The 52,346-nt window shown below is 33.4% G+C and overlaps 3 protein-coding genes and 1 long non-coding RNA gene across 7 annotated transcripts; 1 reads left to right on the forward strand and 3 right to left on the reverse strand.

Moving 5' to 3' along the window:
- Positions 1–7,226: 7,226 nt before the first annotated feature.
- On the reverse strand, positions 7,227–9,322 carry LOC102597166 (uncharacterized). Its single transcript, XR_001472881.1, has 2 exons — positions 9,135–9,322; positions 7,227–7,998 (listed from the first exon to the last, which is right to left on the reverse strand). It is a non-coding gene; the product is annotated as an uncharacterized lncRNA (long non-coding RNA).
- A 462-nt stretch (positions 9,323–9,784) lies between these two features.
- LOC102597497 (anaphase-promoting complex subunit 7) lies at positions 9,785–25,424 on the forward strand. Its single transcript, XM_006342701.2, has 18 exons — positions 9,785–9,984; positions 10,822–10,890; positions 11,083–11,133; positions 11,327–11,464; positions 11,564–11,626; positions 11,872–11,987; positions 12,351–12,435; positions 13,559–13,618; positions 15,691–15,736; positions 17,349–17,422; positions 20,225–20,275; positions 20,358–20,558; positions 20,639–20,683; positions 20,771–20,864; positions 20,987–21,132; positions 24,116–24,345; positions 24,547–24,607; positions 24,913–25,424. Exons 1-18 carry the CDS (start codon positions 9,916–9,918, stop codon positions 24,997–24,999), a joined length of 1,686 nt encoding a protein of 561 aa, XP_006342763.1. The 5' UTR covers positions 9,785–9,915; the 3' UTR covers positions 25,000–25,424.
- A 761-nt stretch (positions 25,425–26,185) lies between these two features.
- LOC102597813 (acyl-CoA-binding domain-containing protein 4) lies at positions 26,186–36,679 on the reverse strand. Of its 4 annotated transcripts, XM_006342704.2 has the most exons (18): positions 36,431–36,678; positions 36,258–36,328; positions 35,061–35,124; positions 34,834–34,986; positions 34,673–34,750; positions 33,526–33,630; positions 31,630–31,696; positions 31,482–31,543; positions 30,788–30,927; positions 30,540–30,666; positions 30,328–30,442; positions 30,058–30,146; positions 28,599–28,682; positions 28,131–28,472; positions 27,448–27,502; positions 27,002–27,330; positions 26,845–26,904; positions 26,186–26,517 (listed from the first exon to the last, which is right to left on the reverse strand). In XM_006342704.2, exons 2-18 carry the CDS (start codon positions 36,293–36,295, stop codon positions 26,437–26,439), a joined length of 1,989 nt encoding a protein of 662 aa, XP_006342766.1. In that variant the 5' UTR covers positions 36,296–36,328; positions 36,431–36,678; the 3' UTR covers positions 26,186–26,436. The 4 variants fall into 4 exon arrangements, with proteins under 4 accessions (XP_006342766.1, XP_006342765.1, XP_006342764.1 ...); XM_006342703.2 differs by having other exon boundaries at positions 27,002–27,502; positions 36,427–36,679; XM_006342702.2 differs by having other exon boundaries at positions 27,002–27,502.
- A 2,914-nt stretch (positions 36,680–39,593) lies between these two features.
- On the reverse strand, positions 39,594–40,329 carry LOC102598582 (monothiol glutaredoxin-S3). Its single transcript, XM_006342705.2, has one exon. The coding sequence runs from the start codon at positions 40,221–40,223 to the stop codon at positions 39,915–39,917; it is 309 nt and encodes a 102-aa protein (XP_006342767.1). The 5' UTR covers positions 40,224–40,329; the 3' UTR covers positions 39,594–39,914.
- Positions 40,330–52,346: the final 12,017 nt, after the last annotated feature.

Genomic DNA, 52,346 nt, shown 5'->3' on the forward strand with positions numbered 1-52,346 from the left:
AATAAAACTTCAAAATTCACTATTTTGGCATAGAAGGAAGAGACAATGACATTTTTAGTCCCACAAAGAATTTTCATAGACACTCATATACATTAAACCAATAAGAAAAATGTTCTCACCTTGGACATTTTTTCTTTCATAAGTAAATTATAAATAAATTTGATGAAACATATATAAAATCTTTAAAATTGTTTATGAATATAATATATTATGTATGTATAATAATAAAATTTATGTATATAACTTGTTGGTTCGGTGCGGTTATTTCTTCGATTTTTTCCGAACAAAATCATAACCAAATCAAATACTATCGGTTCTTAACAATCTAAAACCAAACCAAACCAAACCAAAACCCAAATTAAATCGGTTCATTTAATCGGTTTGGTTTGGTTTTTCGGATTGGATTGGTTTTTATCCAAACCATGAACACCCCTAGTTACACTATAGGATTTTGAATTCTTGACAATAATTTGGAATGGAATAACCTAATTTATAGGATCTTAATTTGATTTTCAGCTTTTTTTTTCCCCCTTAATTAGTGCAACAAATGGATACTATGATATCTTAATTTGATTTTTCATTTGTTTCCCCCTTAATAAGTGCAACAGATTGATACATAATGTATCAACAATAATGTATCCGGATCCTTAATTCTGTATCCGAAATGCCTAAAAAATATGAAATTTATGTAATTACAAAAATAATAGGGCTAGACGGTAATTTAGATTTTACACTATGGTATTTATGTAAGTTATACTAAAACTTTGCTATATAAAAATAATATATAGTATATATTATATTTGAAGTTCTATTTATGTGATTACTGAGGTTAAAAGTTTAAACTTATACACTTTTAATGTTATTTTCGTAAATCATACATATATTTGTTTAGATTTTGTAAATCGCGTTTAAATATTGGATCACTTTTACAATTTCTTTTAGTTGACTAATATGTGGCATTCAATGTGTGAGAAAATGTCATAAATAGTCTCTTAATTATAGGAGTAGATCTAAAATGGTACCTTAACAATATTTTTTTATTGGATTTAGTCATTTAATTATTCAAAAAATTGTCAATTTTGATTCCTTAACTATACACTTATCGATGAATAAAGAATTGATTTCCAGGAAGCTCTCTATAAATTTGAGAAAAAATGTGTTGCTATTGTGTTGAGTGTTGGCTAGTAGAAAGTGTTGTTGTGTTGGGTCTGATTAGACTAGGAAAAGAAATGTTGTGTAATTTTGTTTCTACTTTCTAGTCATATGGTGACAGGTGATTGAAAATTTGGAAAAGAAATGTTTTTGCCTTTATGTTTGGTGTTTTCAGCTTTCTGCAATATACATAGAGTTAATGAGTTTAATTACATTGTATTCAATTCTTCATGTGATTTTTTATTAAAAAAAAGTTGTGTGATATGTTAACGGTTAACCCGATAACAGAATCGATAAGGGTCAATAATCAATTAACTGATAACTTAATGGTTATTTGATGGTTTAGCACGTCTACAAATCGATAACCAACAAGCAAAACCGATAATGTTCAAAATCGAATCGAACCGACCAATATACAGCCCTAATTGACAATCATTTTTAAAAAAAATTCAACCTTCATAACATCCAATTTACCTTTAGATCTTTTATGATTGTTATCGCTCTTGACAAAAAATATTGTTTGTTTTACCATTTTCAATATCTACATGAAGTGACCTATATTTAGCGTAGAAATTCGACCATCATATTTACATAATAATTTATAAAAAAAAACATACTTGTCATGACCCAAACTACAGGGTCGTGTGAGCATCTACTTTAACACCTAGATAGGAGAACCCCTACATCAAATTTATAAATATGCAATGCGAAAGTGAACAATTAGAAATTAATCACCCTATTAAAATATAAGCATACTCTTAACTAAAATCTTAAACACAATTCTTTGTAAAGAAATACACTAAAAACCTCCCAAGAAACTAGTATAAATAGGTACAAGATCTTCTAAGAGTACAATTTATAAAATAAACAAGACACGACTCCCATCATAAGGAAAGATGAGTAGAAACTGTCGGAGATCATCATCGTCTTCACCGCCGAAACATTACTAAACTCTGCAACCAGATTATGTCAAGTGACATAGCAAGAGTAGTATTAGTGCAAACAACCCATACTGGTAGACACCATCAGTCGACCTGAATCAACCACATAATATCATGCAAATAATCAAGGAAACATGAAACTTAAAGATATAATTAGAACCCCAATCTACTTAGTCCCAACTTTTACCATCGATAGTATTACCTTGGAACTTATACACTCTATTCAATGTCACCCCACCTTCTTCCGCTGCCAACTCCACCATCTAGGCCATTCCATCATTATATTTGATCGTAACCTAATCTGAACCACTCATCTATCAACACCGGAATCCCTCTACTATTTCCATTCATGAATTCAAGTTCATTACCAACTTTGTTAACCGGTCTAATACTCTCCCTCAAGATCTCATGACAACACCCTGATCCTTGGCTAATTTAGTAAACCACATGCAAGACTTTTACTAAACCATCTTGACTCAAATTGCCTTTATCATATATGTCCCAAACAACCTAGACTGACAAATACAGTGCAAACTAGTGAATACAAAACTCCAGTCAACATCCTAACTTAACAACCACCCGAGAAATGTCCAAATTATAACAATCACTCATACCTGATTCTTCACACCTTTCAAGTAACCCAGACTACCAAGGATCACTAAGACACCATCTATCGTATTTAACATATAACCCCAATCTACACCAGAACCATTCAAATATTTAAATATAAATTTCGTCCACTCATGGACCAACTTGTAACAATCACATTACGAAGAAGTAAATCAGATTTACTTATGGAACCCACACACAAACAATCACATGTACCATGTGTGGTACCCGAGCCAATCGTTCGTAATTTGTACCGCCGTAGTATCTGAGTCAACCATATAGATATCATTTACCAGGCGTGGTACGTTAGCTAATCAAATATGTATCATGTACCCGACGTGGTACTCGAGCCAACCAAAAGTTATCATGTAACCCAAGCCAACCAAAATATATTCTCTATTAGGTGTGATACCCGAGCCAATCGATAGTCATACAATCACAATCATAATGAAATACAAGCACACTTGTAAATAGAAGTAAACAACATATCCATTGCATGAGAAATGTCAATAAGTTATCATTTCACATTGAACCTTTATATTTTCCCCTAACATGCATTGTGCGAGTTTTACAGTGAAACAGTTAACATGCACACATTAGATAACTTAAAAAGCAATAGCCATCACTTACACCAAATGACTTTTCCCAGACAATTTTTCAGCTTGGAACCCGATTACTCATATATTAACACCCCTATGATAACACCCAAGAACAACCACAAGATCAACATCAACAATCAAATACCTTACTATCCTAAACAACCATAAACGCACGATCATTCGCCCAAACTCCGTGCCTGAAGGCCTATATATGCAATCTCTCGATAATTTACAATATATTATATAATTAAAGACAAATCTAACTGCTAAGTTTAGCCTATCCTATCGGGACACCAAAGCAACTGCTGAAAAATCTAAACATGAACTTTTGGCTCCATTGTGAAGCTTTAACTTGTTCTTAGTCTAAAATAATAACATCGGTACAAAATAAATCACAATTAACCTAAATATTCTCGGATTATAGTTTAATCTCAAATCCTCGACCAACCTCATGATTTTCACACCCAATCTAGGGCTTTCACACCATTAATTCACCTAGAACTACCAATCTCATGGTTACACTAGTGAATTATGGTAAATAAATCAAGAACAACATCTTTACAACAACCCAAGGTCTTACACCCCAAAATCTTTATCAATCCGAATTTTTCCCACCTTAGGATGAACTCAAACTCTCCCCTAACACTAGAAATATCGCCTCTAAGGCCTAGGAATCAAAGTACCAAGTTAGGGGAGCCATAAGCCATTTACTTACCTTTGCGAATGATTCAAATGGAAAACTGATGAAATTCGTCCCGTGTCACCGTTACTCTTCCCCAAAATGCACTTGCAAAATAATGGGTGGTTTTGGAAATTTTTCTACAATAACTGTGACTAACCACACTAGTGGCCCATAGGGAAAATTAATTTGGTTGTCGTAGCGGCATGCCTCCTCCGTGCGGCTTGCACGAGATGGAGCCTTGAAAATCCTCCAAAAATTGCCTATTTCGCAATACAGATATGAACCTTGACGTTCCAAACCAACTCCTTCGCACCAAGTTCGATATCGAGATTTCTATTCACCCAAAATCACTTACGAAAACTCATACGGACTCATTAACGTCTTAGCTAAAAGGAAAATCAATTTTTCTTAGGCGTTTTATATAATTTTTTCCGCATATTGCCTTAGACTTTCCCTAGCTTAAATTTTGTCCAGTCTAACCTAACATGAAATTTCTAAACTCCCTAATCCAGAAGTTTTCTGACCCACATTGTTTTACAATAAACTCTCCCTTAACGACCGAAAGGGTCATTACAATACCAAAGCATTGATGATATGTCGCCTCTCTTGGTATATAATAGAAATTTCAAAAAAGTTGTCAAGATGGATGAGGTCAAGCTCCAGTCTCCGATGAAGAAACATGTGTTGGAGATCATCCACTCAATTTGGAGTATGAGATTACAAACCTTAGAGTAGTTTTAAGATAAAGGCACATGGAGCCTCAACGCCCTCATTATTGAGTTTAGGGATCTGACGAAAGTTACTTGGGACAACTTACCTTGGGTGCACTGCTTAAAAAAAACACCTTTAAGAGTAATTATTTAATAACAATAAGAAAGTATTCACTAATAATTTCTTAAAGCTAAAGCATTAGCCAATAAAGAATATCCTTTTGCTGGCCATAAAATAATTTGCCACTAAAAATTACTAATTGAGATCATTTTTTAAATTATTTTGTCTCTCCCTCCCAAAAAAAAATTCCATGACGAGTAATAATTTCCTCCAATTATTTAAAAGAAAATAAGATAAAACCTATTCTCGTAGTGAATGGAAGGTCATTTCCTTCATTTTTCAGTATTTCAACATTTGTATAGCTGTCCTAAATCATTTATGATTTGTTTGTACTAACAGTTTGATCACCTGGTTATTCGTTTGATTTTTATGCAAGTTTTTCTAATTTGAAGCTTTTGAAGTTTGAACGGTTGACTTCAATCAAAACTTCAGGTAAATTCGATTAAGCAGGATAGTAACACTCCTCCCTCCCTTAAATGTCAACAAATCAAAAGGTTGTTGATTCAAGGGATTAATAATAATTATATATATATATGAGAACTCTAGGCTCGCCTATGTGGCGCCACCACAAATAAGGATTCCTTTTTAATTTATTTATTTCTAGAATTAGTCTTCTCTTTCATGAAAAGTTGTGACTTTTATAAAGAGTTGTGATTTTTATTAAGAGTTGCGACTTTTATGAAAGGTTGTGACTTTTCCAAAGAGTTGTGACCTTTCCGATAAGGAACAATAATCATTTGTTCATAGTACCCTTTGTTGTCTATAAATAGAGAGATTTCCTCTCATTTTAAAACAACGAAAGTTTTGAACTCCATCTTCTTCTTCTGCACAATTAAATATTCGTGTACTTTGCTCCTGTTGAGTGGCTCACTGAAACCATTGTTTTTGTATCAATACGCTGGTGAATAGAATCGTTCTATCCTGAGAGGATTTATTCCTTTAAACCTCGAGTACTAGAGGGGAATAATTTCCTTAAGAGGACAATGTGCATTCAATGGGCTCGATTTTTTCCTTTATGTTTCATTCTATTGTTCGGTATGTTTTTTAACAGTAATTACTTTATGCTTAAGTTATTAATTGTTGGTTTTGAGTACATGTTTGAAACTTTGTTGTTTATGTTTATGTTTATGCTTTTGATCATTATGTTGAAGTAAATATATGTTAATCAAGAGTTTGATGTAATCATTAGATTAATGGTGTCATGTAGATTCAAATTCTTAAACTTGTGAAATAAATGTCTTTGATCTTTATAGAGTTTTAAGTGGCTAAAAGATCCATGAGATATTCAAGAAGGGACTTTTGAGTGTTCCGAAGTTATGGTGGTTCCACATTACCTTGGGGTTTTAGTTATTCAACTTTCTATGTTATCGAAGTATTCAATTTATTAGTGACATCGAAAAAAAGCAGGAATGTAGTGGGATGGTAAGTATTGTACTCAACATTTTCAAATTTCTGATTGGAATGAATTACCCCTCAAAGTAGGATGAATCCATATTAATCAATTCTTGAAGAAATAATTATCTCCATATAAACATTAGATTAAAAGGCAAAAAAAAAAACACTAAAGTTTTAACCATATTGGTCGAAACATAAACAACAAAATATGTCTTTTGGCTATCAAAGTAGTGCCATCGATTGCAAATGATTTTGAACAAGGGACTTGTCAAGACATCATGTAATCCAAATTATTTGAGCGACATACGTTATTTCATTGAATTCAAGACATGTGTTTTTAAATTTTAATTAACTTATCAAGTACACAACTAATTACATATGATGTATAACATTTGGATTAAGTATGTAGAGGCTTTGAATAGGAGAAAAATTCTCGCAGTTGATGAATAAAATGTTTATACACTTTTAGAAAATACAAATATAGACAATGAAACAATACATATCTTTTCTAAAGATTTTGGTGATGAACTAGAGTAAAATGAAGAATTAATAACAAAATGCATAAATACTTGGAATCAAAACTTTTTGGTTTTAAGATAAAAAAGATATTTCATTTCATCTCTGGGTAAAATATTCTTAATAATTTATTGTAGGATTTTACCCACTCGAAAACACTTATATTATCAAATGTTCAGAAGTAGATTATTAACGTAGTTCACCACCGCGCAAAGCGCAGATAATTTACCTAGTCATCTTATTAAATAAAAAATTTAAGATGCATCAAATTTCAAGATATATAATCTTACTCATGTTATGTCAGTAAGTACTTTTTACATTATCTCTGAAAAGCAAGTTGCATATTCTTTCTTAAATCACCAATGTGTCAATTGTAGAAATTACTTGTGAAAGTTGAAGACAGGAGTAGACACTAGACACCAATATTTCATTTAAAATCCAACGGGTCCCTGAATTTTTATTGCACATTTTGCAAATGACATAAATTTCTTAGACCTTGAGTTCAACAAGATTACCTGAGATAGTTCTTGAAAATAATGCGCAAAAAGTAACATAACCAAATAGTCGAGAACTGCTAAAACTGTTGTATATATAAGTCACATTCCCTCTCTAAGATGAACAAACGTCGCATAATCATTGACGATAGAAAAGCATACTCGTTATGGGTCAGGGGGTCTCAAAATGCCAAGGAATGTACATCAACTTTTAGTAAGTGATACTGTTTTCCTCATATGGCTTCTAACGCTTACCCAACTTTGCCTTTACGATCATGCATCATCAAACAAGGAGTGATATCCTTATAGTTGACAACTTCAATTCAGTATTTGAGCACAAAAGCAAAAGGTAGTCACTTGCATTGGTAAAAGCAACTATCTACTTGGTTGATATATTAGAAGATGGAGGCGCCTTACTGGTGGTAGCAGATGAGGAACTTACTGACTCTTCAGCTTCAACAAGTTTCCGGAGTCTCTCTTGAAGGACTCGAACTCGATTCTCAGTTTTACGGAGCTTTCTCCATCTATAAGTAAACCAAAGCCCAAGTCCTCCATACACAACTATATAAGAACCCCAAACATAGGGGTAAGTTTCTGCATTCTCTTTGATCTTCTGGTACTGTTCTTGTATCTTGTCTGCCCAATTAGTATATGGGTAGCTTCCCAACTGCTTTTCTGCTTCAGCTGATTGTGGACTACTTTCACTTTTTTCCTGAGAAGTCATCACTGGTCCCTTGATTTATCAAGAGAAAACCACCTCGTAGACGTTTGTTGCTTGGCTGCAGGAAAAAGGAGCAATACTTGGTTACTTGGAGGAAGAACATTATCCAATACTACAAATGCTTGAGATTATATTGTCTAGACCCTCCATGAGAGGCACACAATACAACAACAACAACAACATACCTAGTGAAATTTCACTAAGTGGGGACTGGGGAGGGTAGAGTGTACGCACACCTTACCACTATCTCGTGGAAGTAGTTAAAGAAAGACTCTTAGCTCAAGTGCATCAAAACCAAGCAATGATAGAAGAAAACATACCCATTAATACAGGGTGCTTGGAAAGAACTATATAATGCAAAATACCAACTGATATGGTCACTAGTTGTGTGATTGAAAGTTAAATACAGGGCTCAAGTTCATATTGTAAACCAAGATATCAAACCCAAACCAACTAGCAGAAAAGTTCCAAAAGTTAAAAGTGGTTACAGATTACTAACATCAGAAAAGGATCACGTAAACTCTTTACAATGCTCCCATGGAGAGCTAGAAGAGCAATATTGACTTCTACAGAACACCAAAAAAATCCATGTGTAGACTTTCTCAACCCAACAAATTTCAATTAGAAGGGAAAACAAAGACACAAAACAACATCTATTTAGCTTCAAAATGTGAGTAAGCAATTCTGGATCAGTTTGGTGCTCCGAGACAATTAAACTAAAAATCCCAACAAAGCTAACCTTTTAAAAAAAAATCATGATAACAACTTAGAACAGGAGAGAAATGGACCATTAAAGGATCATTCCCCAACAGAGCCTTATCTAAATTACATATCCCATTATCGAATTCTCCCATCTAAGCAAAAATGATTTGACACATCTCTTTCCGATAGTTCAACAAAATGAACTTTGACTAACATTTTTGAAATTTAATCACTTTTCATTTTGATATGATAAAATCGTGGCTTATATCACTTCCTGTATAATCTGAATTTTAAGTATCAAGAAATTCCACTCTAATTAGCTTCAACTACTGGTTAAAATGTCTATGGATATGTGAAAAAACACCAAATAGATCGGTAAGAGGGCATTAGCTCCATCAAATTGGAACTTCGATTCGTCAAATACCACCTTAACTCTAGCTCTAGCTACTAAACAGGAAAAGCAACACGATGTGAATCTACAAAACTGCGTACCTTTAGCTGGAGTTATTTCTCTGCATAGAAATGTTGATCTTTCATGTAGAATTCCTCTTTCTAGCACAGATGCAAATCAGAAAGAAGTTAACCGCAGAGAGAAAATCGTCTTAAAGGTGAACAAGGGTTTATGGATGGGAGAAGAATTGAAGCTACTATCTTTCAACTATTTTGCCTTTTAACCCTCCAAAGTATTGGATTGGTAAACTTTGGTGCGATTTGTTTTGCCTTATTTTTTTCTTTGGTAAATTGCTTTTTATAAAAATACTACTTTCTTTATTTCATATTAACTGAATCTGTAAATTAATACTACACACTTTAAGAAAAGTATTCAAAGACATAATTTAAATGATATTTTTCATTATTACCCTTTATGAAATCATACATATTCAAATAAATAAATTTTTAATAATTTAGATATACATTCATATTCAAACATCTTAATTAATCTTGATAAAAACAAATAAGGCCTTACTATTCTCAGAGTAAATATAATTTTCGTTTTTAATATTAAAAAGTAAAAATTTAAAAATAGAAGTGAAGTTGCAAATAAAAGAAGAAGTAAAAAGGAAGTGAATAATCAAAAAGGTCAGTTATGTAATTCCAACCTTCTCCCCAAACAGTTTTCCCCTTACAGCTTTAAAGCTGTATAAGGGAATTCAAAAAAGCGAGCGGCTTCGAATTCAGCTACTCTTCACTCACTTTCACAGTTTCAGACTCCATAAACGAGCTTCCCTCTCTCTGTCTCTTCTTCATCAAACTGAATTCTCATCATCAATCAATGGACGTACCGAAAGACTACATGACCACTCTGTTGGATCATGGCTTGTTCGCTTCTGCTCAAATGCTCGTAAGTTTCTATAACCCTTAGGGTTTTTGTTTCACTGTTTTATCTAATCATTCCTTTTCTTTTTTTTTTGAGTTTATGAATTGAATCATTCGCTTTGCTGTATGGATTTCATCGTTTTAATTTGCTGCAGAGATGATCTTCATTTTGTTTCTCTGCTGATTGAAATTTACGTCTGCTCAAACGCCTGTTAACTTACCGACTTACTTTCATTGTCTTAGCTATACTTGTATTGATTTTGTTTCTTTGGTGATTGAAATGTACCTACCTCTGCTCGAATGTTAATTTTAATAGCCAATATCTGTTTTAGGTATCAATTCTGTTTATGATTTATGGATGTAATTTAATGCTTAAGTAATCTTGATTCTGTTTCTTTGGTGATTGAAATGTACCTACCTCTGCTCGAATGTTAATTTTAATAGCCAATATCTGTTTTAGGTATCAATTCTGTTTATGATTTATGGATGTAATTTAATGCTTAAGTAATCTTGATTCTGTTTCTTTGGTGATTGAAATATAGGCGTCTTCCATAAGTCTTGAAACAAGTCCGCATCTCAAGGCTGAGAATTTGGTTTGTTTCTTTGGTGATTGAAATTTACGTCTTCTCAAATGCCTCTAACTTACTGACGTTGAAGCCTTGCTTTTGTTGTCTTAGATATCGTTATATTGATTTTGTTTCTTTGGTGATTGAAATGTACCTACCTCTGCTCAAATGTTAATTTTACTAGCGAATTTCTGTTTCGATTCCACCATTTTAGGTATCGATTCTGTTTATAATTTATTGATGTTATTTAATGTGTTAGTAATCTTGATTCTGTTTCTTTGGTGATTGCAATCTAGGGAAGTTTTCTTGTTTCGTCGTCTTCCGTAAATCATGAAACAAGTCCGCACCTCAAGGCTGAGAATTTGGTTTGTTTCTCTTCTCTCTTCTATTCATCTTTAGAACAGATTTGGAATTAGAAAAAAAAAACGATGTTAAGTTCAGCTAGACCATGATTTTGTATGTTAATGATTGGGCTTGAGTAGAGCAGAATGGATACAAAAGATTTATATAGCAAACCTGACTAGTTGATTTGTTTGTCACTGTACTTTGTTATGCAGGTGCTTCTTGGCGATGCTTTATTTAGGGAGAAAGAGTACAGGAGAGCTATTGTAAGATAATTTGGTTTAATATGGATGAATTAAAATGTTCTTATTGGCGTTATATATTGTTACGCCATAGCAGATTTTATATTGTCTGTGCATTCGACGATTTAATTATTAATAGTGGGCACATTTTTATATGTATGGTACTAAAATTGATTAGATAGTGTTAATTAAACTATTTGGTTTACTAATTTGCCAGCACGCATACAAGCAAGCATTGCACTGCCACAGAATAATTCCGAAGCAAAATGCATCAGCAATTAGAAGTTCATTGTCTGCATCAACCAGGTCATCATCGCCAAATTCTTTCAACATTTCAACGATCAATGAGAATGAGGTATCTTGACTTATAACTTATTGTTGGAAAATGTTGAACTGGTCACGGCACTCACTACTGATGGTCTTTTGCTCCTTCTATTTTTTCATCCTCATATAGGTGAAGTTCAAAATTGCATCATCGCATTGTGCACTCAATGAGAATAGAGCAGCTCTTCTTGAGGTTAGTCATCTTTGTGACTCTATCTGGTGTAGACAGTTTTAGAATGTTGGCTAGATATCAATTTGTGATGAAAAAGCCAAAAAGGAATTTTGTTTTTTTTCTTGGTAATTTTTTAATGTTGCTGTGTAGTTTTGTAATATTGTTTCTCTGTATAGCTGAATATAGACATTTAGCTCCACCTATATGTATAAATCTGCCTTGGAGAAAATTTTCAGTCGAAGTCTTTTTTCCATAATATGTCACAGATGGAGGGAATTCCAAGCAAAGCAAGAAATTTGCAGATGAATCTTATGATGGGAAAACTGTACCGAAATTCAAGACATACTCGTGCAGCCATTACATTCTATAAAGAGTGTTTAAGGTCTTTTGTCTTTTCATTTTTCTAGTAAAGCTTATTCACCTGTGATAGTGTATATGCATTTTCTTATTTATTTTTCCTTCTCTGGATGTTTTTCTTAATTTCTTGCCTTCTATTTTTTTAGTCTTTGATATTTCATGTAAAGAAAAGAATACGCTGAACAGTTTTGTTGCTCTTTCTCTTTGTAGTAATTTTACTTTTAGCCTTCTTATTCCTTCTTGCGTCTGTCCTTGTTTAGTACCCCACCATTTTTTGATCAGCCTGCAGAAGGAGTGAGCAATATGAAGTGTCACAAGTTATTGGTTGCATTAGTTAGTCATCTCAGTCTTATCCATTTCACTGTTGTTGCTTTCCTGTTATTCACAGGCATTGCCCTTGCATCATTGAGGCCATCATTGCTTTAGCAGAATTGGGTGTTGCAGCTAAGGATATTATTTCATTGTTTCCACAGGTATGTTTTACTAGATTTTCAGTATTTATATCTTCACTCTCCTTTTTATAAAAGAGATGTTCGTTAAACACTTTGCTTATAAACATTAGACAGTTTTACTGTTAAGGCTTGGTCATAATAAAAATATGTTCAATAAGAATGCCTAGCGATGCATTTCATTTTAGTTTCAATTTCTTAATGCCTAAAGTTGTGCATCTGAATTCCCTCCCCCCCTTCCCTCTTATATCCAAATCCAAATGTGTAGGTGATTAGTATTCATTTTTTTTGTCCAACTTCTATTTTTAGCTTCAAATATGAAGATTCAAATGTTGATCTTCCCATGCGGTTGACAAAGCTATAGGTTGTGGTATCACATGGTTAAATTAGTGAATGGACAACAATATGTCTCTTCTTTGATCATAACTTTCTTTTAATGTAGTTGTCATAACATCAAGGGTATCAATGCTAAGTTGAACAACCATTGGAGCTAGAGTTGTCTACACATCTTTGCTATGCCATGCCCCTGCTGCAGTGTGTTATGGACAATTACTTTTGTGCTTTAGGTGAATAGGGGATAATCTTCTGATAAAATATGAACACCTTTCTACTTTGGAAGAAAAAACAGGTCTAAGTTGTATTGAAGGGAAAAGTACATTTAACACCTGAATGATAGATAATTTCTTATACCCCGCCCCCATAGTGTCAGGAATTAAAATAACTTTGGTGCAACTTAGAAGATGTATATGAGGAGCGTAGATGGTAGATATCATCATTTATTATAACAGGGATATACCTCTGTTTTTTGAATCTTGTTTTTGGACGGGTTGAGGAATCTTACTTGGAGGGTATTATCCCTCTGCTTTTATTTCACCTCCTCTCTTGTTAACTGTCCAAGGAGGAGTAAAATTCACTTGTAGCTCTCCATTTTTGTTTTCACGTTCCAACCCCTGCATTCCCTTTCGAGAGTCAGAGACCTCGGGAGCTAATGATAAATAATAACATGAACGATATACTGATTCTATTATCTTGCTTGAAACTGTCATTTCATGAGTGTAATTAATAAGATGGACTTTTGTGCAGAATTCATAACATGTTTCAGAGCAATAATAGTACACCATTTTGCTTACTTTTGGTATCATTGCAGACCCCAACTCGAGGTGCAAGGTCTACTTTTGATCATTTTGATTCAAGTCGTTGGTTACAGGTGAGTGAACAATTTATATGGTTTAGCTTTCACTAAATAGACTGAGCTGTCTTTGTTAATCCGATTTTAATTTTTTACTTTTGTGCTGCTTTATGTGTTTTACCTAAATTAAATTGGATATGCTCACGCGATTTCGATATTCACATACTGACAACTTGTTATTGGGTTGTTCAGTTTCTTGAACGTAGAGTTTCTTTTTTTTGTTTCTTACCAATCCCATTGCTGGTTACTTTCTCGTTGTGCTACTGTTCATGTAGGGGACACTGGAGGAGTTTCTTGTTTTGTTTCCATATTTACAAAGCCAAAGCTAAACCAGCCCATGCTGTTTTTAGTCTAACCCCACATAAGAGTGAGGAGACTAATGAGGATCTTAGGTTTCTATATCTCGTGTTTGCTATGTGGGGTCGAAACCCAGTGCTACGATGAGTAGGTGACAACTTTATATAGGAGAATGACATGGATAATCACGAAAGAGCTATCTCACAAAATATTTTCTCAATGAATGGGATGCCATTCTGATGTGAAGTTTTCCTATCTTGGAAGATATCCTTAGATTACTTACTCATGAGTTGATAGATCAAGTGGTGCCAAACTTGCTATGGTGGCAACACATGAAAGCCACAAACACAAGCTCTCTATGTGGTAAAAAATGAGTGAATTTGCAATCAAGGATGTAACGTGGTTAATGAAGTAGAACAATTCTTGTAGACCAGGGTTCAAATCCCAGTAGAGACCAAAAAATACTACTTCTCCGTTAATAATTTATGTGAACCTATTTTACTGGCACAAAGTGTAAGAAATAATTAGAACTTTTGAAACCTGTGGTTTTAAACATGTCGTAACATTTGGGTGGCTATGAAAGTGTCATTAAGGGTAAAATGGAAAGTTTAAATTAAATTATTTCTAAATTTATAAATAGGTCATTCTTTCTGAAACAAATTAAAAAGGAAATAGAGTTTCTCATCTGTGTAAGCCTTGGTGGATAGAGTTGCTAGTACGTGTGCTGGTGTAAGGTAGTAGGTACCTAGTGAAATAGTCGATATGCATGTAAGTTGGCATGGATACCACTATTATTAAAAAAAAAAAGAAATGTAAGTTGAGTTGGATATGGAATTGTTTGTGTACAATTGTAAGGCTCCCAATCAATGTGCGATCCAAGAAAGTATTGTGCTTAAGATGTTCGATATTTGCATATCTCCATATATTGGCACGATGTACATAGAACACTATAATAGAAAGTTAAATAGAGGCAGACTGTGTTTACTTCTTCAGCAAAAATTCTCTTATCACATATGTATAGAAACATATGAAATTAATTAAGAAATGGTTGACACACAAAAAGTTAACAACTTGTAAAGGGACTCTTTCACACCAATTGATGCATAGAAATAGGTAAATATCAAATTAAAGAATTACTTACTCTGTTTCAATCTGTTTATCTTACTTTCCTTTTAAGTACATTCAAAAAAGAATGCCTCTTTTCAACTAGTGTAAAAAAAAAAAGAATACCTCTTTCCATTTTTGACAACTTTTTAATTCTAACTTTCCACACAATATGTTTAGGACCACAAGAATAAAAGACATTTTGGTACATTCTACATATCTTTAGTTTAAGACCACAAGATTCAAAAGTTTTCTTTATTTTCTTAAACTCCGTGCCAAGTCAAAACCAAACAAACAAATTGAAATGGAGGGAGTAAATGACTTAAGTTGGAAAGTTTAAGGAAAATAACCATTTTTCAGTTAGGAGAGTACAAGGCCTAATGGTGAGGGATGGTTGGAGGAAGGAGAGAAATGGGGAAAGAGGTAGAATCTGAGATCCCTTATTCTGTTGGCTTTGGTTTCCATTTCCTTATCATTTTGATTCCAACTTGGTTCAAATTCCTCGTATGCGTCTTTTAGTATTTGAACTTGTCAACTATAAGTGCCAACTCTTATGCACCTAAACAGTTAACTGTTTAAGATCTTGTCCGAAGCTTATCAGTGAATGTTCACTTTGTTCCAGTTTTTTAAGTATTTAAATTGAATACAATGTATATCTGATGTTCAATTACTCTCTTCCTCTTGTGCAGCGTTATGTTGAAGCGCAATGCTGTATTGCTTCAAATGATTATAAAGGTGACAAGCTTCTACTGATTTGGAATGTGCCAGTTTGACTATTTTAGCTTATGCCTTGTTGTTGCATGTGTTGCTCCGGCTCTCCAAATATATGCCGTAACCATGTCGGATTCTCCAAAAACACAATACTTTTGGAGAATTCGACAGGCACCTGTCAATATTTTTGAAGAGTCCGAGCAACATTGAATTTGTTGCAGTCTTGCCGTGTCCTTTGATACTATTTCTTTCAATTGCTTTGGTTTGACCAGATGGAGATGCCATTTGAAAATTTATCCTACTTTTTCATTCTAATTTTCATGGCTATGCACCGGAAGGAAGTGAGATATTGCTTTCCTAACATGTCTCAAAAGGATTTTCAGTGCAGGAAAAATATATTCATGACAGCGTCACTTTTGATGGTGAAATTTTGTAAAATGGTTTATCTGAATGTAAATGAGATGTGCAAAAGCTAAAACAAGCAGATTCAAAAGTGTTGTGTTGACAATAGTAATGCATCTATAAAGCCACATTAAACTAGTTTCATTAGGTAGTACTCCCTTTGTCCCAAATTATGCATCCTTTCTATTAACTTGTCCCATCACTATCCACTTTTATAGGAGGAGCAATTTTCCTCTACTCTTCAATACTACTAAAATTTTCTTCTTTTAATAAGGGCAGTATAGAACTCGTACTATGTTGAAAAACTTCCAGATATTTGAAATGTTACAAAAGGAAAACTTTCCATTCTTAATTAGTAGGGAGGGAATGTTAAGATTACATGCTAATTTGTAAAAATCAAATATATATAACTGAGAGCTTTCAGATTCAGTAAAATTAGTTGGATTGTTGCACTATTGTCATAGTTGAATTTCCAAATGAATTCTGACAAGATAATCAATTATGACTTAGAAAGTAGATTGTGGAAAAACTGAAGCTATACTAAAACGAGGAATTGTTAAAATGCTGGAAAATAGCTAACCATAATTTATTGGTTTTGTTGGCTTGAACCCCTTATTGGTCTTGTTTAGTTTAATGTTATACCTCTTTGTATCTCCTTATACCTGTTTATACAAGTTTGTATCCTATCTTTACTAACTTTAACTAATACTAGTAATATCCATTTATATCTCATACAACACTCATGGTCTACTTTGGGCATACTTGGCGGAATGTTCTCAATGTTTTTGTGTGTTGTAAAATTTTCTCACAAAAGAATCTTGATTGATTTTGTTATTAAAATAGATAGATATACTACAAGCTAATTATATTAATTAATGTTCGTTGTAAGATTAGTAAATATCAAATTTGTAGGGTAACTTAAAATTTCTGATATCAGCTAATGCAAAATATTTATGAATATAATTCTTTACATGATATGCTAAGAAAAGAAATTAAATAAATTAACAAAAATCCAAGGCTGTCCATGACCTGATCATAGAATAATCAGTATTTGAAAATTAACTTTTTCCTTTTCTTTTGATATGGAAGTTGGTTAGATTTATCAGAAAATAATTTGGGAAACTTGATATTTTTGAAAAATGTGAAAATATATAAAAAGTTATATATTCCTTTATACATTACGCTAATTTTTGTTTGATTTTCCTAATCACAGTCTGCTGTTCTTTTTTTGCAGGTGGTTTGGAATTCTTTGCAGAGCTTCTGCGACGATTTCCCAATAACATACATATTCTGCTTGAAATGGCTAAGGTTAGGCATAATGAATATATGAATTTTTTTAAAATATGCAACACATACCATGCCACTCCTTTTATTCATATGGCCAAATACATTGATAGCCCCTTAAAATTGACATGAGCTGCTAGTTATACATTTTTTAACTTTGCCACTGACCACAAATATGTCTCATGGATATCCGAGTCTAGCATACCTCAAGTGTGAGTTGTAATCTTGGATGACATGTCAAATAGGCGAAACAACGAATGACACGTGTATATTTTAAAAAAATAATTCTAATGTTTTATACAAAAAGTACTGTACACCCACTGGGGCAGACCCACATAGAGTCCTCCAGGTGCTCGAGCACCTATTAACCTAGTATCGGATTATATATATTTATGGAGAAATTAAGAAGCATTGGTATGAATTAACATAGTTCACCCATTGATCAAATGGTTTGTTGGTCCAATGAGCACCCATTAACCTAGTATCGTATTATATATATCTATTTAGAAATTAAGAAGCATTGGTATAAAATTAGCATAGTTCACCAGTGAACAAATGGTGGGTTGGTCCAATGGCTCATGGTGGGTGCTTAAGGTTGTCTTAGTGCTACTCGGCGTCTGAGTTCGAATCTCACTCTCAATGCGTTTTCTTTTTAATTTTCAAAACCCACTCTTCTTTCCTTATTTATAGTACTACTGCCCTTTTGCTACTTTTCCTAAAAAAGAGGGTATACAAATAAATACTTTTCCTTTCTTCTTTATTTATTCAAGATAATAAATACTACTCCTTTCATTCCTAAATAATTGTCATGTTTCATTTTGCAAAAGTTCAATTTATAATTTTCAAAGCTGAATTAAATTAAAATAATTTAATATTTTAAAATTAAAATTTTGAAATTAAAAAACTATACTAAAAGTACAATAAATTGCAATTTTTTTTATATCGATATGATAAAAAATATATGTTGTTCAAGATTGATATTGTTTGACTCTAGAAAAAAGAAACTATGACAAGTGAAAAGGAACAGAGTGAGTATTGTTTTTGCTATTGATTTCAAATATGATTGCTTTTTTATGACAATTGTTAAATTTATGCACTTATATTTTGTGATTGGTAGCTAAGTGAGCTTCTGGCTAGGTAGGCCCAAGGGGTTCATTTGAACCTTCTTCGGCGAAAAATATAATATTTATACATAGTTAAATTTATATTGTGTATATATAGTAGATGTTGAACACTCTTTGGTTTCTTGTGTATTTACCTTTTATATTTGTTGAACTCCCTTAGTGAAAATTTTGACTTGCCACACTTAAGCTAAGAGAGCACCCACAACTTTTAAATCTTAGATCCGCCATTGCACCCACCCTCGCCCCCGCTTCTTTGATTCCCAAATCTGAAAAAACCTTCCCACCATTCCAACCAATGAAGTCGTCACATCGTATGCAGTACTTGAAAGGAAGATTTATTTCCCTTGGTTGAAGAAGGCATTATGATGATCCTAACCTTCTTCAATAGTGGAAAAGATTCGCTTTTCATTCCATGTCTCTTCCGAAAGATTTCAACAAGTTTAAGTCCTTGCACATGTACGATAGAGACATGCGAAAAGAGAACCAAAAGAATTTTAAAAAAAATAGAGGGATCGATTTGAAGTCATTCTCCAACATGTTTCTTTGACTTTTTCTAGATCGGGTTGATATTTCAGTGTTGCTGCTGGCTAAGTTGCTCGGACTATTCACTTTCGGTGTTGCACCTGTGTCGACTGGGTGTGGGTGTAGGATCTGTACCCAATCTGGTCAACTGGTTTTGGGTACTTTGACCAAATTCGAGGGAGAAATTCTGGACAGAGTCAATGATTTTTGTAATCAAAACAAAAACTAATGTGAAATTGAAGAAATGGAATACCTTGTATATATAAATTTCTATTGTCATTCCCTTTCCTTTTATCTCCTTTTAGGATTCTCCTCTTGAACATTATTTTTTCCTTAAGTTTTCCACATAGTATCTCATAATTTAGGTTTTATAACTCTATTTTTAGATATTTGAATTATCTTTAGCCGAGTCCCTGCATCCGTATCCACACATGGATCCGTTATTCGTATCCCCGAATCTTATAAATTTAGATCATAGAGGATCCGACCTCTAGATCTGCACCCGTATCGGCCACCCGTACCTGAGTCCAAGCAACTCAGGCTGCTGGAAGCAGTTCGTGCCAGCTTTATGGGCTATCCAAGTACTTGGCCTTCCTTTTACAGTTTTCCTCTGTGTAGCATGTCAGAGGCATGAATATATTAATTGAAATATAAACAAATTACTAAAAATAAAGCCAAATTATTTGAAAGTAATTGTGCTTTTTCTTTCTCGTGGATCAAATATTTTCTACACTGGCTTTCTCCTTTACTAGTGTCACATGCGTAGACAAGTAGAAGTTGAACTATAACATGCCTTGAATTTTCTTTCCATGTTCTAGATTTGTCTGGTCTTGTCATTGAACATCCAACTCCAACCATGCACATTTGAACTGTTCATCAAGGAAATGCCTTATTTTAATGATTGTTCTAAATCACCCAGAAAAAATCCCACATGAAAACTATATTTTTTCTTCACTTTACAGCTTTTGGACTATAGAGAACTACTGTTGGTATGTGTTTATTTTTGCGGATGATTGAATGCTCGTTGACACAATAAATTGAATAACTCTCTTTTGATGAAAATTGTTTTTATCCTGAACTCTTAAAGGAGATGGTATCTTAAGTTTCCTCTGTAATTTTTATTCTGAAAATGAGAAAATAAGTTATTGTTATCTCTTATCTCATGTTTGCACTTCTGAAGGTTGAAGCCATCATTGGAAAAACTGAAGAAGCTATAACAGATTTTGAGAAGGTAAAACAACTGCTACGTGCTGATGTGATATATTATCGTTTCTAAATATACACTAAATATTGATATTGCATCGTCTCTGCAGGTTCGGTCCATTGATCCATATGTTATTACTTATATGGACGAGTATGCCATGCTCTTAAAGCTGAAATCTGATTATTCGAAGTTGAATAAATTAGTACATGATCTCCTGAACATAGACCCAACCAGACCTGAAGTTTTTGTGGCCTTGTCTGTCTTATGGGAAAGGAAAGATGAGAGAGGGGCTCTATCTTATATTGAGAAGGTTAGTTTTGTTGAGTTTTAGTTTTGAAATTGTATTCACTAAGCAAGCGTAGACTGATAATATTTCGTTTTTTCAACCAGAGCATCCGCATTGATGAGAGGCATATACCAGGCTATATAATGAAGGTGCGCTTAAGATTTTTTCTGCCTAGTGGAATGCTTTTCAATAGGAAATAGTTTGGTTATTCTTTTTCTTTTTTAACCAACATCTAGGGAAATTTATACTTGTCAATGAATCGACCTGAAGCTGCTGTGGTTGCCTTCAGAGGAGCTCAAGAATTGAGACCTGATCTTCGTTCTTATCAAGGTTTGTTTTCAAGAAGGGTGAAGTTTCATTGTTTGGATTGCCAGCATTCTGCTTCTTTGAATGATGCCATTGTGTTGCTCCATTCCTTTTCTGAATTGAGTTTCTTACAAATACAATTCTAGGTTTAGTACGCTCTTATTTAGCGATTTCAAAGATTAAGGAGGCACTGCATGCTGCAAGGGAGGCGATGAAGGCCATGCCACAGTCAGCAAAAGCTCTAAAATTGGTGGGTGATGTACATGCTAGTAACACTAGTGGGAGGGAAAAGGTATAATTGACTTTCCTTCTTCTGTATCTTTTGATATTTGAACCGAGTTCCCAGATCTAGCTGGTTTATTTGGTATTTCTTATTAGCACTGTGTAAGAGAATCATAAAGGTTTAGTAAAATTTAAAACTAAAAGAGGTAACAACACTAGGGTTCCCATTCACATATTATTGGTTACAATATCATAAAGATGTATTTAGAACTATTTCAAATTGAATCCTTAATATGATTTGGCAAGATTGTTAACGTGAGAGCTGGAAACACACATTTTCTAGTGCACTTGAACTATTGACCTAACTAGTTTACACACAGCTGCTTGCACTTGGCTGTAATGGAGAATGAAAAAATATATTATTTCTTATAAATTCTGTAAAAAAATGTTTGATTATGGAAATGTATGGGATAGTGCTCTAAAGTTACTTGAATAGTATTCAAAATTGTTAAGAATTACTTCCTTTGCCCATAATCAGTTACGTTTATGCTTAGAAACTATAAAAAGCAGTATAGGTCAAACATTGAAAAATTAATAATTTATCAAAATCTTTCAGAATGTCAATCTGAAAGTAAAAAAGTGGTTTAGCTATGCAAATAATAATCGTGTGTCACATCTTTTGGGACACTTTAATCCTCTTTGACCAATGATTTCGTTTTGTTTTTCACCTTTTTAATGTCCAATTTAGAAAACTAAAAGTTGAAATAGGTAAATCTATTATACATAATAAGGAAAATGATGATTTTACAACACATTTTTAGTACGAAAAAGGGTAAAAGAATGCCCTAAACTATGAAAATTGTACAAAAATACCTGTTAATAGTTTGATCCAAAAATGCTTTATTGTTACTTTACTGGGTAAAAATGTCCTTTTATTGATAAACAAATTGTTTCTTTTCTTTTTAAACATTCTTTTATAATATTTTCTTTTTTAAAGAACGTCTTCTTGTTTTTTTCCTTTCAAAATCTATTTAACTAATAAAAAAAGTGAGAAATCTTTTCGTTTTCTTCATGTCGTTTTATTAATTAAAATAGAATAATCTCATGTACTTTTTAAACTATATATATATAGATATCAATAGTTTAAAAAGTACATAAGGTTATTCTATTTTAATTGATTTAAATAGATTAAGATGGAAAAGGAAACTAATTCCTACTTTTTTTATTAGTTAAAGGGATTTTAAAATAAAGAAAAATATTCTTTGACAAATTATATCTTTATTAGGAAAAGAATGTGTTTTTTAAAGTAACAATATGTTAATTAGGAAAAAAGACATTTTTGACCCAATTAAGTTACAATAGAGATATTTTTTAACCAAATTGTTAAAGGAGGACAGTTTTACTTAATTTCACATAGTTTAAGGGCAACTTTGACCAACAATAACATACTCATTGTAATCTCACAAAGTGGGGTCTGAGGAGGATAGAGTGTACGACTGTACGCAGACCAGACCTCTACCTCAGAGGTGAAGTAGAGAGATTGTTTCCAATAGACCCTCGTCTCAAGAAAAAAATAATCTAGAAAAAAGACGTGATGGAAGTACAAGAGGCAATAGATAGCAACAAAAACAATAGATAGTAGCAGAACAATGCTACAACAAAATATTACTATTATTGAACTACATGAAACCATAGATAGCAATAGAAACCGAAGAACAAGAAATCATATATAGCATTTTTGACCATTTTCCATTTTTTAATATAATGATTACTTAATTTTTTTTCTTTTTGTGTCAACTATATATAGGTATATACTTTTTATTTGACATTTTCACTTTTACTTGTAAAGAAAATCCAATTTTGTAAGACTTGTGATGTGTTTGGTATGATGGAAAATGTTTTCCTCGAATAGTACTTTCTAGAAAGCATTCTCGGTGCTTCTTTTCCGGTGTTTGATTGGTGAATAAAATATATATGTCAAAAAGTATTTCCTAGTAATTGATTGGTGGATAGAAAATATTTTTTAAGTCTCTTTTTATTGTTTAATCTAGTAAATTTACATAAAGTCCCCCCTTACCTTAGACAATTTTTTTTTGAAGCAAACACCTAAAGTTGGCGAGGGTCCTATTACCCCCACAGAATCATTTAAATTCACAATAAATACACCCTTTTGATACATTTCCTCAACAGCCGTGTTGTCACGAAACATGGGCACATGAAGGAGTATATATACAGCCCCAAACCAATGTAAAAATGCCTCAGGACACTCTCAATTTGAACTATATGTTTTTGAACTTTATTTCTTTTTCTTTTTCAACTTTCTCTCTCTCCTCTTTTATTCTTCCAATTTCATACCCTTAATTTGCTCCACGTCGGAGGCTCCTTCCCTCTTGCTCTCCACCACCGATCAATCTCCAATGAAGCCATCACTATTTTATTTTATTTAACTGTAACCCTAACCATACCCAAAATCAAATTATCATCAGATTCAAATTTGAAAATCAAAATCACTATACTAATGATGGGATTGAAACTCCATTGAAATGGAGATTTATAGTTCTTCTTATCCAAAAAGGATAGATAGTAACTCCAAGAAAAATAGAAAAAGGATAATCACCATCAGAAATAGAATCAGGGAGAAAAGAGTTTAAAAATTAGGGAGAAAGAAAATAAGAAGCAAAAAAAAGAACCAGCACCCAACGTTGTGGTCTAGTGGTCAATGAAGTGGTTGAGAACCTCTTATGGTAGTACCGAAGCAAAAAAATTCTTTCAGCTATCTTCTAATTTACATATTTCTGAAGATCTGAAAGATTCATGTATGTATAGATGATTGGGTGGCTTTGTAGATAACCACTTTTTTATGTAGGTTCTCTACTTTTTGGCATGCATCTTATATATTTGGCATGCATCTTATATATGAGACTTTTTCCCACAACATTAATAAAATGTTACCTTATAAATTTTAAAAACAACTTTAACATTATAGCTATACGCCTGAGTAGCACTTTATTTGTTTCTTTTTCTTGAAATTCAAGTACCAACTCTTTTTACAGGCGAAGAGGTTCTATGAATCTGCACTAAGGCTGGAACCTGGTTATCTTGGAGCAGCGCTAGCCTTGGCAGAATTGCATGTCATTGAAGGTCGAAATGGAGATGCTGTTTCTCTCCTTGAGAGATATCTCAAGGATTGGGCTGATGACTCGTTACATGTTAAGCTTGCCCAAGTGTTTGCTGCTACAAATATGCTGCAAGATGCCTTGTCACACTATCAGGCAGCACTGAGGTTGTACCTTCTCTTTGAATGCTATTGCAATCTTTTCCTGCCCAATTTTAAGGAATTAGAAGTGTCGGATAATCAATCTCACAAAATCAGCCCTTTATCTAATCTATTATGCTTTAAATCAGAGAAAGTAAAAAAATAATGGAGCAGTTTGCATGAAAATAGCATAATTCTTGATACTTACACCAATGCTCTGCCTGTCAGGATAAATCCTCAAAATGAAGCTGCAAAGAAAGGATTGGATCGCCTGGAGAAGCAACTCAAGGTTCTGTTTCCTGTTCAACGTGAAAGCAATCTCTAAATATGCTTGTTTAAAATCTAATCATGCAACATAGTTTCTCTGCTAAACATTGTAGCTAGTTGTTCTTGAACTTCTCTATTCATGTATACATTGGAAAATTGACCGTGGGACACCAAATTCACTTGGCTGTACCTCTGGTTTACATTGCTTTGCTCCTGTTGTCATGCATACATTGAGTTTCGTAACTTGAATGAACTTACACCAGCACTTCAGTAGACAGTTTTTTTGTTCCCACTGTTCTCTTAAATGAACCTATCGATTTTTGGCAGGGAGTAGACCCTGATGCTCCAGAAGAAGACGAGGAGAATGATGTTGAGGATGCTGATGCAGACCAGGAAGAAGCCGAGCTCTTATGATGTGGAATGGAAACAACACATCTTAAGATCTTCTCCTGTTCTGCTGCATGCACTTACTTATATGAGAATTTGATTCAGTAGGCAGACGTCTGATATAAAAGCAGCAGAAATCAGCTTCACCAGGAGTAGATTCTTTGTAGCCTTACAAATAAGGTGCTTGTTGCAGCTGCCTCGTGCTTTACTCTAGAAATTCTTTGCCATCAATCAGACGCCCCTGTTCCTTTCAGAGTATAATATGGCTCCCCCACATGTTGTAATTTATTGTAGTCTCTTTTCCTGTCAATGTAAATTTACCCTGTACCAAAAATTTTGATTGACATAAAACTCAGCTTACATGAGCATATTCGCTCCCATCCTCAACTAATTTGTGATTGCGAGTTGATATAGAAACATTATCTGTTTGTGTAAAACGTAGATGCAGTTCACCTTGCTTTTTTTTTTTTTCACGACAACGGAGTGCCCAGACCTCAAAATGACAATGGGTTGAATTAAGCTTATGTCCAGAGTCAATGCACAATTGATGCATAGTTTTGTATTGACGCCCCATTATTGAGGGGTCTTAGCATTCATGCCTGTAAGTTTTGATAGACAAATAGACATTGCCAAGTTCAACCGTTGGTTGGTAAGCTTCTGGGGATGCTGATCCAGAAGTCTTATTATGTTATATGTAGTTGAAGGGTAGGTATGCTTTATGTGGTTTGCGATTTGAGGGCGTGACACAAAATCTCAACATTCATCATTATTCTCAATAATCTTTTGTGGCTAAAATGTAATTTATTTTTTGTATGTGCATAGATTAAAGAAATTTGATCACCAAAAGAAATAAATTCAAATTAATTGTTAGGATTAAATATATCCCAAAACTTTAATATATTCCTACATGGCTTTTATTTAAATTTAAATCAATTTTTCACTTCATAAGCCAAAACCAAATAAAAGGTATGGTTGAACCATTTGTATAAGGGAAAAAAATATAAATGACACTTCATAAAAATGGTGGATATATAATATATTTGCTCTAAATTATTTAGTATCAGGGATGTTTGTACCTTTTCCCATTTTAAAGTTGTGAAATCAAAATCTAACTTAGAATTTTGTTGTTATTTTACAAGGTATCTATATTCAAATGGTAGTCTGTTGAACTATAGTATAGATGAATCTTTAGGTTCACGATTTTTCTGGAAACATTCGTTTGAAGACTTGATATGGAATATATTAGTACAATACAATAGAAATTGCAGCCAATGTACAACATTGTAGTTTGATGATACATATTCTAACAAAATTTGAAGTTTGCCAGGTGAACTATTTTGCAGGCTTAAGCAATCTGGATAATTGTTTGGTTCTTCCTAAAACGAGTCAATAACAATTCAAGTCTAACATATATGTGTACATAATCTTGTAGCAACTAATATACAAAATGTCATCCTATATATTCTAAACATGGAAAGGTTTCCGAGGTGTTGGAGATCGATTTTCCAGTGATTGCAATCTTTGTTTTAAATGGAAAACTTCAACCTGAAAAACCAAAGGATATTCCCTGAATAAGTACAATGCCAAGGTCTGTAAAACAACCTCTTGGAGCAAGGATGAAGATGGTCATGTGACCAAAATGTGCATTAAGCAATTATATATTTCAATAATTGTATAACTGTTGAGTGGTTAATCGTAATAGAGCAGCTATATCCTAAGCATCTGTTGATCTTCACCAAGTTCTTCCCCATCCGGTTTTTCCCTTACCCGAGCATCCCATCCCAACCCCAGAATAAGAATTAAAAGATGAATAATGTAAAAATAATATGTTGCTTATGATTTCCTTTATCATTCTTATGATTGTGATCATACCTGCAACTGGAAAGCTCTTGCTCTTTCTCCAGCAAGGACTCCCCTTGTTGTATGCAGTTCCTGCATTGGATATCGTAGACATAAACTTAATAAGAGTGGGCTGAAAAGTTGGCTCAGACATTTTAGGAATAGATAAAACAATAAAACCTCTCTTTACCTTCTGTGTATCATCCATAACTGCCTTGAGGAAAGCCACGTCATGCTCAAGCCTGACATTATCAGAGTGGACAATGTTGGATAAACTGTTAGCCTCTTCCTGGGCCATTTCGACACTAGCTAGCTTTTCTTTAAGCAACTCCATCTCCTTTACAGCATCAGCCATCTTTTTCTCCATGTCCTGTTTACTCTTCACTGCTGCTTCACGGCCAGCCAATGCAGTTGCCAGCTGTCCTTCTAGAATTCCATTCTTTCTCATTAAGGAAGATAGTTTTGCTTCATACTGCTGACAAGCACCTGATGAAGCTGGCAATCCAGCTTTATAATCACCTTCTTGGAAGACAAAATCATCAGTGTCTTGAAAAAAGTTTGCACTTGCTTGTCTGTAATGAGTAGGCAAATGTCCAGATTCAGAGATAGTAGACATCTCCTCAGACATAATTTTACCTCCATTGCTGCTTGTTTTGGGTCCTCCTATGTCTAGTTGTTTTGCTCCTTGTTCCTTAGAATGAAGATGAATGAAACATCAGTTTGACTAGAAAAACAAATAAACTTCAGAACATACAATCACTTAATTGTAAATTAAAATCAATCTAATTGTTGTATCTTCGAGCCCAGTATATAAAGAAATCACTAGCAGCAAAAACAGCAACAATTAAATAGAAAAAAACAAGCTATAAAAACCTCCGGAATAAAACACACCCAACACATGAAATTACAATGTTCAACAGACAACATATAGCCATCAAGAAAGAACTAGAATCTTCAAGAACTTCAAACCAAATTAATCAAAGGACAGCCCGGTGCTCGAATCACGTGTTCACGCATGGTCCAGGGAAGGCCACACTTCAAGGGGGTGTAAATTGTAATGTAGGCAGCCTACCTTAACACAAGCATCAGTGGCTAATTCCACGGATCGAACCCCTAACCTATTGATCCTATTCCAAATTCTTTTCCTATCTAATTCAACCAACATATTATCTTAATCTTAACCCGTATCCTATTTCATAACCCCGTCCATCGAAAATACAAATTCAAAACTTCGTTTGATAGGTCATATGTACTCATCCATCTACTCAGGGACCTGAGCTTGTGAAGAGTGAAATACTAGAATAGTTGCTATAGTTTACCTGTGAAGGACTTTCATCTCCTGAGGTCTTAGTCATCTTTGCACTGGCGTCTTCATCATTGGAAAATTGCTTGCGAAGTGAGACATTACCAGACACAGAACTAGGATCAATGAGTAAAGACTCTGACAATGATTTTCTACCAGAGCCATGATGCTCAACCGCAGAGGCTAGATTCTGTCTCGCTATGGAATCCACATGAGAGGTAGTAGTACCATTAACTGGCTGAGAAGCAGGCCCAGTGGATGTCAAACGATTCCCAGATAGCAAGTTCCCAGCAGCTTTACTTAAGCTTGATCTGCGGCCCATTGACAATTCATTTTTTTCCATAATAAGTACCTCAACCTGTAAAAGAAAGATGAAATGAGGCAAAGCAAATACTTTGTACATGAGAATTTGACTTTAAGAAGACAATATGTCAGCGCTAGCTAATAGATGGTTATACAGCAAAAGTTCTGGTTTTCATGTTACCTCATTTGATGGATCTTTCTTGAAACCACCAAAACCCACAAGAAAATCCCTTTCCTTATGCTGCACAAGGACGAGGCTGAATCCCTGGCATTCATTAAAATGTTGAAATATACTACATGATCCACTAAATTGTCAACTTTATGTGATGCAATCTAGAGCAAGAGCACGTAATTTTGTTAAAGTACAGGTTCAAACATCAGATCATAGGTGCACTTTATAATAGACCACACGACTAAGTCCTTAACAACCCTTTTGCTTTAGAGAAGTTTTTCATAAACAATAAAAATTGACGCTTAGATTAAAATATTTATTTATACTTTTTTTTTTTTTGATAACCGAGAAATCCGTCTGTGACCCACCCTTCGGACCAATCACAACCTTCTAAACTCGGTGGATAATGGGCCCGCCCCTCTACCCTTCTCCACTTAAATACCGGGCTTCGCTTTGCATGGTGTGGGGCTTGAACCTGCGACCTAAGCCACAAATCCTTATTTATACTTTTGAAAGCTAACTGTTTATTTTTGCCATAAAATAATTTAACAAAAACCAAAATATTCAACTATCTTTTTCAAACACTAACCCTAAGTTCAATACTTCTTTTTGATCACCAAAATCCCCAATGGCCGGCCACATGGTTTGAAACTCGGTGGATAATGTCCCCCATTCTTCTCCACTTAATTACCAGCTTTTCTCTACAGTGTGGTTGAAACCCATGATATGCACCTATAACCCACACATCATGCATTGGCTTTTACAACTAGACCAAAGCCTTGGGGGCAAGTCCAAACACAACAACAACATATCCAATGAAATCCCACAAGTGGGGTATGGGGTAGAATGTATGCAGACCTTACCACTACCTCGTGGAGGTAGAGAGGCTGTTTCCAAGATAGGTCCAATTCCATTCATAAAGTTGAATGGAATTGTATTGCATCTTTTTATTATTGGTGTAAAAAGATAGAAATAGATGAATTAGAACTACTAGATTTGTTGGGATCTCTGTAAGTAGCTTCCTCCATTCTCTTTTTGCTTCTTTTTGAAGGTCTCCAGCATATCCTTAATGCCGAGGAATACAACATTACCAATTTCAATATAAAAAAAAGGGGAAGAGGCATTCTTTTTGATACGAACTAAAAAGGAAAGAGGCATTCTTTTTTATACGAACTAAAAAGGAAAGTAGGACAAACAAATTGAAATAAAGGGAGTAATATTTAACATAAATTATAATAGTCATACTCTCACATGCAAAACAAAGCATGGCAAATCTTTGCTAGGTCTGGACCATATCAGCTACTGGAGAATAAAAAATCTGGGTTGACTGACGTAAAAATTCAAAGATAGCACCAGCACAAGAGCATATACTGTTAGTTGACTGACACAAAAGTCGATTGACATAATGTCAAAAGGCAGAAGCATGTATCATAATTGTGAGAAAGTGAAAAGAAAAACTGAACTGAACCTTGTTGGTTGTGATAGAAGAAGCTGGTGAAGCAACAGCAACAGACCATTCAAGTTTTAGAACATCAAATATTAAAGTCTCAGCATGTCCTGAAGGAAAAAAGTATGGTTAAGTACTAAGAATGGAAACAAAGGGAAGAAGGAGAAGAATAAATTCAAAAATCAGAAAGCTTAAGTAGCAAATAGGTTCCTATTAAATGCATTTCTTTGTTGAGTTGTGTATCGATGATGATGAAGTAGAAGGCAGCAGTTATTAGCTATTTAGACATACTTCTTTTCCTGCTACCACCCCCAGCAATATACCATTTAGTTCCACAAAGCACTCCACAACAACCAGCTCTAGGTGAAGGATGGAATCCACGTATTTTAATTCTTGACCATGCCATCTGAGGTGAACATGAACATCTGGCATTAGAATGTTGCATATAGAAGAAATTTGCATTCATTCGGGGAAAGGAGAGCTTAAGATTTTATTCCACAAACCGTCTCGAAGTCAAGCGTGTACAAGTCATTTAACGTCCTGGACTTTGATGATCCACCAAAAATCAGGAGTAATTTATCATCATAGAGGGCAGACACATGGTTTGATCTTGGTGAAGGACCTGTTCCCCTGCATGCATGTGCTACTAATCAAGAAACAAACCTGATAATGCCACCATCGGGTAAAGTTAATGGCCCAAGGAGCAGGAACATTAACAATCATATAAATGATATATCCTATAGCAACTCACGTGCAATGAAGTGGCAGCCATGTCAAGGATTTAAGATCAAACATATGCAGATCGTTTAGCTTCCTCCTCTTTACGTCTTCACCCCCAAATAAAATCAAAACTGAGCTTGCTCTAAGGACAGTATGACCACTACGCGCAACCTGTCGATTGAATTGGCGAGTTAAAAAGAAAGCAAAAAAATTGACGAATAGCACCGCAGGTATCAGACATCATGCTGAAGTTAAGTCTTTAATACTTTCCTTCTGTTTCCCTTTTATCAAAAAGAATAAGATAATACCTCATGTAAAGGAGAAAGTTTATAGAAGTTTACTTCACCAAACTTAGTGAGACGTGGTGCAGAAAACAAGATATTAACTACTCCCTCTGTCCCAATTTATGTGACTTACTTTCCTTTTTAGTCAGTTCCAAAAAGAATGACATTACCCTCGATGAAATGATTTACGGCCACACAAATTTCTATCATTCATTTTGGACCACAAGTTTTAAAAGTCTTCATTTCTTTCTTAAACTCCATACCGAGTCAAACTACCTCACATAAAATGGGACGGAGAGAGTATTACTTTTTCGATAATAGATACACTCGAGTCTACTTTATATCGTGTTAAACTGAGCGATCACTTCTATGAAGTGAATACCACAAAGGCAGAAAAGGGTATGCACAATCAGATTGCACAGGAGGACTAGAAGCTTTTACCGGAACGTCTCCCTTTGCTTCCAGAAGTGACCAGCATTCAGTTTCAGTGTCAAACGCCCAGACTGCAACAGACAATTTAGGAAGAAGTATATAGTGGAAAGCACAGTTGGACTAGATAGAAATACTGTAAAATTAGCAGAAAGTTAACCTGAGACTTTTTCACTTGAAGGGTCTGTTTTCCCTCCAACCATAAGAATCTTTTTACCCCATTGAACCTGGGAAATAACAGATAAATTTTCTGATGAATAGTACTCCAACACGACACACTTAACACTACAAAAGGATACACTAATCAGATTAACAAATTGGATTATAACAGCATTGCTACCATAGAAGTACCACATGTAGTAGACTTGTACAAAAACATTTATTTCTCTTCTTCATCTGAAATCAAGTACTGATAACAAATATCCTTGTGATTGGGAGTTGGAATGTTCAGGTAATATTCATGTAGATGTTCTCCAAACATCCAGTACAGTCCCTTCTTTCCATTTTGTTTGCTCTTCCAGCTATTTTAATCCGTTCCAGAAAAAATAATTTCTTTCCTTAAATAGAAAGTCAACAATTTACACACCCTCCACATCTTCCAATTGTAACAATTATTTTTTTCAAAAAGGGGTTTCCCAGCCAACTTAGGCTCCACAACTAAACTATCAGGCAGTCTTATTGATTTTTTAGAAGATGGTGCAACTCAGTTGGTTGACTACCTGGATGTTCATCTTATTGGCAAGGGTTCTATTCCCTGCACTGTAATTCCCTCTCCCATTTCCCCTTCCCCAACCCCCAATTTTGTTCTTTTTTCTAAAAAATTGTCTCTCAGTTTAGTTAAGCATAGGATTCTCAATTTTATAAGCATAGGAGAACTTTAAACAGCCAACTTCAAATTCACAGTTGAACCTTCATGGGAAATCATAGATTCCTGACAGGAAAGAAAAAGCTCAAAAACATAATCTACAACAAATCTGCATCAAAAAAATTTAAAAAGCTAAAATATCTCAAAAAACTAAAGCAACCTAATAGAATTTTAAAATTTAATTTTACCCTATAACTAAGCAACTTATTATGCTAGAAAAATCACTTCAGTAACTGAAAACAAATTTTAACACTCCTCCTATGAAGCAATCTAAAAAAATTGTTCCTCAATTTCTGTTTCTACTATTTGTGCTTGAGGATTGTTTTTAAACTTGCACACTTTCGTAACATGGCTTATTTGTTTGCAATTTTCACATATTGCATCAGGTCTCCACCAACGAAAAATTTCCAAGTGTATTTTCTTCTTGCCGTACTTGCAAGGAGGATAATTAACTTTTTCTTTCTGGTTTGTGCATAAAAAGCACCCTCAATAATATTGTCTTGTGCTTGAAGAACACTAATTAATTATGCAACAAAGAGGTAGATATCCTTAGACTCTTCTAAGGAGGAAATTTTAGACTTGAATCTCTTTGGAATTGTAAGAATTTTTATGGATGTTATGGATGCTTCCTATAGTACTTGTTATATTTATTTTTTTCTGTATGTTCTTTGATATGCGTAACCTGAGCCAGGAGTCTTTTGGAAACAGTCTCTCTACCTCCCGGGGTAGGGCAAGGACTGCATACATTTTACCCTCTCTAGACCCCACCTTATGGAATTACACCGGGTATGTTGTTGTTGTTCTACCTAAAACTCACGCATAATAACCTATCCAGATTCCAGACTTTCTGCTGTTAATCTCGGTGACACATCAACCAATATCAACTAAAATAGGATAGAGGAAATATCGTACAGAAACATTTTTGGGAAAGTGACCTCAGTTTTTCTACCTTTTGTGGAATTCAAAGATAAATAACATCTTCAGGTAGGAAGCTTTTCAAATTTCTTTAAATGGATGTTAGCTAGGTCATTGCATGTTTCAATTAGCAGGCTCTCAAAATCTACAAACTCTTACTTGAAAGAGACAAATCACCAAGACATGGTGCATCTCTAAATCCATAACAGTATCTTGACAAATAAAATCCAAAAGTAAAGCAACAAAGTATACTAGAAAAATTAGAGTAAAGGTTACCAAAGCATGACCCTTGCATGCTGGGATCTTTAGAGGAAGACTGGTGGGCGAGAGGTAGAGCTTTGATGAAGCTGTTGTCCAGGAAAAGCTATCAAAATTTAGCACCTGAAATGAAAATGAACGCATGCCACTGGTATCAAGTATGCCACCTACAAAGCAATTTCCACGACACTAATGATTGAAACTCGTCTCAGTTACTATCTAATCATTTCCCATTTTTCAAAGATCAACACAACTGCAGATTAGAGCGTTGACAACAGATCTAAAAGAGATGACAAACAGGGGAGATAGTTTAGTCCAGCATATCTTCTCGAAGTTGGATAAACAAGGCATAACTAATTTTAGAATTAGACCTAGATCAGATACTCTTTTTTTTTTATAAGATAAGTGGTTGATGATGCTAAATTTACAAGATATGGCATTTGAGCATACAAAAAAATCTCTGGCTAACTATACAAACTATCTAAGCCACAGCTAATGAGTTAGTAAATAGATCAGATACTTTACTTGGAAAGATTTTGTAAACTGATTGTATAGCTCAACTGGTAAGTGGTAACAAAGCTCACACTAACTCTTTGCATATTTTTCTTTACAAAGTGCCCTGACAAGAGTCAGCTCCTCTCCTTTTGTGTCCACATTAAGGTCAGGCCTAGTCCCCCTCTATGTAGCAGTCTCTTCTTTATAAGATATACCCAGTGCTAGGCAATTGGCCATTGGTCCTTTGGAGGAACAAAAGTACAACTGCAGAAATTCTCTTGTGACTTAAAAGGTCAGAAGAAAAGAAAAGGTTTCATGGTTCTGAAAATCCCTCCACAAACCAAGATGAAGAAGCTTCTTACTGTTGGGCACAGACATTTAAATCATATTTCTGTCTATTCACGTGTTTTATTCTACACACGCCGTCCATGTACATCTGTTTCCTTTAGAATCTAACTTCTAAAATCAGCAAATCACCTTTAATATTATAATTTCTTACTTATCAAATGTTTGATGTTAATCTTTGGTGATAATTATCCTTCGCATTCCACAGTGAAATCAAACACTATCCCATTTGAAGCGCAAAAAAGATCATTATTTCTGTTTATATATTAAGGCAGGAGTCATCAAACATGAGATAATGTTACTTAAGGAACAATCACCAGTTTACCTGCACATCCTCTAACATACGGCTACCAGTTTCTCCACCGACAACCACCATCTTGTTCCCAACAACAGCTGCTGCATGCTACTCAGTAAAAGCAAGATGTTAAGCTTTTAAAGCATCACAAATTTAATAACATGTGATATCTTTGAACAGTAGTCAGTTACATTGAAGCGAGGTGTAGGTTTCTCTCCAGCTATAGAAAGAAGCATCCAATTTTCTGAGCCACCTGAAGCACAATCGTTAAACTCAGGTGCACCTGATGAGCATTGGCAGCTCTTTTCTTCAGAATCATTATTACTGGGAGGAACAGCTTCACCCTGTGATGCAGAAAGAGCTTAAACTTTATGCTTCTTGTATGCAACACAAGGAAAAGTTGCAATAGAGGTCTTACACTGGAATTGCTAGAACGCTTGGGGTGCCTCATAGGACTTCTAGTTCCTTGAGCTGAGTTCAATCTGAGTAAATAGTGATGAGCTCAGACAGATATAAATAGCATATGGTTCAGAAGACCTAGCTATAGTGAGGAAATCCATATCCTTAAGAAGTCCACTAACAAATGCACGTGAGAGATCAAAAGGCCTTGAGTATCAAATATCAATAGAAGGATTTTAGCAACTTAGGTAAGCAAGGACTTCATATCACTGTTTATATAAGGTATAAGGCTAAGGCATGCCAAAAATTGTACTAGCGATCTCAATGGCATCTTCACATGAGGATCTGAAATGGGAGTGCAATTGATTCAGGGGATTCATCTTATACAACCCTAACTAGTTTGGGATTAAGGCGTAATGATTAATTGAGTGAAATTGCATCTTACACATGGAAAGGATTGCAAGGAAAGCAAAGCCATATCTGACATAAGGGAAAATCTTTCAGTAATGCTCTCTTACCTAACGTAATTAACGTTAAGTCAGTTTCGCCTTCCACAAGTGCTCCATGGATAGAGATCATAAAACTTTACTAATGAGTCAAATACAAGCCAATGAGCAAAGTTGTAGCTCACCAATGTCAATTGCAATAATGCATTTAGTACCTGACCTCTTACAAATGCAATTTATAGTTTTTGAAGAGGGGCAAAAGCTACACCTCCTAGAAAAGGCATGAGGGAAAGGCAACATCCAGTTGCTAAATTCTAATGTTTAATAAAGAACCTAATTGAGACTCCAAAATAGTAGAGCTCTGCTATATGTCTCCAAACTCCACAACTTTGAGGAGAAAATCCTAAGTTCTTCTGCCATTAGCAACCAAATCTAGCAAAGAAGAATACTTCTGTCTAGACCATAGTGACTTTGCCAGTAACAGCAACCCAGTTAAATGGTTAAATGACAACATGATTAGGTCTTGGAACCAAATTGACTAATTTAGCATGTTGTCATGTTGATAGTTTCTTAAACTAAGATATACATACAAGAACTCTTTTTTGAAATGGAAATATGCACAATCTCCAGAGACATAACCAATAAGCTCCAGCTTCTCAATCCTAAACACTATAAAGCACAATCATTCATAGAAAACTAAGCACACCAGCACAACACATAAACATGGCTACTTATATGTAGTTTCTAGGCATGAATAAGTATGTCATTACCTCCCGAGTTTCATTCGCCTTTTCGAGAACCCAAACATCTCGTCAAGTAACAAATACCGCAACACTCAAACCTTAAAAAAAACAGAAAACAAAGCCGCATTATCAACCAAAAACAACCACATCACATTTCCATCAAAGAAAAGCTCAGACTTCGTAATCGGAAACTCACTTACGAATTAGAGAAAAAACTAGGTTTTGCCAGTTCGCATTGAAGCTCACTCTTGGATCATCATCCACACTGAAAGCGACAGAAAGTATCTCCAAAAATTTGATTAAACTTGGGAATTTCTTCCTCCACAAATGTACATTGAACCTCACTCTATAGTTTTGTGATGATTTTTACAGTGAGCTGAAAATGACTGTAGGTATGTATAGATACAAAAATAGTGTATGTAAAGGTTATTATTGATATGACTCTGAGCAAAATGAGTTGAATTTGACTAATGAGAAGTGCGTATTTTAGCATATCTACTCCATAATCGTACATGTAATGGCAATGCGGTCGGAGCGGATTGAGCTTAACCGCAAAATTTTTAATCTGCTTTACATAGACCTGCTCCGTATGAATCTGCATCGCTTTGCATAGATCTGCTCCGCATGAAACCGCACCACTTCGTATAGACCTGCTCCTCATGAACCCGCATCACATAATTTTTAATATTTTATTTTTTTAGTTAAGTTTGGTACTAAAAATAAAATTCATAAAAATAAGTTCATTTTTCCATTAAGTTGTATTAATTTAATAGGTCTTTTAATTTTTAGAGGTTAATTGGAAAAAAACATGTAAGAAATTGATTATTTTTTATTAAACCATTTTCATTTACTATCTTACATATTTTAATAGCTTTAAAGAAATTATTTTAATAAATAATGTTCTATCACTTTTATAACATATAAAAAGTTAAAATAAAGTTTGAACTGACATAAAATCAAATATTCCCAAAATCCGCCATAGCCCAAATTAGCTTTTAAACAAACACACTACCCAGCCCTATTACCATCCTACATGTAGGCAAATAAAAAAAAATTACTGAGAGATGGAGTGAAAATGACTGAGGAGAAAAGAGGTGCGCATTTTAGCATTTCGTTTGTTTGTGTAATTTTGTCATTACGTAAAGCATTAAGGTGTGGATGCTAAGATGCGCTGTGGGTGTTTGTTTGTATATGGTTTTTGGGTAAGAGTGAGTCGAGGAGCATTTATTGCGAAGTGGGTCCACTATTGTTGTTGGAACTTGTGGAAATGGAAAGTTTCGAATCCTTCTCAACTTTATGCTAATATCAGAAACCATATTATTTTAGTTGGGCTGAATATTGTGGCCCAGCCCAGTATAATGAGTTTTCGAATCAATGGAACTTGGATGAGTATTTTCTCATGTTTGGGCCTTACTTCATGGACCACGCTCGACCTATTATTTACCAAAGGATAGAAAACATATATATATATGAAAATATTACATAAATATAGAACTTAAGATATCATAATTTTTATACATTCATATGCCCTCTCGGATACATTTCTATCACCTCTCAAATCCATCTCTATCTCCTCTCAGATACATTCCTCCCATTCAGTAATATAACAGACCGCCAAAAAATGTACCCGAGAGCAATGAAAAAATATTCAGAATCTTTGTAATTGAAAAAACTTTCGAGATAGAATGTAATTAGCCCACAAATTTATGTACTCTATACCATAAATATACCGCACCGTGTAAGAGTCAATATGATCAGTTGTTTTAAGTTGGGGGTATTATAGTAATTTAACATTCATGTTAGGGAGTTCATGCTTTTAAGATAGTAAAGAATATATATATAATGCTTTTTAATCTTATGGTCTTAAACATGTCCGGTGAAAGTTAAATTTAAGAATTGACAAAAAAGAAAGAAACACTATTTAATGTTTGGAAATGAACTAAAAGAAAGACACAATATAGTTTTTTGTTAATTTTTTCATAATAATTCTATTATTACTTTAAAAAAAATGGATCCCTCAAATTTGATAAGACGAATACCTCAATTTTAAAGTCATTAAGCCGCTCCTGCCATACTTTTTGTGCAATCGTGTGTAGAGCGAGGCCTTTTCGGAGAGTCGGGGTGAGCTGTGTGATGGGTCCGCAACATTGTGAACCTATCTTTTATCTTTACTTATTTTTGTCTAATTCCATTAAGACAAAGTATTTTTTTGAGACATCTGTGTTATTTCTTCATTTAGATGTTCTTGACTCATATAGCCGGTTCTTGGGGGTTTCAATGTATTTCCACATGCTATATCATGAATTTAATTTCTATTGATCTAGTGCTTTAATTTATTACTATTTTTAATGATGAAAAATGTTTTATATGAATTAGTTTGCCTGGCTAGTTTGGATGCAATAGTTATCGCGACCTAAGTAAATTGGTTCGTGTGAGAGCATCAATTAGCATGAACTATAGCAGGAAAAGGAAAGATGGAATATAATCTAATTCATATAAATTTCATTCTCTATATGGAGCACATAACATCATTATATCGATGCAATTGTCACAAGGAGGAAAGTGACATAAAATATATTCGAACTTTGACCGAAATTTCTGTAACAATAACGAACTTTGGAAAAGACCTTTTACCCCTCTACACTAGTTAATAGTGTATTTTAAAGGTATATATGTGCCCACGTGGACATCATAAATAGTAATGTGTCTACATGAGCACATATATATCTTTAAAATACACTATTAAATAGTGCAGGGGTAAAAGGTCCTCCATAAAGTTTGGTATCGTAACAACAATTTCGGTCAAAGTTGAAGTATTTTTCAGACTCTTTTCCCTATAAATTACTAAGTTGTCACTATACCTTTGCCATTGATTAATTTTCATGGATATACTCAAAAATATTTTTATTATTTGGTTGACATAATGATTTTCTATGATTCTACTATATGTTAATGTTGTATCATTCTAGACGTTAATATTTTGTATGGTAATAGCTTGCATGCATGCAACCATTCACACAACACATGTTAGATGCTCTTTTATCATAGTAGAGCTATTATTGGTGGCAAATAATATGTACTTCCCTTTAATTTAGATTCTGCAATTTTGCATGAACAAGGTTCATTATTGCTCAATTTTATTTGAACTCGATTGATTATTCCATATATAAATATGAATTTAAATTGTAAACCTTGACAATATAAATAATTTTTACGTCATTTTTAAATAGTTTACCACATCTATCTTTCCTTCAATTAAATTAATGAGGGCAAAAGAATTTTTTTTTTTTTTTATCAATGTACAAATATATGAAATGAGACAAATGAAACAACAACTGAATTCAAAATTAATTAGACAGAAAAAAAGTAGAAGCCACTATTTTATATATTCGCTAAAAAAGATCACAGCTTACAATACAAAAAAAGAAAAAGAGAAGCTGGGGTTACTAGAAGTGAACACATTAATTATTTATAAGTACACCATATTTATATAAAATAAAAGATATAGTTAACTCATGAAGAAATCACTAGGCTACTACTCACTCTTTATACATGATAATTACATACACATGCTTTTTTTTATATGCTAGAAGTAACTTATTAATGTTCACCTCTAGCTTATATTATTATTCTTCCACGCTAGCTCATCGCGTTATTATTATTGTAGTTGAATATATATAGTAATTAAACCCATAGAGCTCCGGCCCTTTTAAGCATTGGCTTTAAGGAGCGTTGAAGATGAAGACTCATGACTTCATTTTCACCGCCAACGAGTTCACCACCGATGAACACTGCTGGAACTGTAGGATTACAGCCGAGCCTAGAGAGAGCAGCTTCGATCTCTCGGCCTCTCTGCATCTCATCAAGCTCATGAACTGATGGATGTACGCCGAGATCACAGAAGAGAGATTTAATGGTGTGGCTCATGCAACAAGAATTCTTGCTGAAGATCACCACTGGCTTTTCAGCAACCATTCTGCTTACTCTCTCCATATTTAGAATAATGTAGTGGAAAGTTAAAAGATATAATTATAGAGTGATGACTTGTGGTTTATGTGTAGGGACGTTAGTTGATGAGTTTTGAGGTGTGGCAAAACGAAGCACAAACAAGACATATTTATAGGTGGAATTGTGTAGATTTGGTGAGCATGTAAAGAGAATCCAAAATATGTAAGGTCATCGATCGATCCCATGTGTAGCTTTGATTCTCAAACCAAGCAAAAAATGACAACTCCCAATTTATGTGGAGGCAAGACATTTGTCGATAAATGTTAAAAGGTAACAAGGAAAAAATAACACTATATGTGTTTTCCAAAGTTAATTTGACTAATTAAACTTTTAGATATTCAAAAACTATATAGAAAGTATTATACATTGCAACTTTTTTCATATCATGATAGGATGAAAAAACACATTTTAAAATGTTTAATCCATTTGACTCTAAAAAAATATACTATGACAACTAAAAAGGAACAAAGGGAGCAAAATATATTGATAATATATGATTTTAACAAATGACACTAATATTCATTCTTAAGGTTGACCTAATGATATATAAATTCCTTGTACTAATAGGGTATTTTATTTTTTTTGGTTTCTCACTCAGTGTCCGGAGTCCACATTGGAGCTTCGACTAAATTCGGATCGCGCTCTGCAGGGCCCATTCGGGGGTGACGCTCCCAACATGATTTTCTCCATATCCAGTGCTTGAACCCGAGACCTCTAGTTAAGGGTGAAGCACTCCCACCAGTGCATCACAACCCATTTTGATACTAATTGGGTATGTATGTAACTCCCAGCATTTTTATATAAAGTGACTTAGGAAAATGCGATATTGATTATAGCGCAAAACTTTTTATGCTTATCAATATATAATACTTTCTTTCTTTTCACTTTTATTTGTTCGTTATATTAAAAAAAATCTTTATATTTTTCTCTCTAACATTAATTATTTATTTCAAAATTATTTCCTAAGACTTAAAATTATTCAATATTCGTATTAATTATTGTTTCTTAAGTAGCGTATAAAATTTAAAGTAAACGGAGAGAGTATTCTTTAACACAATTTCTTTTTCTTTCTAAAAAGAAGTATTATATTGTTAATTATATATGTTTTTTTTTTATCAAACGCTTATGAAAGGAAAAAAAACCTTAGGTGACATCCTCATTCCATATATTTATCAAAGTAACTTTCAAACAATTGGCAAAGATATTTGGATAGGTTCCAAAATTTACATGAGATCAGAAATTTGATAGTGATGTATACATATGTTGGCACTACATAAAAATAATAATAAAAATAAAATCATGTTACACGATAACGATTCTTTGCATACGGAAATAGAGACGTGTCAATGTTGCGCCTTTTTCTCTTTACTTGATACGATAAACCATTAATTTAATCACTTTACCCCTTTTTTCTAATTAATTATTCTTATTTAACAAAATATATAATTAGTAAATAAAACAATTGGTCGGTGCCCCATTAATACTATTTATAAAAAAAAAATCCATTATCTTTTTGTAGTGGCACAGAAAGTGGATTTCATGAATATGTTTTTCTTTCCTTTTTAGGTATATTATTATGATTTTTGATTATGGGATGTTTAGAAAGGGATTATTAGGGGAAGAATTAAGATAATGTTGTTTAGGTTTTTGATTAGTGTTAATGATGCATCTTTTTCTATGAAAGAATCTGCTGAGTTGGAGAGAGGAAGTTGGATTTATCCAATGGGAAACTTTTTTGTGGTCCGACAATAAAAGATACGCATCCAATTCACCAACAAATATTGCAAAAAAGCAAAAGGATAGAATTTTCGTAAATGACATTGATGACCACATACTTAAAAACTTTTTTTATTTATGTATATATATGATTTATGTGGTTGTCTCTAATTTATATAATATTGAAGTCAATACTATCATCAAACGAGTCCTGAGTATGAATAAGATTCTTGGTAGGGAGCGCTTCCCTTCAAATGAGGTTTTACGTGGCACGAATTTGAAATAATTGAGCTTCAATACAGATATCGAACACTAGATGAGACATTAAAAAAAGTCAAACATGCATAATCATCAAGCTTGTACATTCTAATTACTCCAAATAAGGTTCTACGTGGCGCGAATCCAAAATAATCGAATTCTAATAGACATAAAAAAGTCAATACGTAAACAAACATGCATAACCATCAAGTTCGTACATTCCAATTAGAAAAATAAGCCATTCATTCCCTGTATTTTAATTTGTTTGACTTGATATGTAATTTAAGAAAATAATGAAGATTTCTGAATATTACTATTTTAAATTATAGATATGTCAAATGTATCAAAATATCTATTAATCTAGTGATTTTAAACATGTCATATGGGAAATGAAATTAAGAAGTTGCTAAGAGAGGAAATAGTCAATCGTTTTCAAACAGACTAAAAAAAAAGTAAATCAAATAAATTCAAATGGAGGGAATACTTTTTAGCTCTTAGTAAACTATATTAAGTAAATTATGGATTGCTTATTTCTTTTCTCTAATAAATGAAATGAAATTCAGTAACAATAAGAAAAAGGACCGTACATAACAATGAGACAAATTAAAGCCTTGAGGTCCAGGATATTATCTTCATGATTTCCTTTTCACACGTTGCTAATAGTTTAGCTGATTAATCCGACATTTCTGGCCCACCAAAGAGATCTATAAATGGTTTTAACTTTTAATTGTTGAATTAGTTGCTAATTTCCTATTTTTGTGCATATAATAAAACAAAAAAAAAACATGGAACGTTCACATTATTTAGGAACATATATAGAAACACATAACTTGACACTAGCGAAATTTATTTAATAATTTGTCGATTATTCTTTTACTTGACATCCTGAAAAGTACAGTACAATATTTAATAATATTCTTCTAATAATTTAATTGGCTAATTAGGGTTTTTCCTTAATACTACACAAGTAATTAAATATTTTATAACCAGACAAATATTTATCACTTATTTTAGAATTTAGATCAAAAGTTTAAAAAAAAAAAATTCTTAAATTTCGTGTCAAGTCAAACTAACTCATATAGAATGAAACGGAGGCAGTAATAAAAAAAAAGGCATTAATGAGGTTTGTGGATAACTTTATACGTACTAGCTTAGCCAAGGTCATTACTTTTACTATTATTAACTACTTTATGAGAGTTTCCAAGATCAAATACTTGTAAAGCTGTCTCTGGAGAAATCTCGACGTATAGTTCAAAAGTTGATTCACTTTTTGATCATGCATGCATATATAGGAATCTTGGACATGTTGATCATAAAACATAAAAATAAAATGGTGTCCAGCTTGTTCATGTGATGGAATGGAATTTAAATTTGTTAGTGCTTTGATGATTTCATGTCCTATACAAGGGAAGGGACTGGTGACCAAAAGTTGTGCCCATAATTGGCTCTACCTGGATCCCAAAGGCCAGGGTTTAAGGTTACCCTTTTTTTTTTTTTTTTTGGTTTCCCATCCGGTCTGGAGTCCACATTGGAGCTCCGACTAAATTCGGATCGCGCTCTGCAGGGCCCATTCGGGGGTGGCGCTCCCAACAGGATTTTCTCCATACCCAGGGATCGAACCCGAATGCACCACAACCATGTTGGTCAGATTTAAGGTTACCCAGTACAGATTTAAAGTTATTCCCTCAAATTGATGAGTAGATCCATTGGGCTAATAATTCTAACTTGTGATAGCTCAATTCTTTCACTAGTTATATATGTGATCATAGTGGGGCTATTATATTATATATATATTTTCCTGATCCTGAATAGCCTTGGACAAAGCAAAGATATTGGGGAAGATCTTAAAATGTTTAGTGGATTATTGATTTGTTAAAAGATATATTAAGAACCTCCAAACAGATGTGGATCTAGGATTTGAAAGTTATGGGTGTCATATCGTTAGATTGATGGAACCTATTTTGACCTTGTAAATAGCATTTTTGGATCACTTCGATTTGGTTATTCATCCTTTTTTCTAGAAACTAACCGTAATTCCTAATTTTCAACAATATCCTAGATTGTTGAAGTTTACACAAGTCAATATTGTTTCCTAAACACAATTTTTAGAAAAGAAATAAATTCTAACCCGATTGAATTTTCTAATACTTAAAAACTAGACTTAGAGACCGTATAGTATCGTATATGACTATGGATCAAGATAATTCTTTGTATCAGTTGCGCTTCAATCTTCAGTCAGAACCCCTCCCAAATATTTTTATTACTTATCTGATTTTGTTCTCATTTTTCTCTCAATGTACGAGTGTCAATATATCTCGTTAAATCTTGCGTAACAAAGACTCATATATATATCCAGGATGTGCTTTGTGTGAATTAACTTACGATCCTCTGCTCTAAGACTTTTTTTAGTCCTAACTCGAGTTGGACTCTTGGTGCTGGAATGATAATACATCCCTGTTGCCTGTTGCATGAACAACGTTTCATCTCCTTGACAATTATCAAAGCAATTCAAACTCATCAATACGTTATCTTCATATATTCTTTTCATTTACCACAATCTTAATTAGAGGATATTGTTCCTTCATAATAATGTCATCAATCTATAGGATTTGCGTCAACTCATGACTTATTATTTGGGTCCTCCAACAAGATAGTTTGAGAATTTCAATTTTATGAAATATATAACTATGAATTCATGGAAAGATTTTAGTAAAAGAAACAAAGTAGAGGAAGATGAACGGATCATTAAAAAATGTGGAACAAGATTTAAAGATACAAAATATCTTAGGTTAGAACCAAAATATGAGCGAGCCAGGGTCTAGAGAGATCCAAGAAAAGATTGGGTGAAACGTCTTACTAGAGTTTGTTTATCTTTTTGATAAGACGTTAAGGGGTCCATAAGAATTTTAAGAATTGGATTATTGGGTGAATAAAACTCTCGATATCGAATTTAGAGTGAAACAAGTTGGTTTCACATGTCAAGATTTGAAGGTGCGTTGTAAAATGAGAAATTTTGAAAGGATTTTTGAGGTTCTGATCGCTATGATGCGGTAAATCGCTAATAATTCAAAAAAATTCAAAAGCGCACATTCTTACTCAAGAACATTTTGGGAAAGTGATGTGTCGTGAACTCATAGCACATTTAACGCCCAAAAAAAAGATTAGTGCAAGAAGTCGAGCATGTTTTTGTGGATATGATGGTTCTTTTGCTAATGTGCAGGTAAAGATACTTTGAATCAATGATGGAAGGAAAGGAGTAAAAGTGAAGTGTGAAAGTGAGAGAGACTATACGGTTGGCTATACGAGCCGCGATGCTTTGTACGGACCGTGAAGATGCTCATGGAATTGATCTGGAAGGAATGAAGTTTAAGTGTAACAAGACGAGACCCTAGACGGGCCATGATGCACTATACATGCCATACAGTGGCTCGTGAAGAAGCTACAGTTGAAGATTGACAACTTTTTATCTAAGTGTGGGTTCACGAGGGATTTTGATGGGCCATGAACAACTTCACGGACTGTTACCTTGCTCGTGAGTTGAGTCAACTGTTATGTTTCCTACTTCGTGTATGACTCTTTTCTAAGACTGTTTTAATTCCTTAGGGTTTATTTTTATATGATTATCGAAACTCTGAGACAAGTTCTATGTGGAGAAACGATAGTTTTCTTTTTGACACACTTTTGGTCGAACACTTTAGATCAATTTTGTGATCTTGATTAAGTTCTCATAATCAAGAAGCTTTTGGTTTTGCAATTATTTTAAGTCTATTTCATTATGCTTTCAGTAATCTCTACTGTTTGTTTCATTGATAATATGAGCGGCTAAACAACATAACTAGGGTTGTGGGAACCATGACTAAAGCCCAACGTTGAATTCAAACATGAGTAACTTTTGATTGATAATCGCATATTTCGTTTCTATATTCATAGTGAATGTCTTCTAATGAGTGCACACATTATAACATGCATGTTTCATCACTTGTTTGAGAGAAAAGTAATGATTAGGAAAATCTAGAAATGAATTCTATTAACAGATTCGAGCTCGAGAGAGGATGGTCTTCTTAACAAGTATGCAAGCTTAAGATTTCAAAACACTCCAAGACCGAGAGGAGAAGAGTAAAAGTCATCTAATAGAGCTGAAAGACGTTTAGATGTACATAACTTGCTATGAACATATGAGGTTGACAATAAATCGTTATTCGTGTAGAATTTGAGTTGTAAGTTAAAGGTCATGGGGAACACAATCCTATTCTATCTAAATCAAACATCAAATCTTGAAACTATTGTTTGCTACTGTTAACATTCAACTTTAACAAAAAAAGGTTACTTGAATACAAAACAACCCAATATTTACTTTTCGCAATTTATTTCTTTCAGAAATATTAACCACAACTCAATTTAAAAGTTAGTAAGTTTATTTCTACTATAAATTCCATGTGGGATCGACCTCAACTGCAATTGAGTTCTATAATTGACTTCGACCATTTATACTTCTTAATTGAGGTGTAAGTTTGGACGTATCAAAAAGTGTAGAGGCGACCTAGGGAGATTTTCATTAATTTTCCATCTGAAGTCATTGTAAAGGTAAGTACATTACTCCCCTAACCTGATATTTTTCAATTCTTAGGCCTTATAATTGGTAGTTGAGACTCTGGGGAAGGATTTGGATTGACTTAGGGTGAAAACCATGTATATTAAAGATTGTGGAATATAAAAACCCTTAAAATTGGTTATAAAACGCTTGTTCATGATTATGTACCCATGATTTACTAGGGTAGCTGTAAAATTGGTAGTTCTAGGTGAAATAATGATGAAAAAAGCCTCGAAGTGGGCGGAATGATCATGAGACCGACGTTGGGTTGGGATTAGGATATAATTCATATATATTTAAGCCATTTTGGGTTGATATTGTGTTGTATTGTTGTTTAAAGATCAAGAACAAGCTAAACTTCATAACATGGGGAAGACTCAGGTTCAGTAGAGCATTTAGATTTGGTTTGAAGTAGGTGATGGTTGAAATATTTCCATTTTGCATTATGTGTGCATGTTATCTGTTTCGCTAGTATTACTTGTACAATATGTGGTTAGGTAATTAAAAAGGGATGAAAGTGAATTGATATCTTGTTGTTAATCTTATGCAATGAACTTGTCTTATTTGCTTGTGATCTTACAAGTAGGGTTGTATTCATTGTGATTGTGTGATGTTTTGATTATAGGTGGGCTCGGGTACCACACATGGTACATATTATTGGTTGACTTGGGTACAATGCCTAGTATAGATTATCGGTTGACAAGGGTACCACGCCTCGTACGAAATATTTATTGATTGGCTCGAGTACCACACCTGATACATGTTCTATATTTGTTGGATCGAGTACCATGCCTAGTACATGTTGATTATTTTATGTGTGTTGATTCCAAGAGTGAATCGAGTTTATTTGTTGTAGTATTGTTGGATATATTTGTCGTAATTTTTAAGTCAGGAGGACTTGGATTCATGTTTATATTTTCATACTTGAGTTATGTATGTGTGTTGCCCTATTTTACTAACTTACAATGCTTTTTCATATTTTGTATAATTGGAGCTGACCGATTATCCTATTATTACACTGTGAGTTTTGTGTATTGATACTGCATTTGCTCTTTCTTTGTTGAGTACTAAGCATATTCCGATGACTGCTACGCGACCTCAGTTGTGAATCCTACGTTCTCTGAATTCAAGGGTGAGCTGCTTCTTCTAGATGTCGTGAATTTATCTTTTCATTCTGATCTATTGTTCAGACTTGACTCCTTTTATTTTGGGGTTGCATCCCCGCATTCTAGACTATGATAGATGTTTTGGTAATCGACTTTAAGGTTCTAGGGGAATTATTACATGTTTTCTTTTATTTATAATGAATGTTGTTTTAATTAATGAAAATGTTACCTTAATGACTTAAGTTGAGTATGTATTGGGTTGACGATTGGTTCTCCCACCAGGGGTTTAATTTAGTGTGGATACCTCTCACGATGATTTAGGTTGTGACAGTCCACCCCTGATTAGTGTCATCCACCACCAAAGAATTAAAAAGTAAGATCTAAAATAGGAAAAAAAAAAGACTTAGAATATGTGTGAAAGAAAAACTATACACTTATATAAATGATATATATCAATTCTTCTCATTGCATATATTCTAAATCTAATATATGAATTTCATGTATGTATTATGCACTATATACACTTTATATACATAATGTATATGTGCACCAACTATTTATAAAAAAAAGTGTATTATGCATATATACAACGTAGATATACTTTTCATAATATATATATATATATACACACACCTCTGGTACATAGTTATATAACATATATATATACACAATTATACACTATTTATACCATGTCAATATATTACATCACTATTTATACAGTATCAATATAATACATATACACGGAATCATTTTAGTTGAATTATTTTTTATGAGAAAATTTCAGAAATAGCAAACATAATAGGCATAATAAGGCTCTATAGCTATAGTTTCGATAATTGTGTTCCATAGCTATAGTTTCGTTTGTTATGGAGCCTGCTGTTTGTATATTTCTGTCTATTTGTATATTTCACTTGTGAATATACAAATAGGGTAAGTATATATAAATTTTGTATTTATACATTTAAGAATATTTTAGAACTCCGTTTGTATATTTCACTTGCCAATATGCAAACAGGGTAATTTATTATGAATTGTACATAAATAGCTAGGGTAAGCATATACAAAATTATGAATTTATACAATCAAGAACCGAATTATTCAAATTCAAGACTTATACAAACCGGGTGAATTATACAAATCAAGTGAATAACAAGAATTGGGAAAACTGTAGCCGCGAATTACAATTTTCTTAAACGGTAGGTACTAGGTATAGTACTTAATATTAGCAAAATTTTTGCTATTAATTTTTTCATTTTTTATTACGTGTACAATTACATAGGAAGCCTTAAAAAGTTTCCATTATGATATCTTAAAAAATGAAGTCTCAACCTTTTGAATATTATAAACATTAAAAAAGAAATAAAAAGAAGCCCATTTTGTAGACTTTGAACATTTGTATATAGATTTTCAAAAGATTTGTCAGCCCAATGCTATTGTATAAACTAACATTTTTCTATATTAATAAGATTCCAATTTGTTTCTTTTCTTGTAAATGTAAAATATTGTTCTTGAATATTTTCCAAACGAAAAAAAGATAACAAGCTTGTGTAAATTATTAATATAAATAAATTAGTAACAATATCTTGGAGTGATTGTCATTCTGCTTTTAGAGCTGTCTATTCACAAATATAAATTAATATAAACAAATTTTATGATAATAAATTTCCCTTCTTTATTTTTAAAGAACATTATGAAAATTGAATATGTTAGAGCATGTGTGTGATATATATGATACATATCATTGTGTGATTCCAAAAAAGAGAATCATATTCTCCAAAAAAATTTGGTCCATCTTATCATGCAACAATGACTCACTACCAATAGAATTTTTAAAAAAGAAGAAGTTGAAATTGCAGAATTATTTGCACATGTTAATATTTATTTTGTCACTTGATTAACTCACCAGTTTTTTTTTTCCTACCTAGTGTCTGGAGCCCACATTAGAGCTTCGACTAAATCCGAATCATGCACAGGGCCCATTTGGAGGTGGCGCTCCCAACAAAATTTTCTCCATACCTAGGGCTCAAACCCGAGACCTCTGGTTAAGGGTGAAACACTCCCACCAGTGCACCACAATGTGGACATATTGTTTTCTATATATCTTCATGTTAACTTTTGCAAAACCAATCAACATTACTCGGGAAAATTTGATTTTTCATTAAAATCTTATGCCTTTGGGATCATGAATAATTGGTGGAAGAAGTTTAGTCTATTTCAATAATTCAATATGTCAGTTTGAATTATAAATTCATTTTTTTTCTATTTGAGATTTTTTTATAGATTCATTTGATAATTTTCACTTGTAGATATGAATGACACGAATTATATTTGAGACTTTTTTTTAATTCATTTGATAATTATCTAATTAGGGGAATTAAGAGTAAAGGTGGTTTAGTAAAAGTCTTGCAGGTGGATTACTAAATTTTTCAAGGGTCAGAATGTTGGCATGAAATCTTGAGGGAGAATAGTAGACTGGTTAACATTGTCAGTAATGATCTTGTATTTGAGAAATCTCTATGTGATAGAAGGGTTAAGTTATGATCTGATATGAGGGTGGAATGACCTAAATGGTGGAGTTGACAACGAAAAGGGGTACGGGTGACCAAAGATTGTGTATGGATTCCAAGGTAATGCTACTTGTAGTTGGAGTGGTGAATAAGTGGAACAGGTCCTAGTTGTATATTCAAATTATATATTCAAGTTGCACGTTCTTTGATTATTTGCATGATATTATATAGTGAGTATGAGTCGGACGATGATGTCTATCAATATGTGTAGTTTTTACTGATACTATTCTTGCTATGCCACTTGACATAGTCTGATTGCGGGCCAGTGGCATTTCCTAGACGAATGCGAATATGATCTTCAACAACTTTTACTCCTCCTTTCTTAAGGTGGCTGGGACCGGTATTGTATTTCCTTTCATAAATTGTACTCTCTTAGAAGCTCTTGTACTTGTTTAGACTAGTTTCTACTAAAGAATATTGACAATTGATTTTCATAATTAAATGAGTTAATAATTTGCAAAAATCTCTATTGTCTTGTATTTTATTGATTATTAATTATAACATGTACAGACTTATTTCTCCTAGCTAGTACCATTCTCATGCTACTGACAACTCCTTAACATATAAACCTTCATAACATTTTTATAATAAATACTATCTTTTTCTTTTCCAACACCTATCCTATAAAAATGCATACTTATATTATCTTAATTTTTTTTAGATATGCATATATATATTTTGAGCCATATGCATGTTTGTAGATATATGCCCTGTACTTTTACTGTTAAAATGTCTCTTAGGGAATCAATTGGCTACCACATAATTGAAATTAAATATTACTACCTCCGTTCTCTTATAATTGTCATGATGCGCTTTTTGAAAGTCTATTTGACTAATTTTCAAAGTTAAATTAGATTATATTAATTCGATATTTCAAATTAAAAATCTGAATATGAAAAGAACTATAGATTGTAATTCTTTAAATATTAATATAATAAAAAAATATATTGTGAAATATTAGTCAAAGTTCTTTAATAGAAACTGCAACTACAAAAACCAAAGGATACTTAAAATTGTGATAAGCCATATGTATTAAAATCCTTTTCTTTTTTTTGGGAATCCATAATTGAGACATATATCTCTTTTTATAACCAATAAACCAAAGCCAGGTTAAGGATATAAAAAATGCTATGAAAAATTCTTCAAGACTTTATTGTGATATGTTCACGTAACTGTATCCATACCCCTATGCTTTGATGCTTATCATCTTTAATTGCACCTCTTTTTCAATTACGCATCTTCAGTTGACATTCTATCTGGGATGGCAATGGGGCGAAATTTTTTATTATGTATGAGGCATAACTAGTACTAGTTGTATGAAGCTATTATTTTATTAATATTATATTTTAACTTGTGCGGGACTCAATTCTTTATTTTCCATTTTGGCATTGTTTCTCTTTCTTACTTTTCACTTTCCTTCTTTTTCTCATTTTTTGTTCTTTCCAAAATATCCTCGGTTAAACATTGTTCAAACAAATGATAAATCATCTGATGTTTCTGATAAGAATATTCCTTCTGTATCCGAGATGGATTTTAATCTTAATGGTGCTTAATGATGAGTGAACATCAAATTGATTTTAGTCCAGGTTCACTGGCAAGAAAATATATTTAAAACGAATTTTTAAATGAAAAATGGAACCGGTTTAAAACTTGGTTTTTTGACACTTATAGTAAAGAAGATTTAAATAATATTTCTCAAGAGTTTTATGAAACTTGTGCATTACATAATCATATTATGTTTTTTGTGCCTTGGTTTATAACAACTTATTTGCCTTTATTCATCAACGTTCTTGAACGATCTTACAAAGATGAATCAGGTAATATTATTCAATCCATTTATCCTCCTCAAGCTCCGTTTATTTTACCAAAT

This window comes from Solanum tuberosum, unplaced genomic scaffold (assembly GCF_000226075.1).
Source record: "Solanum tuberosum cultivar DM 1-3 516 R44 unplaced genomic scaffold, SolTub_3.0 scf00035, whole genome shotgun sequence".
NCBI classification, from domain to species: Eukaryota; Viridiplantae; Streptophyta; class Magnoliopsida; order Solanales; family Solanaceae; genus Solanum; species Solanum tuberosum.

What these genes read in the sequence shown, in the direction of transcription:
- LOC102597497 (XM_006342701.2), top strand. Translation starts at nt 9,916, where the DNA reads ATGGACGTACCGAAAGACTACATGACCACTCTGTTGGATCATGGCTTG. An exon ending in CTATAACAGATTTTGAGAAG is followed by an intron (nt 20,276 to 20,357) that starts GTAAAACAACTG and finishes TCGTCTCTGCAG; the next exon opens with GTTCGGTCCATTGATCCATA. An exon ending in CTCTATCTTATATTGAGAAG is followed by an intron (nt 20,559 to 20,638) that starts GTTAGTTTTGTT and finishes TTTTTCAACCAG; the next exon opens with AGCATCCGCATTGATGAGAG.
- LOC102597813 (XM_006342703.2), bottom strand. Translation starts at nt 36,295, where the DNA reads ATGTTTGGGTTCTCGAAAAGGCGAATGAAACTCGGGAG. An exon ending in AGCGTTCTAGCAATTCCAGT is followed by an intron (nt 34,987 to 35,060) that starts GTAAGACCTCTA and finishes TCTGCATCACAG; the next exon opens with GGTGAAGCTGTTCCTCCCAG. An exon ending in CTTCTATCACAACCAACAAG is followed by an intron (nt 28,683 to 30,057) that starts GTTCAGTTCAGT and finishes AATGAATGCCAG; the next exon opens with GGATTCAGCCTCGTCCTTGT.
- LOC102598582 (XM_006342705.2), bottom strand. Translation starts at nt 40,223, where the DNA reads ATGGAGAGAGTAAGCAGAATGGTTGCTGAAAAGCCAGTGGTGATCTTC.